This window comes from Nuphar pumila, chromosome 5, assembly GCF_984573655.1.
Source record: "Nuphar pumila chromosome 5, dmNupPumi1.hap1.1, whole genome shotgun sequence".
Taxonomy (NCBI): Eukaryota; Viridiplantae; Streptophyta; class Magnoliopsida; order Nymphaeales; family Nymphaeaceae; genus Nuphar; species Nuphar pumila.
Genome location: NC_143253.1, coordinates 56067266 through 56139354, shown reverse-complemented (window position 1 = coordinate 56139354; position 72089 = coordinate 56067266).

The window sequence follows — 72089 nt, the reverse complement described above, 5'->3', positions numbered from 1 at the left end:
CTATTCCCGCCATATTCTTAGAACCATCGAAACATAAATTCCAGACTGGAAATTGCTGGATATTGCAAATTTGCTTATCAGGGAAGTCATCTTCGGCTTTCACTTCTTCGACCAGAGGAAAATCCGCCAATTGATCTGCAATTGCTTGGCCTTTGATTGATTGCTGCGAGACATATTCTAAGTCATACTGCATCAGTAAGACTTGTCATTTTGCGACTCGTCCGCTGAGGAAAGGCTGCTCTAAGATGTATTTGAGGGGATTGAGTTTAAACAGGATTTTGACCTCTGATGCCAACAGGTAGTGTCTTAGCTTCTGACACATCCATACCAGAGCTAGGCAGGTCTTCTCTATTTGAGAGTATCTCTTTTCATAATCTATGAAAGTCTTACTCACATAATAGATGGCATGCTCTATCAGGCTGCCTTCTTTGTATTGCGCCAAGAATCCACCGCATGCGACTTGATTAACTGAGATGTATAATAAAAGAGGTTTTCTCAATTCTGGCGGCTTCAGGATGGGAGGATTAAGAAGATACTTCTTGATTTGATCGAACGATTGCTGGCATTCTGGTCCCCATTCGAACTTCACTCCTTTTCTAAGTAAGTGGTTGAAGGGCTCACATCTCATCGCCAAATTGGAAATGAATCGCCGGATTGACTGCATACATCCTTGAAGGCTACATAGTTCTTTGAGATTCTTCGGGGGAGGCATATCAATGATAGTCTTTGCTTTGGCTGGGTCAACTTCAATTCCCTTTTTGCTGACCAGAAAACCCAACAGTTTGCCTGATTCGACTCCAAAGACACACTTTTGCGGGTTAAGCCTTAACTTGTAAAGAATGAGTCTCTTAAAGACTTGATCAAGCGCTTCGAGGTGATCTTCTCCCTCCTTAGATTTCACGAGGATATCATCAACATATGCATCCATGATTTTGCGCATCTGATCGTGAAAGATAACGGCCATTGCCCGTTGATATGTTGCTCCAGCATTCTTGAGCCTAAAAGGCATAACTGTATAGCAAAAAGTGCCCCAAGGCGTAGTGAAGGAAGTTTTGGATTGGTCGCGGGCGGCCAACTTAATCTGATTGTAGCCGGAATATCCATCCATGAAAGAGAACATAGCATGTCCTGTCGTGCTATCGACTAGAAGGTTGATGCTTGGAAGTGGATAGTCATCCTTCGGAGTTGCCTTATTGAGGTCTCTGAAGTCTATGCAGATCCTCACTTTGCCACTTTTCTTTGGGACAACGACGATATTGGCTAACCAATCCGGGTAGTCAATAGCTCGGATAAATCCTGCTTTGAGCAAATCTTCGAGTCCTTCCTTGACCTGCTGTTCTATTCTGGGATCCATTTTTCTCAGCTTCTGCTTAACTGGTTTAGCATCCGGTTTCAAGACGAGTCGGTGCTCGACCAATTTGGGGTCTAAGCCCGGCATATCTTCATATGTCCATGCGAACACTTCTTCATGCCGTTTGAGAAAATCTGTAAGCCTTTTCTTTTATTCCGGACTCAGGCTGGTTCCGATCTGGAGAATTTTGGGATCTTCCTTTGAACCGATATTGACACCTTCAGTTGGATCTTGTACTAGAGGAGATGGTTCATCTTGCTTCTGAACAGCGGTGAACTCTGGTAATTCCTGAAGAGACTGATCGTATTCTGCACAATCATCTGACTGCTTTGCAATCTTATCATTTCCGATGCTTGCTTTGATTTTGTGAATTGCTGTCGATTTCTGAAAAGCCTTGGGATTGAGAACGAGCTTCTTGATTGTCCGAGAAGTCATTCTGAAATTTTGGAGAAAAAATCTGGTTCAGATAAATCGACCTATAGTAAGACAAGCAATCATTTGAAGAGAACCATGCATAAAATGGCATTGAATTATAAAATGAAGAGATAGACAGAAAGGGAGTAGATGGCATCCGGATAGACAAAGAAACTTGGAATTTTATTGATTGAATTGATCAATGACATTGGTAAAATGAGACATTTATTTGGAAAAGAATAGAAAGACAATAACAAATGGTCTTCATTGTGCCCCTTTGACAAAAACAGTCTTCTTTAACGAGCTTCCTCCGGAGAACCCCAGTCCTGCTCTGTGGGGACGATGTTTCTGGATCACTGGCTCGATGCGGCCATCTTCGTTCTTGCCGAGTCCCTTGAAGGGTTGATAGCCATGCTTCAGGAGTAACTCAAATCCCTTTCTTGACTTCATGAATTGAGGAAACAAGGGATGATCCTTAATGGTGTTGTAGTCGATTCGACCTCCAACCTTGAAGAACTGAGGACCTTTCCATCGGGTCGTGGCTACTGTGTACAGAGATGGCTCTGATGGTGCCTGGAGTATTTCTCAATTTTCTCCGTGACTGATCTCTTCACTTTCCCTGATGCTGGGAATATCTGCATTGAATGATGGTCGGGGAATCATGGGCTGCGGTAGCCTTTCTTCCGGGTCTTCTCCCAGTATTGTGGTAATCATTCCACCTTTTGACCACTTCACACATTGATGTAGGGTGGAAGGCACTGCATTTGCATTGTGAATCCACGTCCTTCCGAGCAGCAAGTTGTAGGTGGGTGGTACGTTAACCACATGGAAAAGGACGAAATGCACCGAATAGTTGATGAACACCTCCAGGAATATCTTCCCTCTTGCCGTTTGACCATGGTTGTCAAATCCATAGATAGTGATGGGATCTGGAATATATTCTTCATCTTTGATCCCTAACGCTTTTGCGGTCATCTCAGGGCAAATATTGAGGCTACTGCCTCCATCGACCAGTACATGCGGTACTGTCATTCCTCTGACCTGAACGACAATGTACAAGGCATTATTATGAAAGGAATGAGGCTTTGGAAGGTCCTCATCCGAAAAAGTGATTGGTGCATTGGTCATGGCGGAGTTCATAATCTGTGCCATGTCTTCAAGAGTGGTACTGGGTTTAACCTTGATTTTCCTGAGTAAATCATTCAGTACTTGCTGGTGCTTGCTAGAACTCTTGGCCAAGTCAAGGATGGAGACATTGGATAGAGCGGTCAGAGGCTTCTGACTTGAATTCTCTAGCCTAGGTCTAACGATTTGCTTGAAGAAGTCAGGAGTTCCTTTTGATTTGGGAACTGACTTCACAGGTGCTTCCGCAACTTTCATTTTATCGAATGCTGAAATTAAGTCCATCCTCTTAGAATCTGGAGCTGCTTGTCGTAGCACCGTCACCTGATGTTGAACTTGTAGATCTTGTGCAGAACATGGCTTGATGTGCTCATGCGGCAGAAATGGTTGTGCCGATACTACAGCTGTGGTGTGCGAAGGGAAGGGGTGGTTGAGAATGTCCATCTTCTCTTCTTCTTCTCCTTCCACTAAAAGATTTTTTTCAATGAGGTCTTGTATGATGTTTTTGAGAACAAAGCAGTTCTCGGTGTTGTGTCCCACTGTTTTGTGGAATTTGCAGAACTGATCTTTCCATTTCCCCATGGGTACAGGGGGATCAGCCAATCTAGGCAACTTAACCATTTCTTTTGATAGCATATACTCGAGCACATCCTTGAGTGATTGGTCAAGAGGAGTAAACTTTCTGTCGTAGCTCCATCCTTCATGTTTGGTCTTCTCACGCAGTTTTGGCCCTTGATCCTGCTGAGGAGGTTTGGTGTACTGAGGAGCAGGCTTTGCTTTCTGGTCCTTGTTGTTTGAACTGCTGGTGCTATAGCAGTAATCTTTCTTCTGCCCTTTGTATCGATTTTGGCCTTTGTTGTTGTTGCTGGCAGAATAAGTAAAGTGAGCTTTCTTCTTCTGCTCACCATGGGAGTTGTTCTTGGAAAAGGTGAAGCCTTCATAGACTCCATTTTCCACACTCAATTCGAGCCATTCGGCTCGCTCAGTCAGCTCAATGAAGGTCCTGGATGGCGCTGTGGAGATCAATCCTCTTAACGGCTGCGAAAAATTGTTGAGGATCAGGGACAATGCATGCCTTTCCGAGATAGGATCTCTCATCTTATTACAGGCTGATCTCCATCTGTGAATGAAGTCCCGTGCTTTTTCATTCTCATTCCGCCTTAAATTGCAGAGATGACTTAACGTAGGTAGCGCTTCTGTGTTGAACAAGAAGCGTTCAATAAAGAGATTCACAACTTTGTTGAACTCTTTGAGCTCGATGGGGTTGATATGCTCAGCATACCACTTGGCTGCAACTCCTTCCAAGCTGCGGGGGAAGCATAGAAACAATGCTCCGTTATCCCTTTTGAACCGAGAGCATTCAGCAAAGAAAGTGGCGAGATGCGCTTTTGGATCGCCAGAACCATCGAACTTGATGAATTTACGGGGGAGATTCTCCAGATCATCATCCCCTTCTAAGCCGTCATAGAAGTCTTCACTGGTGAAGACTTTCTTGCCCTTGTCGCGGGCTTGCAGATCCTTGACAACTCAGGCCATTTCTTTAAACTGCGCTTGCAAAGGCTCTTCTTTATCTCTGCTTTTTGATATGCGGCTTTTACTTTGGCCACGCTTCTGAAATGCCGGAGGCACCTCATATTCTTCATCTGTATTTTCAGTGGAATCTGATTCATCTGAAATCTCTTCTGGCTGGATCTGCTTCTTGGGAGCCTTCTTACTCTTGCGACCATGGAACCTTTCTCTGAATGGGTTCCTTTCTGAGCTGGTCCCGGGCTGCTCATTCATCATCTTATTCATCATTTTTCTGAACATGGCATACATTTGAGGGTCTATGCCGTCATCTTCTTGCTGCTGCTCTTGACTCTTCTCGGATCGAGGGGAACCCATTTCTTCTTTCGAGGCTGACGAGTACTGGGATGCTGTGGTTTTTTTGCCTGATCTTGTCTCAACCATCAAATGATATGGATGCTCTCTGCAGAGCAAAGACCTGATTAGATTATGAAGTTATTAGCTTTTGGAAGAAATATTTGCTGAAAATATGGTAGACAATTTGGAAAAGATGTCCCATTACTAGGGACTGAGTCGTCGTGGGAATCACGACAATTGTGTTGTCATTCCTTCTGCAAAAGAAATAAACAACGAAAATATGCCTTGTCACCTAGGCGAGGTCGTCAAACCATAATAGAAAGAGAGAATTTTATTAAAATGAGAAGAATAAGATTTTATTGATCTTGACAAAGAGGTGGAGGACAGACGATTTGCCACCATTCACGATAGTCGGCAGACACTCTAGAACCAGGAAAGATTTTAAGAGAAACAAAAGAATCCCAGCTATAACGGGCAGAATGATATGCCCCGGACCATTGTGCGGAAGTGAGATCAAACTCTGCCATAACTCCTGATAACAGTCGGGCTTCGACGTACTGCTGCCTCTGGGAGAACTGTCGAACACATCTCTCTGGTTGGTAGTAAGTGCAGAAGAATGGTCCCAGCAACTTGAACCGCTTGCCATAAGCGTAGGTATATCTGGGAGGAGACAACTGCCGATCAAAATAGTCCCAGACTACGTCATCCTCTTGAATGTTGTTGATCATAGACCGGTACTGCGCCACTGGAAGGAGTTCTTGACCATTGTATCTGAAAGAGCTTGCTCGGGCTGGAACGTGTTGGAAAAACCAGGACTGAAGTGCGTAGACGCATCCTTCAACTAAAATGGATTCTCCAAGTGAGAATCGGGTCAGACCTCGATAGAGGAAGGCGAGCGCTGCCATGGCTATAGAGAGGCGATTGGTTTGCCGACTTCCCCATCTTCTCATAAGCTGGATTATTCTGATGTCCATGTAGTTTTGTCCATCTGGGAAGAGGGATAATCCTACAGTGCATAGAACCATTGCATTTTGAATCCTTTCTTTGGCTGTTCTTGATAGCGAGCTGACTTCGACGAAGGTCCCGTACTGGCGGTACAACTCAAGTAGGTCAACATATTCATTTCCTTCCGACTGGATCTGAGGCCAAGATCGGCGGCCTGTCATACGAGCTAAGGAGTCTCGGGGGTCCAAACCCACATTGATAAGGAATTGATGCTCTAATGGGTCTCCTGGTTGACCGGCTGGTTCTGGTAACCCCATGATTTTTGAAAATTCATCCATTAAGACGGTCATTTCTCCCCATGGGAACCAGAAGGTACACGTCCGAGGATTCCATCGCTCCGCCATTGCATGGATTAGGTTGCCATTGATGGTCTGCTTTCCGACTGCTGATGCCGGCTCTAACCCGCACTCGCTCAAATGGTCCGGAAACATTCGGGAAAAGCTCTTTAGCCAGGAATAATACCACCGGGGAATGAAAGTTTCGGTGCTGAGGGCTCGATGTTCAGGACGACCTTGTCGCACCTCGAAGAAGATGTGACCTTCAGGAAAGATAGGATCGACTTGACTGGATACCATCGAACTGAAAACAGAGAAAGACTCAGAATGAGACTTAGGAAAATGTGAGAAATTTTGAAAAATTTTGCAGGCAGGATAAAAATGCAGCTAGAAATTCGAGATCCAGTAGAAGGGTAGAATGTAAAATCGCCTGGAGTTTTGGAAGAAATGGGATATTTGAAAAAAACCATCCAGGGTTTGAGAAAAAAGGATCTTGTGGAAAATAAGGATATTTTGAAAAAGACCTAATGAGTAAAAAAAAAAACATTGGGAAATATAAAGAATTGAGAAAATCATACATACAATCACATCCTGCACAAACACTTATGCACATTCAGCACTCCCTAAAAGCTGACTCTAGGTGCATCATTTTGAAAACAGCTGTAGGACCTTAACCCTAAGTCTAAGTTCAGATCATCTTTGTTCAATCCAGTTATGCCGATATACCCGAATCGGAATCCGAGGTACGTGGCATATAGTTTCAACTCCGGTTCTAAGGTAAGGTTTTCCAACATCCTTGAGCGCCTACCGATATACTTCGGACTGTGGCCCGCGGTACGTGGTAGGGGGGTGTTAACCCAAATAATTGGCCCAGTTGTGAGGCTCTGTCCCGAACTATGGTTCTGGAAGAGAGCCCAGCAACGTGAAGACCGGGTAATGATAGGTAATGGAGTTTTTGAAAAATGATCACATGCAAGAAATAGAGGGCTCTAAATCCTAGAGAGATAGATTTTTGAAAATCTTTGAAGAAGCATACATTGTTTGCATTCAGATCCTAAATTGAGGAGAGTTGTATTTAGACCTAAGTCTATGTGAGCATGAAAATTTCTCCTCAATATGGTCCTACCAAACCATGCCTAAGCTATATGCAATCAATGTCAGCTAGGTCAGAATCTAGGCTCCTAGGTTCGCATGATAGCAAAAGTAAAGAGCTGACATTTTGTGAACATAATTTTGATAATTAAACTAAGTCAAGCATAATTTAGGTCAGACAAGGACAGGTCCCATCACGGTCGCCAAACCTGTTATCGTTGCGAAATTTTTCCCCCGTCTTCCCTTCGTTGCGGAAGAGAAAGGAAAGAGGAAACGCTTTCGTGCTTCAAACTTGACCGGATTTTGGAAATTGTTTTGAAATACTCACCTCCGTTTTGAAAATTGCGGGAAAATCCATGGGATGGGGCTCGACCTGTCGGTACGAGGTTCGACCGTTCCTGCCGCCTTTAACAGGGGTAATCGAACCAAGGACCAAAATTGTGCTTGACTTAATTAAATCATCGAAATTATGTTCTATCCTATATGCACAGATAATTCAGGCATGTACTATGAGATTTGAAAGATGTAAGTTGGAAACATGATGTATGCTTGGGAAAACTTTGGAGTTGAAAACATTTCTTAGGAAAAAGGTGGAAATTGACTTCTCAGAAACTCTGATGAAAAGACTTGAAATCTCGAGAAAGTTTATAAAGGGAAAATCATGAATGATTGGAAGTCCTGAGAATCTTAACCTTGAAATACTTGGAAATCGATTTTGACTTTGAGAAAGATTGGAAAATTCTTTTGAAGCTCTTAAGAAAATCACATTTTCCAGGGAAAACTGTGGAAAAACTTGACTTTGGAAAATCGATTTTGGAAAATTCTCAGAGTTTCTTGAGAAATCGATTTCTTGAGAATGAAGTTTTCTTAAGAAAATCGTGGGAAAACTAATGATTTCATGATGCAAATGATATGAATGAAATGAATGCACTTTGAAAAGATTTTCTGAGGAATTGGTTGGAAAATATGCATTAAGTCCAAATAAATCCTTTACATATCCTGACTGTGGCCATGAATATGTTCAGAACTTAATTGATTTAATGCACATGATTTTGAAAACTTTGGAAATATGATGTGCATTTTAAGATAGCCTAAGAGTGTAGGCTCAATGTGACTAATAGAAAGATGATGGATCTGGGTCTCGTCCATATTCCGACTAGGGCCGTAAATATGGATCCCACCGAGTCCATCAACTCCCTAAGAGTTGGTGCACGTGCCATTCGTGTACATCCATAGTGCTTTTGAAATAAAATGCATGAATCATATAAGCAAGGTATTGCATAATTCAAACTATATGATATGCATCCTAGTCTAAGCATAAATTAACTCTCTTATTCCAAAATTTACATTGTTACATCATTAAATAAAGGAAATAAAAGAAATTTGCAGATTTCAGCTCCTTCTTTTGATTGTTCCTGCCAAACTTGAAATAGGGTTAGCTCAAATATGTGGGTTTTTCCAAGATTTTCCAATAATATTATGAAATTATTGGATTTAATTGGATCTAAACCCTATTCTCATGCTTCCTTGATATTTGAAATGATGAAAATGCAAGAAATTCAGTGGAAAACAGTCTGAAATTCGGAATTGGGGTCAAAATGACCAAAATACCCCTAAAATTAAAGTTACACCTTTAAAATCAGGGTTTTTTGAAGGAAAACTTGGTAAAAATGAGATTTCGAAATTCAAATTGAATCCAATGATGATGAAATGCAGTAAGAGACATGATGACATGCTGATAAACACATTAGGACTGTAAAATCAGAATTAAACCTTTTGCAATTTATCCAAAATAACGAATTTCGCTTGTTTTTCATTTGGATCTGGGTCCTACGGGACCCTGTTTTGATATTATGGCTAAACCGAACCTCAGATGGATTCCAAATTGTACCAAATTCGGTATGAAGCATCTACTTACTCTGATAAACAGTCTAGAATGCTAAAAATCACGAAATGATATGATTTAAATGCTAAACTTTAAAGAAAGTCCTAAAATGGTGGATTTTGCCTATGGATCCGAACCAAATGCAATGCTTAATATGATAATGCAAGATTTACACCATGAAAAATTCTGATATTTCTAATAATTATAACTATTTCTGCCTAAATCAACAAAACAGACAAATGAAGCAAAATAGGGGACTGACAAAAAAAATCCAAAGCAGGTATCAACACTGTTCTAAAAATCGCAGGCTTTCAAATGCAAACAGAGGACACCTCGGACATGACTTTCACTTTTTACAGTTCTGGATTTGGAGCAACCCACAAAGAGAAACCATAGCCCTAAGTCGATCCAAGATCTCAGAGGCCCAAATTAGGCTCTGACACGTGTCCCGAACTCTCAGATTTTTGTCAGACACTAAAAAAAATCAGAAAAATCTTCACAAATCATATTAAAAACTAGACATTCTCCTGAGTTCAGAACAGCTTTCGGATCGAAAATCGGATCTCCCATGAGGGATATCTCGATTTTACAAGTCGGAAAATGATTTTCAAAACGCATCCCAGGTAACAAAACCCGACTTGCCATTTTGAATATTTACCGCAGTAAACAAATTCAAATGCCTCCGAATTTTTGGCACAATTTTAGGAACACCTAAGGGCGCATTCCGTGATTTTTTTGGGATTGTTAATAAAAAATAAATGCATGAAATGACGTGTGGACCGACTGACAAAAATAGAGACCTACTGAAAATAAGCAGAATTGAAATGGGGGCTAAATTAATCCTAATTAATTCATGAAATGTGCTAAATGAATGAAATAAAATGCAAATTAAATCTAGCTAACTACATGCATGTTAAAATCATCAAGGAAGCATAATTAAACATTTTTATATATGTCGTTTTATGAGAATAGCTCAATCTATCTCTCGGATGAGCTTTTTCTTCAAATGACTCCCGAATCGAATTATGGCATCAAATCAAGGAGAAAAGAAGTGCACCTTGCTTCGTCACGCAGCGTAGAAGTTCTTGAAATGGGCGGCTATCACGAGCTTCCTTCGTCCTTCGCTCCGGGCTTCGGGTGGTTCACCAAAATCGACCTATGCTTCAATCGAATTGGCCACTGCACGAACTTTACTCCACCTTCTCCAATGAGCCAAAGGGGGCACGATTTCCAAAGTTCAAAATCAGATTTTAGGAAGGCTAGGTCGGATTTTCAAGTTCACAAAAAAATGGTTCCCAAAGATGGTCCCCTCCCCCTGGGCGTGGAGCCTTGTTTCTGAGCCCTCCATGTGGCGCCATCTCAGGGGTGCTTTTTTGATTTTTTGAGATAATAAAAAAATAAGATTTTTGTGGGTGAGACACCTCAGCAGAATTTGAAAATTTTCAAAGCTTGATTTTCTCTGCAGGAAGCTCCCAGATGGCGCCACCTCAGAGGGTGCTCTCTTGGAATTTGAAATTCAAACTCACCTTTTGTAGGGAGTCCTCAGGTGGTGCCACCTCATGGTGGGCTACTTTTATTAAAAATAAAATAAAAAATGAAAATGAAGCCAAGTGGAGTTCTGGAATGGCGCCACCTCAAAAGGAGTTCTGAGGTGTAAAGTTGGAACAGTAGGGGCATGCCATGTGGCGCCACCTCTGGGGAGTTCAAATGTTTGAAATTTTGCTTTTTCTGCAGGAAAGGAGAGGCTGACATGTGGCATTTTCTCAGAGTGGCTCCTACGATGCCATGTGGCAGGAGAACATGAAGGCAGGAAGCAAAATGCGCCACCTCATGGGGGGGGTTCTACTTTTTCTGGTGCAGGGAGGTCTGGACATGTGGCAGACAAGTGTCAGTTGTCTGGAGAGGCCTTCTCAAATGGCGTCACCTCAGGGGGAAGTTTGAAATTCAAATGGAGGTTGGCCCTGGAGGAATGGAGGGTGGACATGTGGCGCCACCTCAGGGTGGCTCCTACAATGCCATGTGGCAAGAGGGAGGAAAAGGAGGGAAAGGACATGTGGCGCCACCTCAGGCCATCTGGAAAAATCAGAGCTCAGAATTTGCGCCACCTAGGCCCTGTTTGAATTTTTGAATGGTTTGCTTTTTCTGAAGAAAGCCAGGAGTGACATGTGTCTCCTACTTTTCTGAAAAAAGTAGGGAGAAGACATGTGTCCTCTACTTTTTCTGAAGGAGTGAGAAGGAGACATGTGTCACCTGCTTTTTCTGAAAGAAGCAGAAGATAATATTCAATAAATGAAGTATACGCCATAAAAGAGACAAATTTTGAAGAAACTCGTCACAAGGTTTAGTCAAAGCTCGTAAAAGCAAATTGCGATAGGACAAATCTTTTTCGCTTTATGTTTGTGGCTATACATGTCATGATCAGACACTTCGTCTATGAAAAACAATTCTCGATCTGTTATAGAAAAAATTATATAATCATAAAATGTTATGCTACATAATGAATTATAATTGGTTGCAAGCCAATCAGTATCAAGTAAATTGCGATAGCACGTAGCCTTCATACGTATAAATCGTTTCAACCTTTTATCAATCATTGTGTAAATCGCGATAGCAAAACAATAAAAGCAAATTATGATTTCCACTATACACATCACTTTTACATTTTTTATTTATGAAGGCCAAACATTACAATGATTTGTCCAGTTGCACTAGTGTTTTACGCTTGTTAAAAGAAGAATACATTGTCTAGGAGGGCCAAGCCATGTGGCGCCATCTCAGACAACATGGAAAAGGGTAGAAGTTCAGGATTTGCGCCACCTATAAGGAGATTTGAATATTTGAATTCTAGCTTTTCTGAAGATAGCAGGAAATGACACATGGCAGTTGCTTTTTCTGAGGAAATGAGAGCTTGCCACGTGTCCTCTGCAGGAGACACACTCCAGATGGCGCCACCTCAGAGGAGACAAGCCTACCTTTTCTGTAGGAATTTAGGAGTGACACATGTCTCCTACTTTTCTGAGAAAAGTAGGGAGAGACATGTGTCAGGCTACTTTTCTAGAAGGAGGGAGAGGTTGACACGTGTCTTCTGCAGGAGACACACTTCAAGTGGCGCCACCTCAGAGGAGACAAGCTCCACTTTTTCTAGACAGGACAACCTATGACACTTGGCATCTTCTGGTAGTCTTGGAATGACACATGGCGCAGGATGGATAGAGTGACACATGGCAGATAAAATGGGATGACATGTGGCGGCTTCTTAAGGTAGCCCCACACTGACACTTGGCATGGAAATGGGAGGAGAGAGAAAAGACAAGTGGCGCCAATCCAGGGGACAAGGCTCCTATATTTTTGGGTTTTTCAAAATTCAAATTTTCAAAAGGAAAGCTTGTGTGACACCACCTCAGTGTGGGTCCCACATTGCTTCTTTATTGAAATAAGGATAAAACAACAAAACCTCTTTTGGGAATTTTTATAAAATCTGGACTAATTGGTAAAACAGGAAATTTTGGAAAGAGTTGGCCCCTGTAGGGCGATTTTGTAAAAGAAAGATATTTGAAATTTGTCAAAAAAGGGCAAAATCTGAGGTGAAGTGACTGAAATCCATATTAAAAACTATCCAGATCGTTTTCGTGAGAAAATATTTTGAAATTCAGAGCCCTGGGGGTAAAATGAGAAGAATTGATAATTTTGAAGACCGAGGGTTTTGAAGTCAATTTTGAAAAGAGTTGAAATTTTAATCTGGATTGAAAATTTTGAAATCAAGAGTTCTGGACCTCGAAATGACATGTTGTTCAGTGCAGTGATTTGAAATGCTCATGCAATGATATGCAATGTCATGTCTTATGCAATATAATTTTGAACCAAGACTTGGAGATTCCTGTCTTCTGTCAGGAACAAAATTTTGAACATCTGAGCTGAAAATAGAGGAATTTTGAGAGTTTGAGATGAAATTTGGACTTTTGCAATGTTCGGGTTCAGAAAATGACCATTTTGCCCTCCAGCGATTTCAGAGGCTGGATGATGATGTTTGGTGAAAATGTCGGGGAGGTGAGTGAAAATTTGGGGTGTTTACACTTTGCTACTGCAATTTCCACTTGTACAACATCTACTGTAATTTTCTGCAAGCATGCAACAATACTTAGGCACTGCTGTGTTTTTCCTAGTGGCATTAGCAGAGGCACTAACCACTGTATCATGTATACAGCACCCCTGCGCATTTCCACCATCTTTTGCCTTCACTACCATCAACACACACCCTCTTGCTGAGTGCCTCTATTAGCACTTCATCTGCATTTTATGCAACAGCGCCCAGCCCTGTTGGGGCTGTTCTTTCAGGGTATCTGCAGCAATACTGTTGTGATTTTCATGTATCCATAGCCATGCCAACACTCATGTGGCTCCCATTTTCGCGCCTTTAGCAGTGTTCAAACTTGTTGTGATCCTCCTGTCACCTACACTTGTCAACCAACTAGCAACTTCCATGTAACATTACAGCACCATGGTGCAAAACCCCCAACTAGTTCACTGCTGTCATGGGGATCTTGTAACATATTACCCACTGTCATATATCACAGCTCCTTATATCTTTAGCACACTCCATCTATGTCACCCATTCTCAACACCCCATGTATGCTCACAACAGTGATAAACACTGTTGTGATTCCCTGTACACCACCAATGCCCAGCACCCTACTACAATACTATTTGCAGCAACATCACCGTGATTACAACAGTAGGTATAAGGTCATCCTCGCTCCCATCTCAAACACAGCCACTACTCATTGCTTTGCAAAGTGATAGACAGTCCATCTTTCATTGAAAATCGTTTTATATGAAGATTACGTTTAGGCAATACGTGGATAATCCTTTATTAAACATGTACATATGTTTAGGTAGATATCCATGAATTTCTATTTTGTGAATATGTTTTCCTATATAGGGATTTTTTCACTAGCATAATGTATATTCATATCTTCCTACGTATATACACTTCATCATTGACATAAGTACAAATCTTATAGCATTTGCCTTATAGATTCAAGATTATAAACCTCTTTGTTATATGCATCCTTTACTCTGTGTTAACTTGCATTTTGCAGAAATTAGGCTATTTTCCTTCTTAGATTAAGAATCTGAATCTCAATTTCATTCTGGTAAACAGCTAGATATTAATACAAACCTTACATTTCCAGCACTAGATAGAATAAATAAGCATAGTCAATGTCATGAATGACTTGTTTTCATGCTTTTTGCTTTTTCTCAAAATCCCACAAATGGCAACACGAATGGCACATGCACCATTTCGTAAGAGGTAAATTAATCCTAAGTTGATGATTTACATCAATAGCCATAGTCGGGATGTAAACAAGACTTAGTATTTTTATCTTTTATAAAATAACACTAGATCCCCAGTGGATTCTTTCGAAAAATCATCATATTTTCAAATATTTCTTTCTTTTATTAGAGTTTAACTTAAAATTGGCTCAAAATATATACCAATGGCCATAGTCAGGGTATATTGAGAGTTAATTTTATTTTAAATTCTATAAAAGCACCAAAAATGTATTTTATTCTTCACTTGAATTTAAATGTGGTTATTATATAATATATTCAATGACCATAGTCAGGGATATATTATATCTTCAACTTCATTCTTAATTCATTTAAAGAATGAAATAGCTTTTCAAAATCCAAATTCAAATTATTCAAATTCATTCATCATTTAGGATAGAATTGCATCATATTTTCAAAATTCTTTTTTTCAAAAACCCAAGTGATTTTGAATATCTCTTCTTCAAATTCCTATTTCAATTTATCAATTCTATCTCATTTCTTAGATCCAAAACTTTGAAATCAAATTCAAAGTTTAAATCCAACTTGATTCATTTTCTAAATTTCAAATTCAAGTTTTAAATTCAAAGTCCAATTTGATTTTGAAATTCATTCTCAAATCAATTTTGAAAATCCAAAAGTCCAAAGCTAGATCCTAATCTCAACCTGGATTCGGATTTTCCACTTATAAATCTCTACTTTTTGGATCTCAGACTTCAGATCCAAATCCATTTTAGGATCCAGAACCAATTTCTACCTTGGATCTCGAATTTCAGATCCAAAAACCATTTTAAGATCCAGAATCCAACTTCACTTTGGATCTCAGACTTAAGATCCAATTCTATTTTAGGATCTAGAATCCAACTTCACTTCGGATCTCAGACTTCAAGATCCAATTCTATTTTAGGATCCAGAACCCAATCCTACTTTGGATCTCAGACTTCAGATCCAAATCCATTCTAGGATCCAGAACCCAATCCTACTTCGGATCTCAGACTTCAGATCCAAATCTATTCTAGGATCCAGAATCCAATTCCACTTTGGATCTCAAATCTTAGATCAAATTCCATTTAAAATTCATAATCCAATTTCATCTTAGATCCCAGAGTTCAGATCCGATTCCCACTTCGGATTCTAAATCCAGAATTTGATTTTAAATCTCAACTCTATTTAGAAACTAGACTTTGGATTTAAAATTCCATCTTGAATTCAAACTTTCAAATCAATTCTATTTTTCAATTCTATTTAGATTTCCCACGTTTATTCTGATTTCAAACTTCAAAAGTTAGAATTCAATTTTATCTCATCTCTATTCTGATTCAAAGTCCATTTATGACTTTGAATTTTTTCTTTCTTCTCCTTTTATCTCAATTTCAAGATCCTTCTTTTCAAAAATCTAGATTATTTTCCCAAACTTTGATTATTCCAACAACTTAGAACTTTAAATCTAGGTTCTGAGTTAAAAACCATTTCTTTACTCTATTTTTATCAGAAACACTTGGAGATTTCCAAAATCAATTTTTCAAAAGAGAGCATACATCTTTGCATTGCACAAGCATGATTCTTTGTGCATTTAGACTTAGAATAAATTCCTAGATAATTTCTTAGCAAAGCAAAAGGCATAAAATTCGACCCTTGGTTCGATTACCCCCGGTAAAGTCGCCAGGAATGGTCGAACCTCGTACCAACAAGCGGATCCCGTCTCCCAGTTTTCCCGCAAATATTTCAAAAACGAAGCGAGTCATTTTCTCAAATATTTTTAAAATTAAGGTCAAGTGAGACCCCGCAAAAGAGTTCCTCTTCTTCTTTTCTCTTCTTTTCTCTTCTCTCTTTCTTTTTCTATCTTTTATTCTTCTCCCTTCAAAAAGGAGGAAAATAAGAGGTTAGAAAAGGAAAAGAGAAGGAAGAGAGAGAAACCACAAGAGAGGAAAAATTTTGTGATGATCACAGTCTTCTTCTGTGATCTTTTTCTAGAGAAGACCAATCCTGCTCTGCGATGATGATGTTCTGGGATCACGGGTTTAACTCGACCATCTTCATTTTTGCCCAAGCCTTTAAAAGGTTGGTATCCATGTTTCAGTAGCAGATCAAATCCTTTCTTAGCTTTCATAAACTAGGGCAAGAACGGATGATCTCTGAAAGTACTATAATTGAGTCGACCTCCGATCTTGAAAAATTGAGGACCCCTCTATCGGGTCAAGGCTACCATGTGCAGTGATGGTGCTGATGCTTGAAGTATCTTTGGACTCTTTCTGAGACTAATTTCTTCTTTCTCCCTGATGCTAGGGATATCTGTAGTAAAGCTAGGCTTGGGGATCATAGGTTGTGGAAGCCTTTCTTCTGGATCTTCTCCCATTACAATTATAATCATTCCTTCTTTCAACCACTTGATGCATTGGTGTAGAGTAGAAAGTACTGCATTTGCATTGTGGATCCAGGTCTTTCCGAGTAGCAGATTGTAGGTAGTGGTACATTAACCACATGGAAGAGGACTGAATGTACTGAGTAATTGATGAAGATCTCCAAGAAGATCTTTCCTTTGGACGTTTGGCCGTGGTTGTCAAATCCATATATAGTGATAGGATCCGGAATGTACTCCTCTTCCTTAATGCCAAGTGCCTTGGCGGTCATCTCAGAACATATGTTGAGGCTACTTTCTCCATCGACTAGTACATGAAGTACAATCATCCCCCTTGTTCGGATGATGATGTAAAATGTGTTATTGTGGAATGTGTGAGGCTTTGGGAGATTCTCATCTGAAAATGTAATTGGCGCGTTAGTCATGGCCTGATTGACAATTTGAGCCATGTCTTTTGGAGTTGTACTGGGCTTTACTTTGATTTTTCTCTGCAGGTTGTCCAGTACTTGTTGGTGCTTGGTGGAAGCTTGAGCTAAGTCTAGAATTGAGACACTGGATAAAGCGGTTAGTGGCTTTTGGGTCGACGTCTCTCCTTTCTCTGGCATGGACTTGATGAAATATTTAGGGAATCTGGGAATCCCTCTTGCTACCTCAGGTGATGCCTTTACGGGCTCTGCGAATACCTTTAGCTTACCAAAGGCTGAAATGAGGTCCATTTTCTTGTTGCTGGGTGGTGCTTGCCGTAACACTAAAATTTGATGTTGGGCTCAAAGCTCTTGACTGGAACATGGCTTAATGTGTTCTTGTTGCTGAAAAGGTTGTTCTGTAATCATCATTGTAGCATGTTGCGGAAAGGGCTGATTCAGTATGTCTATTTTTTCTTCTCCATCTCCTTCCACTAGGAGATTCTTGTCAATGCCGTCTTGGATGATGTTCTTAAGTACAAAAGAATTTTCAATATTGTGTCTCACCGTTCGAAGGAACTTGCAAAATTAGTTCGTCAGTCTTCCCATGGGCACAAGGGAATAAACCAACCTAGGCAACTTGATCATTCATTTTGACAACATATACTCGAGCATGTCCTTGAGTGATTGATCAAGGGGAGTAAACTTTTTGTCATAACTCCACCCTTCATGCTTGGTCTTCTCACGCAGTTTTGGTCCTTGGTCCTGCTGAGGAGGCTTGTTGTATTGGAGAGCAGGATTTTCTTTCTGATCGCCCTTGGTATTCGCATTGCCGGCGCCATAGCAGTAGTCTTTCTTTTGCCCCTTGTGATGATTACGCTTGTTATTACTGTTGGCAGAATAAGTGAAATGAGCCTTCTTTTTCTGCTCACTCTGGGGGTTGTTCTTGGTGAATGTGAAGTCATCATAGACTCCATTCTCTACACTTAGTTCGAGTCATTCAGCTCATTTTGTCAACTCGATGAAGGTTTCGGATGGTGCAGTGGAGATTAAACCTCTTAGAGGTTGTGAGAAATTGTTGAGGATCTGTGACAAAGCATGTCTCTCTGATATTGGATCCTTCATTTTGTTGCAAGCTGACCTCCATCGATGAATAAAATCCCTTGTTTTCTCATTTTCTCTCTGTCTGAGGTTGCAGAGATGATTCAATGTTGAGAGTGTTTCTGTATTGAATAGAAATCGCTCAATGAACAAATTCACCACCTTGTCAAATTCCTTTAACTTGATGGGGTTTATGTATTCCACATACCATTTTGCAGCGGTTCCTTCTAGGATGCGGGGGAAGCAAAGGAATAGAGCTCTATTGTCTCTCTTGAACCTGGAGCATTCGGCGAAAAACATGGCGAGATGTGCTTTGGGGTCACCCGAACCATTGAACTTAATGAATTTTCTCGAAAGGTTTTCGAGATTATCGCCCCCTTCTAAGCCATCGTAGAAGTCTTCGCTAGTGAAAACTTTCTTGCCCTTTTCATGGGCTTGTAGATCCTTGACTACTCTAGTCATCTCCTTTAATTGCGCTTGCAGTGGGTCTCCTACTGCTTGACCCTTTGATTTGCGAGTTGCTTCCTGAATAATCTTGCATTCTTCATCGGTATCCTCCGCTGATTCCTCTTCATCTGAAGTGTCCTCTGGTTGAACATGTTTCCTAGAAATTCTTACTGATTTTTTGGCTTTCCGATCTTTGACTCTCTGGTTGAATGAATTCTTCTCTGAGTTGGTGTTGGCCTGCTCACTCATCATCTTTTTTATCATTTTCTGGAACATGGCATACATTTGGGGATCTATGTCATCATCCTCTTGTTGGCCTTGATCCTGATGGATCTGGGTGAGTTCATTTCTCTTTCTGAGGTTGACGAGTAGATAATGCGCTGAGATGACGTTGTCTTTCTTCCTGACCTTGTCTGAACCATCAAATGCGGGGAACGCTCTCTGCAAGGCAAAGATTTGGTTAGACTCTGAGGAAAAATTTGTATTTTGAAAGAAAGTATTTGTTGGAAATGTGGTAGACAATTGGAAGAGTATCCCATTGAGTTGTCGTGAGAGTCACGACAATTATGCTGTCATTCTTCGCGAGAACGAACAATTGAAAGACACGCGAGGTCATCAAACCATAGTAGAAAGACAAAGAATTTATTGAAGAAGGATATTATTTCATTGATGATGAATTTAACAAAGAGGAGGCAGACATACAATTTGCCACCATTCATAATAGTCGGCAGACACTTTAGGGCCGAGGAAGAGAGTAAGAGTAACAAAAGAGTCCCAGCCATAGCGGGCAGAATGATATGCTTCAGACCATTGTGCGGATGTGAGGTCGAATTCTGGCATAACCTCTGATAGTAGCTGACCTTCTATATATTGTTGTCTCTGCGAAAACTGACGAACACATCACTCTAGCTGATAGTAAGTCCAAAAGAAAGGTCCTAGTAGCTTGAATCGCTTGTCATAAGCATACATGTAGCTGGGAGGAGATAATTCCCTATCTAAGTAGTCCCACACGACTTCCTCTTCTTGAATGTTGTCGATCATGGATCGATACTGCGCTACAGGAAGGAGCTCTTAGCCATTGTATCTAAAATAACTTGCTCGGGCTGGAATATGTTGGAAAAAACATGATTGAAGCGCATAAGTGCACTCTTCGACTAAAATGGATTCTCCGAGTATGAAATGAGTCAATCCTCGGTATAGGAAAGCAAGTGCTGCCATGGCTATGGAGAGACGGCTGCTGGTCTGTCGACTTTTCCATCTTCGCAAGAGTTGGACTATCCTGATATCTATATAGTTCTGCCCATCTAGTAAGAAGGTCAGTCCTACGGTGCATAGAACCATCACGTTATGAATTCTCTCTCGAGCTGTTCTTGATAGTAAGCTGACTTCGACGAATGTCCCATATTGTCGGTATAACTCAAGTAGATCGACATATTCATTTCCATCCATTTGCATCAAAGACCAAGATTGGCGGCCTATCAGGCGAGCTAAGGCATCTCGGGGGTCCAAACCCTTGACATTAATCAGAAATTGTTGCTCTAATGGATCTTCTGGTTGACCAGCCAGTTCTGGTAATCCCATGATCTCTGAAAATTCATCCATCAACAGGGTCATCTCCCCCCATGGGAACCAAAAGGTACAGGTACAAGGGTTCCATTGCTTCGCCATTGCATGGACTAGATTACCATTAACTGTCAGCTTTCCCATTGCAGATGCCAATTCCAACCTGCATAAATGATCCGGGAACATACAAGAAAAGCTTTTGAGCCACAAATAGTACTGTCGGGGAATGAAAGATCTAGTGATGAGTGCTCGATGTTCAGGATGACTTTGTTGCACCTCGTAGGAGATGTGACCTTCGAGAAAAATAGGATCAAGCTGACTGGATGCCATCAGACTGGAAAGTGGAAGAAAACTCAGAATTAAACTTAGAAAAAAATATAAAAGTTTTGAAAGCTTGCAAGCAAGCTAGAAAAAATAGAAAAGCTTTTGAGCCACAAATAGTACTGTCGGGGAAGGAAAGATCTAGTGATGAGTGCTCGATGTTCAGGATGACCTTGTTGCACCTCGTAGGAGATGTGACCTTCAAGAAAAATAGGATCAAGCTGACTGGATGCCATCAGACTGGAAAGTGGAAGAAAACTCAGAATTAAACTTAGAAAAAAATATAAAAGTTTTGAAAGCTTGCAAGCAAGATAGAAATGAGATGAAAATTCGAGATCTAGAGGAAATGTAGGAAAAGAAAGTCACCTGGAATTTTTGAGGAAAGAAAGGGATTTTAAGAAAATCGTCCAGGGTTTTGAGGAAATAAGAGAAATATTTTAAAAAATGAGGGTATTTGGAAAAATCATCTAACATTTTGAGGAAAATTAAATATAAGAAGGATAAAGAGAATGCAAATAAAATACAAACAATCACATTCTGCACAACCATTTATGCACACACAACACTCTTTAAGAGGCTGACTCTAAATGCATCATTTTGAAAACAGTTGTAGAATCCTAATCCTAACTCTAGGTTCAGATCATCTTTGTTCAATCCAGTTATGTCGATATACTCGAGTCGAGACCCGAAGCACGTGGCATAGAATTTTCATCTCCAGTTCTAAGGTATGGTTTTCCAACATCCTTGAGCGCCTACCGATATACTTTGGACTATGGCCCTTAGTACGTGGCAAGGGGGCGTCAACCCAAATAAGTGGCCCAGTTGTGAGGCTTTGTCTCGAACTATGGTTATGGAAGAAAGCTCAGCAACGTGAAGACCGGGTAATGATAGGTAAGGTGGTTTGAAAAAATGATCACATATAAGAAATAGAAGGCTCTAAAACCTAGAGAGATAGAATTTTGAAAATCTTTGAAGGAGCATACATCGTTTGCATTCAGATCCTAAATTGAGGAGGGTTGTATGAGACTTAAGTCTAAGTGAGCATGAAAATATCCCCTCAATATGGTCCTACCAAACCATGCCTAGGCTATATGCAGTTTATGTCAGCTGGGTCAGAATCTAGGCTCCTAGGTTCGCATGATAAAGACTGACATTTTGGAACACAATCTTGATAATTGAACTAAGCTAAGCACATAATTGATCAGACGAGGACATATCCCATCTCGGTCATCAAACCTATTATCATCGTAAAAATTTTCCCTTCCCTGCAGAAGAGAGGGAAAACATTCTGCGAGTCAAACTCGACCAAAGTTTGAAAATTGTTTTGAAAATACTCGCCTCTGTTTTGAAAATAACAGGAAAATCCGTAGGATGGGGCTCGCCTGTCGGTACGAGGTTCGATCGTACCTGCCACCTTTAACAGGGGTAGTCGAACCAAGGATCAAAGAGTGCTTAGCTTAGCTTAATTATCAAAATTGATGTTTTATCCTAAATGCACAGAGAATTCAGGCATGTGTATGAGACTTTATAGAATGCATGTTGGAAAATATGATGTATGCTTCTGAAAGTATTTGGGAAAATGATGGAAAATATTTATGAGTGAAGAAGAAGAAATCGATTTTCGAGAGAAACCCTGATGAAAGGATTTTGATTGAAAATGATCTTGAGAAATTCTGAGGATTTAAGGAAAATCAACTTCTTTGTCTTGGGGAAATGTCATTTGGAAAGTCAGGAATTGGATTTGAAAAATGAGTGAAGAATCCTTGGAAAATGAGTTCTTGGGAAATTCTAATCATGGGAAAACAAACTACTCTTAGGAAAAGCACCTTTTGAGAACCCCCCTTTTTGAAAATCATTTTTTTTTAGCTTAGAAAATTGCTGGAAATTCATGGGAAATCCCTTTAAGAAGGAAAATCTAACCTTTGGGAAAATTGAAATTCTGAGGATATTAGCTTGGAGGATTTGAAAATTGATTTTGGATTTTGGAGAATTATTGAAAATTCTTGGAAAAACCTCTTTTTGAGAATGAAGAATTTAAATTCCAGGGAAGTTTTGAAGGAAGGGTATCCTTGAGAAATCAATTTTCTTTGAGAAAGATTTTATTGAGAAAACCAGAATGCACATAATTTTTTAATGTGAGCTAACTTAAATGGATGAATGCACTTTTATGAAGATATTCATGAAAATTTTGAGGGATTCACTGAAAAATGTGCATTTTGGAGTTAAGTCAAGGTAAATCCTTCACATATTCTGACTATGGCCGTAAATATGTTTAGAATTTAACTTAATTAAATCAAAAACATTTTATAAAATGTGAAGTACGCTATGACTTCTGAAAGTAGCCCAATAGTGTAGGCTAATAAGAAAATGTTGTGATCTTAGATTTTTTATAGGCAGAGTCTCAGGAGCTCATATCAGGTTCTGACGTGTCCTGTGGTCTCAGATTTTTGACGGGCAGTAAAATATTTTATAAAATCTGATAAAATCAGATTAAATACTAGATTCAATCTCGAGCCCAGGGCAATTTTTGGATCAGGAATCAGACCTTTCACGAGGGAGATCTCGATTATACAAACTGGGATCCAATACCCTTAACGTTTTTTGGGTCTTAAAATCCAGTTCAGTATTTCAGACATTTTGCAAAACAAATAATTCCAAATGTATCCAAATTTTTTACAGAGTATCAGGGACATCTATACACGCAATATATGATTTTTTTGAGATTTTTGGAATAAGATATGAACATAAAATGATTAATGGACTAGGCGCTTAACTCAGAGCATTACAGATACTAACAGAGATATTAAAGAAGTCACAAAACGTGGGTAACAACATAAAATAAATTACAGAAAGGATTCTAAATGATGTATGTAATATGAAAACTACATGATAATGATGGCATGATGCAGATTAATCAAGGAAGTCGATCACATTTGATATTCACCATTGAAACAGGGGGGTTTTGATCCATTAAGTGGATGAATCACCCTCTTACACGGTCCTTTAGGTGCAAAAACTCACAATGTGATTTTTACATCATTGTGAAACCAGTATTAAAAGGAATCTCACATTGCATTTCATGAAGACTTGCTATAAGACTAAGATGGTGTGATACGAGAATAGATAGAGATCTTACCTTGATGTTCCTCTACGCCAGTTGAGAGTGGTAGCAACAATGGAAGTTGGCTCCTTAAGTACTTTGATGTTCCCGGGTTGTTTGGCTGAAGGAAGAAGGATGGGGGAAGGCTTCTACATGTGATGGAGGATGGCAAGTGGAAGGAAATGAGGAGCTAGGGGAAATCGTGTAATAGGAGAGAAAAAAAAAAGAGAATGAAAGACCTAAAACTAAAGGGGTGTGGGATGAGAGAGAAGGAGAAGGAAAATGCTAGCTCAATATGCTGGATGGATCCCCTTCTTAAGGGGTCAGCTAGCAGGTTTAAGAAGGGCTTAGGAAAAGCAAAAAAAATGGATTTGCTTTTTCCTAACTTTTAGGAAGAGCAAAGAGACAATTTTGGCTCTTTTTCAATTTTTTTTGAAATCTTGTTTTGCTTTTTCTAAATGGGGTCTCCATGTAGCACCACCTCAGGGTGGGGGCCCACTTTGTTTTGAAATCAAGTAGCAAGACTCTAGAGAGGCGCCACCTCCAGAGGGTGGATTTGCCCTTTTGAAAATCTTTGTTTTGCTTTTCCTAAAATCAAGCCACAGGGCTACTTTTAAGGACCTTCCAGAGTGGCGCCACCTCACGGTGGGACGCCCCTCCTTCTTCCTAGGTGATTTGAAATTCAAATGCATTTGCTTTTTCTGCAGGGAGGCATATATGGTGCCACCTCAAGGTGGACCCACTTTGCCATGTGGCTATGAATGAGAGAAAGCACCAGATGGCTCCACCTCAGGGGCAAGGCTCCTCACAGAATTCATTTTTTTTTTTTGGGGGGGGGGGGGGGGGGCCTTGAGGCAGTGCCACCTGAGAGGAGGGAGATCCTACCTTTTAGGCTTTTTCAAAAGGCTTAAGCAAAAGGCTAAATTCTAAATAAGGGCTCATGTGGCGCCACCTCGGGGTGGACCCCACATTGCCTTTTTATTTAAAAACAAAGATTAAAAGGGAGAAAGTAAAGTTAAAGACCCCTTTTTATATTTTTCATAAAACTCTAGACTAACTAGCAATTATAAAACAATATTTGACCTAATTATAAAATTTTTGAAAGAAGGTGGCTCTTCAGGGCAAATTTATAAAAACGATTTTGAAATTGTTGATAAAAGGATTAAAATAAAGAGATTTCACAAAATTCAAGAATCCTTTTGCAAATCTGGAAAAAATTTTGCTTCAGAGCCTCATCCCCTTCAGGCAGAGTCGGTCAGACTAACAAGATTTTAAAAGTATTTGAAAATTATCCAGATGGTTTTTCTGAGAAAACATTTGGAAATCTGGGGTCTTGAGGGTTAAAATGAGAGAAATTGGCAATTTGAAAACCCAGGGGTTTGAAATCAAAAGAGTTTAAAATTCAAATATGGATTGAGAATTTTGAAAATCAAGAGTTCTGGACCTCGAAATGACATATTGTGCAGTGAAATGATATGAAATGCTCCATGATGCTACGCAATGACATGTCTCGGGAAATACAATTCTGAATCGGGAATTGGAGATTCTCATCTCATGTTATGAATAAGACTTTGAAAATTTGTGACTGGAAGTGAAGATTTGAACCAAAAAAGAGAAATTTTGAGAATTGTGGGTGAGATTTGGACTTTTATAGGGTCTAGGCTCAGAAATTGACCATTTTTCCCTTTGAAGATTTCAGAGGACAAGTTGTGGTGATTGTTGAAAGTATTGTGGAGGTGAGTGAAAATTTGGGGTGTTTATAGAATCACGGTTGCATTTAGCGTATGCAACAAGCTCTTTAAACCCATGGGTTATCCCAGTGGATGAGTAAGGTCTCGTGAGGGTTTGCAGTGATGCTACCTATAAACATCTTTGTCATGTATGCATAAAATAATCAACTTCAAAAATCATTAGGTAGTTAAGGAGTTTGTTTTCACAAATATTTCATGACATTGTATTATCAAAACATAATTAGAGTCTTTTATATACCACCACAGAATAAAATATTTTTTTAAACTTTTCTAAATATCCTAATCATTTACGCTTTATTCTCAGAAAATCAAATATGTGCATGTCATTATTTACTAATCTTCACTCATATGTTTTCTGCATAGGTTTTTTCAATATTTGCTTCTAAGCAGTGAACTTTTTATTTTATGTTCTTTTTCTTTTTCTTGATTTTAAATTTTTTACACTTTTTCTTTCTTTCTTTTATTAAGCACTATATCAAATTTCTAGTTTTCGTGACTCGTGTAACGAGCTTTGGGTCAATGACTCTTAGTTCAGACGACCTTAGGGCACCAGATACAGAGTATCTCTCAAACTTAATTGCTTGAGTCACTAGACCTTTCATTTTCATAGTATTACGTATAGTCTACTTCTCTATCATGTGCAATGTCAACATCTATTAGGCTTTCTATAAAGTCCATGTAATGGGCTTTCAGTTCGGTGACTCCCGAGCCAGATGACTTAAGGGCACCAGGTGTAAACACCCCTCAAACTCTACTTGCTCGAATAAAATAGGCCAGAGATATTAACTTAGACAAAGAAGTGACTTCCTTCGTTATCCTTTTCGATATGAGAATCAAATACTGAAACTTGAAGAATATGAAGAGATCAAACAACTAAACGTATGCTCTTTTTAACTTTTGAGATCTTATTTGCAATGTTGTTCATTTGCTTAGTTTTTCAAAAATAAACTTATGCATATTCATACTTATGATTCAAAATAAACTCTAACATGCATATATAATCATTTCTTTGAAATCCACATAAATAACCATGGTTTTCTAGATTAGTGTCAGAACAAATTTTTTGTGGGGCTTAAAATTTCTCTAAAAACATTAGATTTTTCAAAGCATTCATATAAGATCAAACTCATTCCTTAAAAGCTCAATTTTTATGAGTTTTCATCAATATACAAGTACAAAGACAAAAAAAATTGGGTGTGCAAACTACACCCTCCCCCATGCTTGAATGACATTGTCTTCAGTGGCACTCTCCCATGCTTGAATGACACTGTCTTTAGTGTCACTCTCCTATGCTTGGATGAAACTGAGTGAATGCATATGAGAACAAAAATAAATGGGAGAAAAGTAGTAGAAGTCTCTTAATCCATGGTGTGGAACCTTACCTGATATGGCATGTGAATGGCTCTGCATAGATTCTACATGTCTCAATGTTATGTAACTCATAAAAATATACCAAAAATGCAATGCATACACAATCTAACCTCTAAAATCATAATAAAAAGCAAACAAGTCTGAAGAAAACATTAAAATAACCAAAAAACTAATCCTAAAAAGTATAACATACAAAGATGTGTGCTGCCTCACCCATCAACGAGGTCAATGACCTCAATGTCCTGACTAACCACGACATCAGAAAGATAGGGCTTCAGCTATTGCCCATTGACCTTGAAGGTCCCATTTGTATGAGGATAAAAAATAACAACTTCTCCATGTGTAAACACCTCTCGTACTATGAACGAGCCATCCCATCTAGACTTCAGTTTCCCTGAAAAAAAATGGAGACGCAAATTATAAAGCCAGACCTTCTAACTAGGCTCGAACTGCTTTCTCAAAATATGTTGATCACAAAAATTCTTGGTTCGAGCCTTGTAGATCTTGGCACTCTCGTATTCCTTATTTTGTAACTCCTCTAGCTCACTCATCTGCAATTTGTGCTCAGCACCAGCTTGAGCCATATCAAAATTAAACTTTCTAATCACCCAAAAGGCCCTATGCTCCAACTCAACAGAGAGATGACATAGCTTCCTAAAAACCAGTCGATAAGGAGATATGTCAATCAGAGTCTTGAAAGCAGTCCTGTAAGCCCAGAGGTTATCATAAGGCGCTTGGACCAGTCCTTGTTGTTTGGCCGGGCTGTCTTCTCAAGAATTTGCTTGATCTCCCTGTTGGAGACCTCAACCTAGCCACTCGTCTGCGGATGGTAAGGTGTAGCAATCCGGTGGTGTACTAAGTACTTTTTGAGTAGAGAAGCAACATGCACATTCCAAAAGTGCTTACCGCCATCATTAATCATTGCTCTTGGGACTCTAAACCTACTAAAAATCTTGTGCTTGATGAATCGAAGCACCTCCTTATGATCATTGGTCCGGGTGGTCATGACCTTGACACACTTGGAAACATAATCTACTGCTACTAAAATATAAACAAAGTCAAACAACACCAGTAAGAGACCCATAAAATTGATGCCCCAAACATAAAAAACTCAACAACAAGAATGGGAAGAAGGGGCATCATATCATGCTTGGAAATGCTCCATGTCTGTTGATAGTGTAAGCATCTTTGACAAAAATCGTGAGTATCTCTATGAAGTGTTGGCCACCAAAATCCAGACTGGAGGACCTTTGTGGCGGTCTTTCGGCTAGAAAAGTAGCCTCTATAAGCCAAAGAATGACAGAACTCCATAATAGAATCAAACTCCTCCTCGAGGACACACCTTTGAATTACCTGATCCGAGCATAACCAAAATAACTCTAGATGCTCCTAAAAATAATGATTCACTTGCAACATGAATCGATCTCGCTCGTTCCTATTCCAATGTGCAGGGAACTCTCTGATCACCAAATAGTTTATGAAATGCACGAACCAAGGTAGACGCTTGACATAAAGCAACTGCTCATCTAGAAAGGAATCATCAATCTGTCCCTGATTTGCAAATGGATCCATAGTCAGTCTGGACAGATGATCTACTATAAGATTCTCATATCCACTCTTATCTTGAATCTCGAGATCAAATTTTTATAGCAGAAGGATCTACCGAATAAGACACAGTTTGGCATCCTTTTTACTCATAAAGTATCGCAGGACAACATGATCAGAGTAAACGATGACTTTGGAACCTAACAAATACGAACGAAACTCCTTGAGAGCAATCACTACAGCTAGTTTTTCCTTCTCAGTGGTCATGTAATTCAGCTGAGCATCGGAGAGGGTCCTGCTAGCATAGTAAATGACATGAGACTTTCATTTGACCTTCTGACCCAGAATGGCTCCAACCGCATAATCAAAAGTGTCGTACATAATCTCAAAAGGTGCAGACCAATCGGGAGATATCATAATCGAAGCAGTGGTCAGGGCCTCCTTAAGAGACAAAAATGCCTTCAAACAAGCATCATCAAAACAGAACAGTTGGTCTTTAGAGAACAAATTACATAATGGCTCAGAAATTTAACTAAAATCCTTAATGAACCATCAATAGAAACCTGCATGCCCTAAGAATGAACGAATTTGCCGTATAGAGGTAAGTGGAGATAATTTAAAAATGGTCTTCACTTTAGCCTTATCGACCTCAATCCCTTTTTCAGACATAATGTGTTTGAGCACAATCTGAAAGTGCACTAGGATCGAGGCAACGAGCACTAGAGGGGGGGTGAATAGTGCTTTTAAAACTTTCTGCAGAATATTGAAGGATTTTGCAAATCTCAAAGCAAACACACAAAGAACACAAGATTTTATCCTGGTTCGGTCAAACCCGACCTACATCCAGTCCCCAAGCAAAACCCGCTTGAGATTTTCCACTATCAACCTTGTAAACTACAAGATCACACAGGCCATAACCGGTCCCACTTTCAGTAACAATCCCACTGAAAGCAAACAACTCCTTTACACCAAGGAGTCCTTCTTTTTACACAAAAGAAATAACAACTTACAATACAACCTATGAGTCTTCCTTTTGAATGCAAATGAAATGCAATTGGCTTTTGAGGTTGTTGAAACACTCTACTCACGAATTCACTATCTCTCAAAGTGATTTGAGTGAAAAACTGAAGTAAAAAAATCACGTGAGTGAGAAAACAAATACTTTAATGGATAGGAGTGAAAAGCAAGAAGTAATACAATATAATTCTATTGAATTTTTTATATTTTTGAGTGTAGAATGCACTCATATTTATAGTTAAAAGATTCCATACGTTGAGAGTATGAAAGGGTGTCAAAACTGTCCATTTTGAACGATCAAAACGTTTGAAAAATAAAAAGACACGCCTTTTTGAAGTTTCAGGAAAACGGCAAAATTAGTCGACTGAAACATCAGTTAGTCGACTAATAGTTAGTTATTAGTAGACTGACAGTTATCGTCGGTCGACTGATCTGTTAATCGAGCCGTTTGAAAATCTGAACTTTTGAAACTTAGTCGACTTGAGAAAAGTTAGTCGACTGATAATATCATTAGTAGACTGAAAAACCTTTTAGTCGACTGCTGCTAAAAACTTCTGAAAAACAAACATTCTGTTCGGTCAACTGATAAAAAGCATTAGTCGACTGCTGCTAAATTTTTTCAGAAAACACATGTTCTGTTCAGTTGACTGAAAAACCATTAGTCGACTGCTGCTAATTTTCCAGAAAACAGACATTCTATCCAGTCGACTGATAAAACCTTTGGTCGACTAATTTGACACGAATGACTTTTTAGAAAATATGGCGCGAAAGGATTAGTCGACTGATAAGTCTATTGGTCGACTAATAAACATGAAAATTTAAGAAAAGAGTTTTCTAAAAAGATTTTCAAAAGAGTTTCTTTTAGAAAAGTTTTTCTAAAGACTTTTAAGGTGAAATGCAACCTAAATATGCACTCTAAGTAAGGCTCTTACAAGAATCTAAGACTTTTAATGAATTAAACATTTGCACACTAGTCTTCAAGGATTCTTCACTGAATTCTTCAATTTCTTCATAGCCTTAGCTGAAATACAGTTGATTCCACTTGCTCATCATCAAAACCTTGTACTTGAAGTACCATGTATGGCTTCATTGTCGTAACAATCTCCCCCTTTTTTATGATGACAAACTTAATCAAAGATGAAGCATTTAGATGCATAGATGGAGATTTTACTCCCCCTATCAATATGCTGCAAAACATTAAAAGTTAGCACATTTAAAGCACATATATCACATATTGATTGGTTTGCATTTCCATTCATTTTTTCTTCATGTATTTAGAAATACATTCATTCAAAGCTTTCTTTTTCTCTTAATTTTGCATTTCTCATGCAAGATCTCCTGTAATGTAATTGCTATCATCTTTTTCTCAAGATCTCCTGCAATTTCAATGTAATGCTATCTTTATCTTTTACTCCCCCTTTGTCAGAATCAAAAAAGAGTAAGGGCAAAAATAGCATAAGCATAAATAGACTTTTAACTCGTATCTCTATTTTAAAACACGGCAAGAGAGTTCCGGCGTGTTTTGAAGATGCGCCAGTCACTGCAAGAGGATTCCGGCGTTTCAAGATCACGGCCAGAAGATTCCGGCGTCTCCCTGTTACGGTAAGAAAATCCCGGCGATGATGGAGTCGAACGGCACTCCGAGGGTTTTTCGGAAGAGAGAGAGAGGCAAAAGAGAAAGAGGGGTTTTTGGTTTAAGGGTTTCGTTTTTAAACGAAAAGGTACGAAGTGAAACGATGCCTCCTTAAAAACGGGTTTTAAAAAACAAATCCAAGGGGTGTCGGGTCCCTTCACTTAAAATTTTTTTAAAAAAAAATTAGTCGACTAAAACTTTATCGGTCGACTAAAAAAGTGCGACTTATTCTAAAAATATCATCAGTCGACTAGAACTATATCGGTCGACTAATATGATGCGATACATTCCAAAATATAAAAACACCAGTCGACTAGAATTTTATCGGTCGACTAAAATAGTGCAATTTTGAGATTTTGTTCAAAAATCAGCATTTTTTATAAATCCAAAAATGAGCAAATACCTAGTTCTCTCCTAATTCTCATAAAATCTTCATTTTTAAGAGGTTTAGTGAAGATATCGGCATGTTGTTCTTTAGTGGAAATAAAATTTAACGAAATATCTCCTTTTAACACATGATCTCTTAAAAAATGATGTCTAACTTCAATATGCTTAGTTCTTGAGTGCTGAATAGGATTTTTCGAAAGATTTATAGCACTAGTGTTATCACAATAAATAGTTGTTGTGGAGTAATTCAAACCAAAATCTTTTAAGGTCTGTTTCATCCAAAGTACTTGTGAACATGCTAAACTAACCGCTATATATTCAGCTTCAGTTGTTGAAAGTGATACTGAGTTTTGCTTTTTACTAAACCAAGAGACTAAGGAATTTCCCAAGAAATGACAAGTTCCACTAGTACTCTTGCGATCAGATTTACTTCCTGCAAATTCTGCATCACTATATGAAACTAAATCAAAGGAAGATGATTTTGGGTAAAACAAACTGAAATCTGAAGTATCTTTCAAATAACGAAGAATTTGTTTTACTGCAGTTAAATGAGATTCCTTTGGATTAGCTTGAAATCTTGCACACATACAAACACTAAACATAATATCAGGTCGACTAGCAGTTAAGTATAATAGAGATCCGATCATACCTCTGTAGAGCTTAGTATCTACACTTTTACCATTTTCATCTTTATCAAGAGAAGTAGTTGTACTCATAGGATTCCTTCTTGATTTCGATGAGTCCATCCCAAATCTCTTGAGAAGTTCTTTTGTATACTTAGCCTGATTGATGAAGATTCCTTCTTCAGTTTGCTTTATTTGAAGTCCAAGGAAGTAGTTTAATTCGCCCATCAAGCTCATTTCAAACTCTTCCTGCATAGCCTTAGCAAATTCTTTACAAAGAGAATCATTAGTAGAACCAAATATTATGTCATCAACATAAATTTACACAATAAGAATATCTGAATTAAAATGTTTAATAAATAAAGTGGAGTCTACCCGACCAATGGAAAAACCAGATTGTTCTAGAAAATTTCGTAGTCTTTCATACCACGCTCTTGGTGCTTGTTTGAGTCCATACAAAGCTCTTTTCAATTTGTAGACCTTTTCTGGATATTTCTCATTTTCAAAGCCTGGGGGTTGCTCTACATAAACTTCTTCATTGATGTGTCCATTTAAAAATGCACTCTTAACATCAATTTGATATAACTTGAAGTTCATGTAACTAGCAAAAGCAAGCATCATACGAATTGACTCTAATCGAGCCACTGGTGCATAGGTTTCATCAAAATCTATACCTTCTTCTTGATTATAGCCTTGTGCCACTAGCCTTGCTTTGTTACGAATGACTTCACCATTTTCATCCAGCTTATTTCGGAAGACCCATCTTGTTCCAATTACTGGATGATCCTTTGGTCTATCAACTAGATCCCAAACATCATTCCTAGTAAATTGGTTAAGTTCTTCAGACATGGCCAAAAGCCAAAATTCATCATCACATGCCTCATTGATATTCTTTGGTTCTAATTTAGATATGAAAGCAACATTTGCAATATATTTTTCTAACTGCCTTCTAGTTTGAACACCACTCTTTATTTCACCAATAACTTGTTCATGTGGATGATTAGGAACTTCTTTCCAAACCGATTGAAGAGGAATATTTTCTTAAGAAGTACTCTCTATCAAGGGTTCTTCTTAAAGTATTGCTTCTTCTTCTTCGCTTAGAGGAATAACCTGCTCACAATTCTCATCAAATGCAACATGTAAAGATTCTTCAATACAAGATGTTCTTTTATTGAAAATACGATATGCTTTACTTCTAGAAGAATATCCAAGAAATATTGATTCATCTGATTTTGAATCAAACTTATCAAGATTATCTTTGGTATTTAACAAGAAACATTTACTACCAAAAATTTTGAAATATGAGATCTTTGGTATACGATCATAATACAATTCAAAACATGTTTTATGTAAAATTGGTCGAATAAGAACACGATTTAAGACATAACATACTGTATTAATTGCTTCAGCCCAAAAATATTTTGGTAAATTTTTATCTTGAAGCATGGTTCTAGCACATTCTTGCAAAGTTTTATTCTTTCTTTCAACAACTCCATTTTGTGGAGCCGCTCTAGGAAAAGCAAAGTTGTGAGATACACCATGTAAATCACAAAACTTTAGAAAAGATTCATTTTCAAATTTACCACCATGATCACTACAAATTTTAATAATAGATGTAGATTTTTCATTTGTAATTCTTCTACAAAGTTTAGAAAATTCTGAAAAAGCATCATTTTTGCTTTTTAGAAAAATCACCCATGTAAACCGAGAATAATCATCTACTATAACAAAAGCATACTTGCTACCATTCAAACTTTGAATTCTAGATGGTCCAAATAGATCTAAATGTAAAAGTTCAAGAGGACGTTTTGTTGAAACTATATCTTTTGCTTTAAAAGAACTCTTGATTTGTTTACCCCTTTGACAAGCATCACATAAGTGATCCTTTTTATATGGTATTCTAGGTAGGCCTCTTACAAGATCATTCTTGGATAATTTTGAAATAATTTTAAAGTTAACATGTCCAAGTCTCTTATGCCATAACCATTGAATTTCATTTGAAACAATAAGACATTTTTCATTAAAAGAGGGTAATTCATCTAGATATAGTTCATACACATTGTTTCTTCTTTTACCTTTAAAAAATGATCTTTTTAGATTGGAAATCAGAAATTAAGCATAAATCATTTTCAAAAGAAACATGAAAACCTTTATCACATAATTGACTAATAGATATTAAATTATGCATTAAACCATCCACTAAAAGAACATTTTCTATCAAGGGAAATTTTGGATTACCAATATTACCAATACCTATCACTTTTCCCTTGTTATTGTCACCAAAGGTGACGGTTTCTCCATCCTTATTTTGGAGGGTGGAAAATAACTCCGGCCTTTCAGTCATATGTTTGGAACAGCCGCTGTCCAATATCCATTTGCTCCTTATGTTGTGTACCTACAACAAAATCAGACAACAGAGCATTTGACCCCTTTCTATTTTCGGGTCCATGAGAGTTAGTCTTAAGAACCCATATCCATTTGGATTTTGGTTTCCTTTGATAATAAGTATTCTTTCTATAAAAGGATTTAGGATAAACATTTCTAGAATAATCATTTCTAGATGCATTTCTATTAGAACTAGAAAATTTAGTTTTATGAACAAAAGGTTGAGGATAATGTCTTTGATTTTTCACCACATAGTTTGGTCTATTTTGAGTATCAAAGAAGCTATATCCCAATCCGGTTTTATTAACCGAGCATCTTTGAGAACCAAGAAGTTTTTCTAGATTCTCTTGACCATTTGTGAATTTGGTCACTATAGAAAGAAGATCATTTGACTTTTCTTTAAGACTAGATATTTCTTTTTGTAAGAGATTGGTTCTAACTCCAATTTCTTTTATCTCAAGTGCTTGGCAAGAATTTTCCTTCTTGAGATCTTCTATTTCTTGAAGTAACACTTTATTTTGAGAGTCAAGAGTTAAATTTTCAGTTTTTAACTCTTTATTTTTAGAACTAAGACTCTTAAATTTAGCATATAAATCATTAAATGCTTCAAATAACTCATCATAGTCAAATTGACTTACCGAATCTTCTTGTGCTACAAAACACATGTTGGCGACTTCTTCATTTGATTCTTCATCGGAAGAGGAGTCACTATCATCCCAACAGGCTTGAAATGCCTTTTTCTTCTTGAATTGGTCCTCGGGCCTGAATTTGAGAAGAGGACAATCTTTCTTGATATGTCCTGCCTTTTTGCAGTTAAAGCACTTTACTTCATTGGGAATGGAAGAATCTGCTTTTTTTGCCTTTCTTTGAAATCTTTCCTTTTTGATGAATCTTCTGAATTGCCTTGTGATGAGGGCAATATCTTCATCTTCATCTTCTTCAGAATCTTCTGAGTCAGAAGTAGCCTTAAAAGCAAGAGACTTCTTTTTAGGCTCTTCTTCTTGTCTGTCTTGAAGTTGGACCTCATATGCCATTAGGTTACCAACTAAGTCTTCAAGAGTGAGAGTATTGAGATCATTTGCTTCTTCAATAGCAGTGGTTTTTCTCTCCCATTCAGGAGTTAAACACCTTAGAATCTTTCTGACTAAATCCACTTGTGAATATTCTTTTCCAAGGGATTTCAAAGTGTTAGTTATATCGGTCATTCTAGTTACCATGTCCGATATAGATTCATTTTGCTTCATTTTGAACAATTCAAATTTATGAACTAAAGAAGCAATTTTAGATTCCTTTACCTTTGACGTACCTTCGTGAGTTACGAGAAGAGTATGCCAGATTTCATTAGCTGTAGAGCATTGAGAGATGCGATTGAACTCTACCTTGTCAACGCCACAATATAAGGCATTCATTGCCTTGACATTAAGTGAAGCAGTCTTCTTTTCATCATCGGTCCATCGGCTGAAATCAGTTGATGGAGTTTGGTACTTTTCTGAAACAACTCTCCAGATATCGAGATCCATGGATTGCAGGAATATTGCCATTCTTACTTTCCAGTATCCATAGTTTGTTCCGTCGAAGAGAGGAGGACGAACAGAGGAGCTTCCTTCTTTGTGCTGAGATGTTGTAGTTGTCATGCTAGATGATGGTCAAATCAAAGTAATAGCAAACCTGTGCTCTGATACCAAATGAAAGTGCACTAGGATCGAGGCAACGAGCACTAGAGGGGGGGTGAATAGTGCTTTTAAAACTTTCTGCGAAATATTGAAGGATTTTGCAAATCTCAAAGCAAACACACAAAGAACACAAGATTTTATCCTGGTTCGGTCAAACCCGACCTACATCCAGTCCCCAAGCAAAACCCGCTTGAGATTTTCCACTATCAACCTTGTAAACTACAAGATCACACATATCATAACCGGTCCCACTTTCAGTAACAATCCCACTGAAAGCAAACAACTCCTTTACACCAAGGAGTCCTTTTTACACAAAAGAAATAACAACTTACAATACAACCTATGAGCCTTCCTTTTGAATGCAAATGAAATGCAATTGGCTTTTGAGGTTGTTGAAACACTCTACTCACGAATTCACTATCTCTCAAAGTGATTTGAGTAAAAAACTGAAGTGAAAATATCACGTGAGTGAGAAAACAAATACTTGAATGGATAGGAGTGAAAAGCAAGAAGTAATTCAATATAATTCTATTGAATTTTTTATATTTTTGAGTGTAGAATGCACTCATATTTATAGTTAAAAGATTCCATGCGTTGAGAGTGTGAAAGGGTGTCAAAACTGTCCATTTGAACGATCAAAACGTTTGAAAATGAAAAGACACGCCTTTTTGAAGTTTCAGGAAAACGGCAAAATTAGTCGACTGAAACATCAGTTAGTCGACTAATAGTTAGTTATTAGTAGACTGACAGTTATCGTCGGTCGACTGATCTGTTAATCGAGCCATTTGAAAATCTGAACTTTTGAAACTTAGTCGACTTGAGAAAAGTTAGTCGACTGATAATATCATTAGTAGACTGAAAAACCTTTTAGTCGACTGCTGCTAAAAACTTCTGAAAAACAAACATTCTGTTCGGTCGACTGATAAAAAGCATTAGTCGACTGCTGCTAAATTTTTTCAGGAAACACATGTTCTGTTCAGTCAACTGAAAAACCATTAGTCGACTGCTGCTAATTTTCCAGAAAACAGACATTCTGTTCAGTCGACTGATAAAACCTTCGGTCGACTAATTTGACACGAATGACTTTTTAGAAAATATGGCGCGAAAGGATTAGTCGACTGATAAGTCTATTGGTCGACTAATAAACATGAAAATTTAAGAAAAGAGTTTTCTAAAAAGATTTTCAAAAGAGTTTCTTTTAGAAAAGTTTTTCTAAAGACTTTTAAGGTGAAATGCAACATAAATATGCACTCTAAGTAAGGCTCTTACAAGAATCTAAGACTTTTAATGAATTAAACATTTGCACACTAGTCTTCAAGGATTCTTCACAGAATTCTTCAATTTCTTCATAGCCTTAGCTGAAATACAGTTGATTCCACTTGCTCATCATCAAAACCTTGTACTTGAAGTACCATGTATGGCTTCATTGTCGTAACACAATCCCCTATTGTACCATAAAATGGCTCCTCTCAACTAAACATGAGATTTATTTCCATACAACGTGTAAGCACTTTCGCTAGTTTTTGGAGATAATCATCAAATGAAGAGCCATAAACTGAGAAGTCGTCCATAAAAATCTCAAGGATGTCGCCAACCATATGGGAGAAGATGGTCATCATGCACCTCTGAAAAGTTGTTGGGGCATTGTAGAGCCCAAACAACATTCTCCTAAATGCGCAGGTGCTATAGGGATAGGTGAAGGTAGTCTTCTTTTGGTCCTCGGGGTGGACAACTACCTAATTATAACCTAAATAACCATCTAGGAAACAGAAATAATGTTGGCCTACGAGTCGCTCTAAAATTTGGTCGATGAACGACAATGGAAAATGATCTTTCCGCATTGCATTGTTCAACTTCCGGTAGTCAATACATACTCGCCACTCTGTGGTGGTCCTCATGGGGACACTCTCTTCTGTCTTGTTCAGCGTAATGGTGAGCTCCGTCTTCTTGAGGACAACCTGTGTAGGGATCACCCATGGACTATCAGAGATGGGATAGATAATCCCTACGTCCAACTATTTAACCACCTCCATCTTCACCACTTTCTTCATGTGGGGATTTAACCTCCTTTGCATCTCCCTAGAGGGTTTAGCACCCTCTTCCATGATGATTTGAATCATGAAGAAAGAAGGATCTATCCCCTTCAGATCTGCCACCGACCAACTAATCCCCTTTTTATGTGCATGCAGGACCTAAAGAAGTTGACTCTTCTGCGAGTCAGTTAGGTCTGCAAAAATGATGTCGGGGAGCATCTGATCCTTACCTAGAAAGGCATACTTGAGCGTAGCTGGTAAAGGCTTTAGCTCACTCTCGGGCAAACTCTCAATGGAAGGTAAGGCAAGCTTCTCTACTAGATTTGAAAGTGGCTCAAAATGCCAGGTCCACTGCACTTCTTCTGTCAACTAATCAAGCAGACCATCATTATCTCCCAAGAGTGATTCATCATCCTCATCTTGAGGAGGATCACTCAACATCCATACCCACTCTGCTTCCACCAGGTCCTGAATGAAATTGACCTGGAAAGAGGCATCCGCTTCTGCAGGGCCCATCGATGTGTTGAAGATGTTCAGCCTCATTTTCCTATTGCCGAACGACACGTCCATTGTTCCAGTGTGGCAATTGATGCATACGTTAGCAGTGGCCATGAAGGTGCGACCAAGGATAATGGGCATATGCCTAACATTATCATCTCCCTCTATATCAAGAATGATAAAGTCAACAGGGAAGTAGAAGTCTTCCAACTTGAATAACACGTCTTTAAGAATCCCTCACAAGACCTTGACAAAATGATCTGCCAGCTACAAGGTCATGGGTGTCGGCTTCATCTCCTTAAGTTTAACTGCATCATAAAAGAAACCTGACAAGATGTTCACACTTGCTCTAAGGTCGAGCAGGGCACGCTCGACATTAATGTCTCCAATAACGCAGAAAATGATAGGAACCCCTGGGTCCTTGAGCTTCGGTAAAGTTTGGTGCTGAAGCACTGTACTCACCTGCTCAGTCAAATATATCTTCTTTGGAACATTGGACCTCAACTTTTGTTTCTTTGTATAAAGCTCCTTGAGGAACTTTGCATATGAAGAGACCTCCTAAATGGAATTAAGCAAGAGGAGGTTAATCTGTACGTGCTTAAAAATCTCAAGCATCTCTTGCATCTTCACTTCCTACTTTCCAAATGACTTTGACTTCTCTAACGCCTCAGGAAAGGGGTTTTTAGGTATATATGATTTAGAAGGCTTAGATGAGGGAGCCTTCCCATTGTCCTAAGGTGGATCAATAGGGATCAACTGCTCAACTGGTCTCTCACTTTCTTTTGCATCTTCCCTCAATTGGTATTGCTTCCCACTCCTAAGGGTGACAACCACTTGAGCATGCTTTTGATAACCATCTGTTCTATGTAAGGCATGTATTAGCTGCTTACCTCTAGGATTCACCACCAACTAACTGAGCAGTGTCCTCTCGCTTTGCTTGCTAAGCACTTCGACGATTTGTCCCATCTATGTCTCTAACTTGGAAATCGAATAAGTGTCGGAACTCAGGTTCACCTTAATGTCTAAGAAGATCTGTAACATCTTGTTCTCAAAGGACTGGCTGGATGTAGGCTCCTGTGATGGAGGCTGACTATAGGATGGCTGAAAAGAGGAAAAACTAGGTCTCTAAAAACCAGACGCATAATCACCTTGCCTAGGCGGTTATTGGGAAGGAGGTCGGTGTTGTGTATTTTCCATGAGAAATTGGGATAGTTCTGCTAACCTGGGTTATAAGTGTTAGAATATGGGTTTGGTATGGGTCTAACGAAACCTTGCACCATCTGAACTTGCTCCTGGACAAACTCAGGGTGTTGTGGCGCCACAAGGTAGTCAACAACATGGTGTGCAGGGCTAGCACACAACACACACACCTGTGGGGCTAGAGAGGGATTTGACAACAGTTGGTCCAATTTCTAGGATAGTTGGTCGACCTTGTTTTGCAACTCAAGGTGCATCCCTATGTCGAAAATGTCAGCCTTCTTCGCACCACCCTGCATAAGTGTGGTCTTCTCAGAACGTGAGGCAGAATCATGGTGCATTGAATTCTCGCTCTATGTCTCAAAAAGAGGCCATACTTCATCCTCACTCTTAAGCATGAAAGTTCCCCCACAGGCTGAATCAATCATATGATGATTTTTCTTCATCAACCCATCGTAGAAGTACTGCACCAGTTGCCAATGGGGCACTTGGTGGTGGGGACACTTTCGGAGAAGATCTTTTATCCTCTCCCACATCTCGTGAAACTGTTCTCCCTCAATCTAAGAAAAGTTGGTGATAGCCTTTCGATATTGATTGGTCTTACCAATTGAAAAATATTTCTTGAGAAACTCACGTTGTATGCATTCCCAAGTGGTAAGTTGCACAATATCTAGGGCCTTCAGCTAGTGCTTGGCTTTATCCTTGAGAGAGAACGGAAACAACATCAACCTCAATGTGTCATCCCTAAAATTATTGATCTGCACTATAGAGCAGATCTCAAAGAACTCATCGAGATGATGATATGGGTTTTCATTGCTCATGCCATAGAAAGATGGTAGCATCTGTATAATGTTGGCCTTTATCTCAAATTGGATTTCTCCTATAACGGGTCTAGCGATGCATAAGGTGAGAGTATATTCATTAAGAATAAAATACTCTCCCAAAGGATAGGTCAACTGTTGATCCTGAGCCATGGGTCTTGATCAATAGGCTCTCCTAATAAGAGACTCGGGGTCATCAACTATCTTAACAAGCTCAGAGTCAAGCTAGCATCGCCCTTGTATACACTTGAGGGTAGACCGGTGCAACAATCGTCCTAAGTAAAAGGCTTTCTACCTACCTAATGTGCAGATTGGCCAAACCACAACAAACCATAAAGCAGGTAAAGAGAAAAATAAAACTAGAAATGAGAGAATAAAAAAACACCACATACTTGCACCTAACAGATATTTTGCAAAAAGTAAGTTATGAGCACGGTATCAATCGTGCACAGTCACTCCTAGGGGAAGCCTAATAGGTGGGTCGGGCAAGAAAGGTAAGCTTGTATCTAGGGTTTGCAAACATGTGGTTCTAGATTTTAAGTACTAAAAGAAACTAGCAATCTTAAGCAAAGAACAAAAAGAAAATTAGTAACCTAAGTAAACGCGAACACATAATGGCAATAAAGTGAATACTCATATTTTAATTATCGTTTCCCGGCAACAGTGCCAAAAATTCGATACAACTTTTTCAATAGAGTTTTCTAAAAATATATTTTCAATAAAAACATTTGTGTAAACCGTGCATCAAATAATAAAAACCGGTTCACACTAGTGGTGAAGTCTGGGTCAAACTCAAGGAATGGAAAAAATACTTTGTATTCCACAAATAAGCTAAACTACTCTTTATTATCTAAAAAATAAAAATTACTTAACTAAATAAATGAGAGTGTTGCCCCAAAGTGCTTAAAAAAATAATTAAATGGCTTTATTACAGACCCAAATGAATAAATAAATGAAATCCTAATCTAAAAATAAGAGAAAAAATCTTTAATGCTTGAGCTTCTAGTCCCCCCTTGAGCTTTGGTTTTTATTAGATATGGGGTTTCTTTGAGGGACTCTTTAAGGGCCTGAAGGGACTTTTGAGGAGACCCTTTAGGGATCTCAGAGGGCTCTTTGGGGGTGTAAAGGGGCTCACTGCACATCTAAACACTTCTTTACAAAATAAAAAATACAAAATGCAGCAAAACGAAGAAAACTAATACCAAATCTAAACTTAAAAAATCAACAAAAACAAGATTTAAACTAACTAGAAACAAACTACTAAAAGACAAAATAGTGAAACTAACTAACAACCTGTTGTAACAACTTAGAAACTAAATTAAAACAATAAACACAGCCCACGAATCTAGAGTAAAAAACTATGATCTAACTATCGATAGCATAGACTCAAAGCAAATTAACTATTTCTAATATAGAGAAGAATGTGAACGACACTATAATATAAAAAATCTAATTAAGCATGGCTAAACTAAAACAAATTAATCACCCTATTTTGAATCAACTAAACTAAGCAACATGAATTAAGATGGCTGAATCACCTATGAAATAAAACTCTAAAATAAATAACGTGACATGAACTAATGAAATAAATAACTAAAACATATACCTAATGCAATGAATAACTAAAACAAACAATTACTAATGAAGTAAACCACGACTAATGAAATAAATATTGAAACAATCACGTCTAAGGAAATCAATCACGGCTAATGAATAACATCTGAAACAAGGTTACAAAAGTATTATAATAATTGAACTAATCTAAAAAAAGTGTTAACAAAACAAAACAATTAACCTTTTTGAAATAAACTAATAGACTAACCTATATGAAATCAATTAATAAACTAAACTACAACAAACATTAATTTTTAGTAGAAAGAAAAGCAACGTTAGCAACATAGATTAATTTCATGCTGGTTCTTTGACAGCATCAAACATGCAACTAGCGTGTTTGATGTTGTCTATTCAAGAAAAGCTCTTCACAATGTGAAACGCTGTGTTGGGTTCTTATAAAAAAAAAATAACTAATTGTACCTATATGCAATATGCATGCTACACATAAACTAAAGAAAATAATATCTAATGCACTATATGCTATGATGATGCTGATTTTTATGTATGCAATGAAACATAATGAACCTAAACTATGGAGATGGGGGAGAAGAAGCAAACCGTGATTTACTTTTGATGGAGGGGTTGAGAAAAAGATGGTATTTTTCTTGAGTAGCGCATGCCTCTGTCAAGTAAGGCAAGAAGAATCGAGGACAGAGAAACGTTAGAAGCAAGACGAATCCGAGAAGGAAAAAAAGAGAACGGGGGAGAACCTGTTGGGAACGAAAAGGAGGAGGAAGAGAAGAGAAGGGGGAGAAGAGGTCTGCATTTTTTTTTAAGAAGGGAAAACATAGGTTCATGCTGGAAAAAGACTATTTATAATACAAATATTAGGTTTACATGATTTCTATGGAAGTTCAGAAAATTTTTAGAAATTCCAAAACAAGTCTTCCTCAAAAATGTATTTTTCAAAAGAGCTTTTTCTTAAACTAATTAAAATTAGCTACTCTCCTAATCTAATTAAACTACAAATTAAAAATATCTAAATTAAATAAAACTCTAAAAAATGTAGGGCAAGCTTTAAAATTAGCGATGTTCTGATATTTTCTATTTCAATGTGGTTTCTCGAAACTAACAATAAAAATGGGGTTTTAATATGATTTTTCTATGGATCATGCATAAAATAAGATGAATAAAATATAAAATATATGCATGATCAAATGGGAATCAACAAATCATTTGGTACTGTTCTGGCTTCTCAATTCCATGGAACCAAGCATTGCTGAGGGGTTTTTATTCTTAAAAACATCCCAAGAATTGTGGGAAAGTATTCGGGGCATTGTAAACACCCCAAATTTTTCAAGTATGTTTTGGACACCTCCTTTTGCAGATGCCAAACCCCTTTTTTGTATTTTTGATGCAAAATTTTTGCAACGATCACAGACGTGTATGAAGAACAAAACAATCTTGATCAAATCTATCAAATTCAACAAGAAATTTTCTAATGCAATCAGCAATATAAACCGTTTCATTCTTATCTGGGGGCTCGGTTTATGGAACAAGTTGGTCCAGTATCATTCGGTTACGACAAACCCTGAAATCATTAAATGTCGCATCGAGAAAGATAAAATCTTTAAAATATTGGTAGGCCTTAGACTCGAATATGAATCCCTCAAAAGTCAGATACTTCTGTCGATAGAGTTGCCCACTTTCAATAATGTTTGTTCTATCATACAACGAGAGGAAACTAAAAGAAAAGTCATGAATCCCTCATCATAAGCAATGAAATATGTTGCCAAAAAATAGCTTTTAAAGCTGATGCCGCTCCCACCATTACTGTTGGTCCCGACCAGAGGGATGTCTCAAGAAGGCCAAAATTTAAGTGCACCTATTGTAAAAAAATGGGCCATACCAGAGATCGATGTTGGGAGTTTCACAGCAGACCATTAAAAAATAGGCCTAAAGATTCCTACTCGATGAATCTTGTCTCCATCGTTGATCTCACCAGTGTCCTGCAACAACTAAATAAAACTCATCTTGAATTTCATGAATCAGCCATCTTGCCTCAAGACGCTGCAGCAGGTAATATTTTTTGTCTTAATTCCATGCCTTTTTCAGAAAAATGGATTGTGGACACCAGAGCTTCTAATCATATGACTGCCCGAGCATCTCAACTTCATGATATTCAGTTGTCCAAGGAAAAATTGATTTGTATTGCTAATGGTAGCAGGGTTCCGGTAAAGGGAATTGGTACTACTCACTTTCTTGATAAATGCGTTAACTCAAGAGTTCTCTATATTCCTAGTTTTCCCACTAGCTTATTATATGTTAGCTGCATTACCAAAAGCCATGACTGCTTAGTTATTTTCTCAGCTGACAATGTGATTTTTCAGGATCGAAAGATTCTAAAAGTGATTGGTAGAGGACATCAGTGCAATGCCTATATTTTTTAGATAAGAATGATAAAGCTCTTTTTGCCTACAACTCCAAAGAGTTAAGCATGTTATGGCATACAAGATTAGGTCATCCCTCATAAAAATGATGTTGAGGTATGGCAGATGATAATGTAAAGAAGGTGTTGCGATATGGTGGAAATGTGCAGGAGTGCAAGTGTTGATGGTGAGGTGTTATGAGAAATAGAATATTGCAAAGTGAACACCCCAAATTTTTCAAAAAAATAAAAAATTTCCTTTTTTCCCCTAGCATTTACCTTCTGAGATATTCAAAAGGGCAATTATATCAATTTACATTCATTTCTCGAATTCACTGGTTGAAGATCCGAAATCCAATCTCATTTCCATATCTGACACAATCTCGGACCCAGATTTGATATCCAAAGTCCAATTCTGAGCTAGATCCTCCTGTTTTTGAAATCTAAAAATACAAAATCGATTTTTTTGAATATCTCAGACATTTCATCCAGATCCAATATCCATTTGTATCCACTATTCTCTTTTTCTCAATTCGAGATCCAAACTCGATATTTCCTAAAAACTCTGGATCCAGATCCGTTTCTGAAACTCATTTTTAAAATTAAATTTTATTTCAAAAACCCTTCTTTGCAAAAATCCTCAAATTTAAAAGCAGACATCTTTATAAAATCTTGTTTATCTGGATCCCATCTTTTAAAACCCTCGCGTTTTCCTTGTGTTTTAGGTTTTTCAGAAATCTTGGAAAAAGCAATCCCTAGGGTTTTGAAAAATCTTCATAACTAAGCCACCTTTTTCTGAAAAACCATGTAAAAAGAACCATCTTCTTGAAAAACTTCAAAATAAAAAGGGACAACTTTGAAAAATCCCCAACAGCCTGTTGTTATATAAACAGCCGCAGGGGGTCGATCCATTTGATCCACTCTTCACCCCATCAAGCCTTTCATGCATTCCCTTTCCTCCTCCTTTTCTTCTTCCCCTTTCTCCTTCCCCTTTTTTCTTTCTGTTTTTTCCTTTTGGTTTACTGAAGAAAACTCGATCCACTCCCAGCAAGTAGAAGAAGTACCACCTCCCTTCGATTGATTCACGATAAGAGTCATCCCCTTTCCCCTTTACATCTCTGTAAAATTTTTATTTCAAGCAGTTCTTCATTTCGATTTTTGCATAGCGTCAATTATCTGTCTCCACTTTCGATCTTTATTCATTGAGAGCATTTGCAGTGTCGGTCTACATATAGCAGCATCGACACTGCATTTCGCAACATCATCGGAATGATTATGTTCCTACATTTTTTTTTGTTATTTTGAATTAACATGTAGTTATCAATTTGAGTTTCAGTGTTACTTCTTTCATTTTTCTTTGATTTATATTTTTGCCTTCATCATCACCTCATTTTATTCATCTCTGTTTCGTTTGCATTAATTCAACATCATATATCGTGTTATTTCCACTTTGGCATCCTCACTCACAATTGTGCGTCTGCACGACTTAGCTTTCTGTATTCGGGCACTGCATTGCGGTTCTACAATCGTTCACATTTGTTGTATGTTTGCGTTTTCCCTGCATCATACCACTCATTTTGATTCAGCATCTTTCTTTTTCTTTGGTTATGTCTTTGTTTTGTACATCAGGTTTTCATCATCCATTTGTATTTGCCTTCATTCCTCTTCCAAAATCTCATCTCATGTTCTCATATACACTTGTGTTTTCAAACTCCACTTCACGTACCAGTGTGGTTCATATTTCACATTTTATAGACAGTTCGGTATAATAAACCTTATCATAGCATCATCATTGTATCTATATGCATTTCTATTTGGTTTAGTATCACTAGCACATTTGCCTTGGTTTCCATTCCTGAGTCTCATTACAGTATCATCTCTACATTTGTCATATGCATCTGCTATACTACAAATAACTATCTGGATTTACTTGTAAATAGTTAAATCAACATCTACTGTTGATTTGGAATAAATTGTTGCATATGGTTCACAGTGAAACCCTCTGGTTTCACTGAGAAATCCTTCTATGCAGTGGATCTCATCCCTTTCTTGCTTCATGGCTGATGGCTTCCAAACCCCTTGCGAGATGCCGAGGCTTAAGTTAGTTTGTGCTTGGGCTTCCCGTTGTTGTGTGCTCTTAACATTGGTTGGTCGAGATCTAGTCTTCTCTGTTGGAAATGAGAGTTACTGTTTCATTTAACTATTGTTTCTGTTAACATCCCTATTTATCAAAGGAGCATGGTTTGCCAAGGGTCACGCTCTGTTTAACTAACCTGTAGCTTCACGAGTGGATCTTTGGTAAGTCATGATTTTGGATGTTGAAATTTGAAGTTGGGATCAAAAGGGGAATACAATCATCATTGTTGGGATAATGGTCTATTTCTAACCACTTTCGGATTGACAGGCTGGGTATTCCTGCCACTTGCTGAGATTGGTGGCATAGGGGGCTGAATTATATAAATCTAGAAGTATTGTTGTGCACGTTTGGTGGGAATCATTTGCTCTCCTTGTCCATTATAATATAGCCACATCATATCCTCTATTGATGTCCCTAAATGTGCCAAATTGTTCCTCTGTTAGTGATGAAACATTAAGAGGAATTGTGCTTACATGCCCAAAATTATTATGTTCTGGGTACCTCTTATTGCTCAAATGCCTCACTGTGGGCACATTTTCACTATGCTCATCTCACTATAGGCATATTCATTAAGTAACCTATGCTCATCTCACTGGATTGAAGAGCAAAATAGGAAAACTCCTGAGCTTAAAGTTGCTTTGCAAGCACATGTGACTGACTTAGAGCTTCAGATGCTTGTAGAAAGTGGTCTGGAACACTATGATGATCTTTTCCATATGAAAGCATCAGCTGCAAAGTGTGATGTCTTTCATCTAATGTCGGGCATGTGGAGAACTACTGTTGAGTGCTTCTTTCTTTGGATTGGTGGATTTCTCCCTTTAGAATTTCTTAAGGTCTTCTGTTTTACTGCTCAAGCAAATCTTTTGATGCTTTTTGCTTGTGGTAGCATGTAATGTACTATCTTATAGCTCTAGGTTGGTTTTGTATTGGTTAGTTATTCCTTTGACAATCCCATTTGAGTTTATAGCTATGTTGCTTCTTTTAATACAACATTTTTTATGGTTTCCTTATTACTTGAAACTTGTATTACCCAATATTGATTATATTTTGGGTTTTTTACTTTATCGTATGTCATATCTTTTCCTCGGCCATATTCAATTTAGACACTAGTTAGCTAGGTAGTTCATAAGAAAGCTTGATTGAGTTGACAAAGAGCACAATGAAATATCCAATTGCTGGGCTTGTGAAAAAGTTGCCCACTGCCTTTCTACTGAAGGTGGAAAATTCAGCTTGCTTGAGCCTTGACCACCATATGATACATTATTTTCGTGAATCTTTATGTTGGTTTACTGTTTGTTGATTATGCTTCATGACCATTCCAACTTGTTTATATGATTGATTCAAGACCCTCTCCCGTGGTACTTTGCCCATGAATTGTGGGTCATTGCAGAATTGTGGGTCATTGCAGATCTTTCCAATCCATCCTTCACCTTTTTCCATCACTATCAGGTTACCTGAATCTCACACCATTGTATGCACATTCATTAATGTCCATTCCACTGTGTACATTCGCTATGCTTATCTCATTGCTTTCTACTTAGTACATATCACCTGCATGTTAGCTAGCTGCGCATAAAACCTGCTGCGTGTGTGTTATGTTGTGTTATTTTGTGGCATGCTGCCTAGTTATACTGTTGTATACTAGCACATCATCTGTATATTATCTTATTCACCATTATCATTTCCTGCGTGTCAGTATAAATATGCACATGCATATATGTATATCTTCCATTTTTGTTTATACCTATATCAATTGATTCAATCCAGGATCAGGTGTTGAGTCTTAAACTCAACATCAGATTTTTTTTCTTTTACCTGTCATAGTAGTTTCCAAACATCCCTGGCTGCATCATTTCATTCATAAAGTATAGAGCCAAAACTATTTCAAGACAAACTGAAATCTTGAATAAACACAGCAAAACTATTCAAGATCACTAACATAAGGATCTTATGTTAAAAGCATCGGCTATCATTAAGCTTCAGATGTTGAATGTCGACATTTTCACCTAGCATCCAACATCTCGCTAGTCACATATGCATAATCTGTATATCTTATATTGTATGTGCTTGTCAACCTTGCAACCAATTACAATAGTAACCGCCTTCCGAAATTGACTTGCTAATGTTAAAGATGAGTCATTGGGCTGTTGTATCTTGGTAAATTGATGTGAGAACTCGAGTGGTTGTATGAATTCAACCTACTGATGTTGATTGATTCCATAAAATCAAGCTGAGAAATCAATCTCCTGTTGTATTCCATTTTCTGTCAGTGTTCACTTGTTGTTGGGTATTTACATGAACCCATGTATATCCCACTAGTATGCTTCAAGTCCTCCCAGCCTTGCCTCTGCACCATCAGCAACACCCAGCATTTCACAACAGCACCTTGCACACCTGCAGCACCCATACATTCTGTACTTGCAGCAGCACATGTACACTTGGCACAAAACATTTGCATGCCACTTTCCTCACTTTCTGCACTAATTCACTATTGCACCTGCACAACACCATAAGATAGATTGATCATTGGCCTACACATTACATACTTAGATGCATTATATTTTTTTGCACTTCACTTTGCAATATTTTATTTCTCATAGCACCTCACCATCAGCACTTGCACTCCTGCACATTTCCACCATATCACAACACCTTCTTTACAATATCATCAGCCATACCTCCACATCATAAGCACTTCCTGCATATTGCATATTGCATATTGCTATCATTTCCTGAACATTGTACATTATCTGTATATGTACTTCATCATCTATATAAATATCTTGCATCTTTATGTGTATTCCAACAAAGGCATCATCATATGGATTTTGGTAGATGCATTCTCATATGCATTTAGGTAGATGCATTCTCGTATGCATTTAAATAAATGCATTCCCATGCATTCTTCATTTAGCATAAGCATAGCACTTAGGCATATGCATATATATTTTTCATTTAGCTTAAGCATTGCATTTTGCATATTCATTTCTTCATTAGAATAGGCATTTTCAAGTGTGTCTTTAGCTTTAATATAACATTTTCAATTATTCTCTATATTTTGCCTTTTGTTGCCTTGTGCTAACTCATTTTTGCAGAGAAAGCATAGAAGACTTAGATTTCCTTTCTAGATTAGGGATTTTGATATTTCAATTTCAATTTAAGACTGTAATAATTTGATATTAATGAGAATTTCTACTTTTCAGCTTAGAATAGAATGTATGAGCATATAGTTCTCATAATTGCTTGTGACATCTCATTTTATTTTTTGTCTTTATTTCAAAAATTCATGAACAGTGAAACACGAATGGCATGTGCACCTTTCTAATAAGAGGTAAATAATTTTAAGTAAATGATTCACATTTATGGTCATAGTCAAAATGTGAACAATACTTAGGATTTTTATCTTTTATGGAATAACATTTGATTTCCATCATATTTTTCTGAAATATTCTTTTCTTCCTTTATCAGAATTTAAGATGTGAATTAACTTAAGATATATTTGTGGCCATAGTCATGGATATATTAAAAGTTAATTTTATTTTAAATCCTATAAAGGCACCAAATTTTATTTTATTCTTTATTAGAATTTAAATAAAGATGATATTATAATATATTTGTGACCATAGTCATGAATGCATTATAATTTAATCTTATATAAATTCTACTAAAGAATGAAATTTGCTTTTAAATTCTAATCTCTAAGTTCTTTTTAAAGCATTCATTTAGGATAGAATTGCATTCTTTTTCAAATTATTTCAAGTCATTTTCAAAAATCCAGGTGATTTTGAAATAAATCTTCAAAAACATAGTTTTCATTTATAAAATTCAAAATCATTTTAAATTTCCATTTGTAAATTCAGATTTATCTTTTTATTCTCAGATCCATTCAGTTTTAAATTTTATTTCCAAATTTTATAATTTTCAATTCTCATTCCTGAATTTCACATTTTAAATTTCATTCAAATTCTTTGTTTCTATCCCAAATTTTTGAATTCTATTATAGGTTCAATTTCAAATTCTGAGTTCTAATTCAACTCTAAGTCAGAATTTTGAAATTCACTTTGAAATTCCAAAACAAATTTTGAGATTTACTTTGAATTTTTAAATCAATCTTCAGAATCAATTCAATATTTCAATTTCAAAGTCCAATTCAACTTTCAAATTTCATTCTGATTTCAAATTCTAAAGTTCGATTTCAAATCCTGATTTCAAAATCCAATTTTAAAGTCTTATTTCAAAATTCTAAATTTCCAATTTCTAAATTCATTCTTTAAATTCTTATTTCAACTTCAATTTCAAGTTCTAACTTTAATTTCAAGTTTCAATTTCAAATCCCAATGTGAATCCAATTTTCATTTCATTTTCAAATTCCAACTCATAAATTCAATTTAAAATTCCAATTTCAAAACCAGATTTCAATTAGACTTCAATTCCAAATCTCAATCTCAAAATCCATTTCCCAATTCTAATTTCAAAATTCAATCCTTCATTTTTCAATTTCATTCTTTTCCAAATTCCATTTTCGATTTCAAATCTTCCTTTTCAATTCAGGTTTCAATTTCAGAAACTCTCAAATTCAAAATTTCATTTCAACCTTTTGATTTCAGTTATAATTTTAACTTCCAAATTTCAAATTTCCTTTTCAAATCTCAAATTTATTTCATATCCAAGTCTGGATTTAAAACTTCAAATTTTCCAAATCAAGTTCAATTTTTGAACCACTTCTTTAAGGATGTTTTTAAACTTATTTCAAAGTCACTTGGAAAAATCTAAAATTTCTGAAGCATTTCTCAAAAGTATACATCTTTTCATTTTTATAAGTACAAGCATGATTCAATGTGCATTTAGAATTTCGGAATAATCACTTATACAAATTTAGGCAAAGCAAAAGGCATTGATTTGATCCTTGGCTCAATTACCCCTGGTAAAGGCGTCAGAAATTGTTAAACCTCGTACCGATAAGCGAATCTCGTTTCTCCATTTTTCCTGCAAAAATTTCAAAACGGAGGCGAGTAAATTTCAAAACATTATTTTTCAAATAAAGGTCAAGTGAGACCTTGCAAAAGAGTTTCTTTTCCTTCTTTCTTTCTCTCTCTTCTTTCTTTCTTTTTCCCCCTTCAATAAGGGAAAAAGGCTAAAAAGAAAAGAAGAAAAGGAAAAATTTTGCAACGATCACACTCGCTTTCTTAATAAATGCGTTAACTCAAGAGTTCTCTATATTCCTAGTTTTCCCACTAGCTTATTATCCGTTAACTGCATTACCAAAAGCCATGACTGCTTAGTTATTTTCTCAGCTGACAATGTGATTTTTCGGGATCGAAAGATTCTAAAAGTGATTGGTAGAGGACATCAGTGCAATGGCATATATTTTTTAGATAAGAGTGATAAAGCTCTTGTTGCCTACAACTCTAAAGAGTTAAGCATGTTATGGCATACAAGATTAGGTCATCCTTCATAAAAAAATCAAAACAAGCTATTGTCGCACTTATCATATGTTCCAAATGTGTGTGATGCTTGTGAATACCAAAGCAACACGTCTGCCTTTTTCTAATTCTCATAGTAGATCAAATGTTAGTTTTCAATTGATTCACTTTGATGTTTGGGGACCCACCCTACTAACATCTCTTTTTGGATTCAACTACTTTGTTACCTTTATTGATGAATGTTCAAGAGCGACTTGGATTTATTTTCTTAAAAATAAAGGTGAAGTTTCAAGAATTTTATCAACTTGACCTCACTCAGTTTGATAAGAAAATCAAAATTTTAAGGTCCGACAATGGGGGTGAATTTGTTAATGAGAACTTTTTGCTATCCATGGGATCTTACTTCAAAACTTATGTGTTGGGATCCCACAACAAAATGGAGTTGCTGAGAGGAAAAATCAACAATTACTTAATATTGTCAGGGCCATTATGTTTGAAAAAAATGTTCTGGCCTGAGGACATTGCAACTGCATGCTACCTTTCTAATCGACTTCCTAGTTCATCTCTTGAAGGACGCGTGCCTCTTGAAATTATATATGGCATCCCATGTCTATTTCTCACTTACATGTTTTTTGATGCAAGGTTTTTGTCTATCTTCAAGCAAAAAACATAGACAAACTAGAGCCCAGGCCAGTAAAATGTATTTTTTTGGGGTACTCTATTGCAAAAAAGGGATACTGATGTTTTAATCCTCAACTTGGTAAATTCTACATTTCAAGAGATGTATATTTTTTGAGCAAGAGTGTTTCTTTCATGAACCTGTCACCTCCTTTGATGAGGTTCATCAATAGGGAGAGATCAAGATGGGATGAAAATTGGTTCTACCTAATGTTCAAAACTCTGATGAGACCCATGTGACGTCTCATATCCCACCTCCTATCACTCAAATAGAGTCAAATCAAGATTTTGTTGATGCACAAAATCTCAATGAAGTCATTATTGCTCCTATTAGAAGATCGCCCCATATTACAAGACAACCTAAATGCTTGAATGATTTTTACACATATCTGACTTCATCCTCATCCAAGTCTTCCACTTCTCATCCTATCCAAAACTATGTCCTTTAACGGCCTCTTATCTTCCTACATTTCCTATGCTCTTAGTGTTTATTCTTACCATGAGTCCAACACCTTCCAAGAAGCCAACATTGACCCACATTTGGTTACTATGTTTTCATTGGAGGTAATTTGGTATCTTGGTGCAGTAAGAAGTAGAATGTTATTGCTCAATCAAGTGTGAAAGCTGAGTATCGCTCTATGGGCCTTAGAACTTGTGAGCTCATATGGACCAAGTCTCTCCTGTCTGATATGGGAATCAAAGTTGATGAACCCATAGAGTTGAGGTGTGATAATCAAGTCGACAACTATATTCGAGCTAATCATGTGTTTCATGAATGGACAAAACACATTGAACTTGATTGTCATTTTGTTCATGAAAATATTCACGAGTTTTAAAACTCTGCATGTCAAAAGTCAAGATCAACTTGCCGACATATTTACTAAAGCCTTGGGAAAATAAAAACATTGTGATATTTTATGTAAGTTGGGGCAGATTGATATATGCCAAACCAACTTGAGGGTGAGATGGTTGGTAGTTGAATGAGATACGAGTACTTGAATCAATGAGATCTCCTCTATCCTATCATCATCCTTATCTACCATAGTTACCTTAGGTAACTTTCCTTTTTTTGGTTGATTTGTTTCTATCTTCATTGACTGGAAAGTCTATATATTGGCCTATACTCTTAGTCGTGAGATGTAACAAATAAAAGAGAGAGCACAGAGTTTTTTCCTTCCATTGATGTAGGCAAATATGTCGAACCACGTTAACTTCAGATCTTCAATATTCTGTGTGCTTTTGCTGTCATTTGAATCGGGTATTCCTCCTCAATAGTCACTTGTTCTCTTTGGAACAAGCTTGAGAACAAATTGACTTTCTCCATTTTGATGTCCTCTTGGTTAGTAATCTTTGTGCCATCCTCTCACACCAATCTAGCAAGTTGTCGTTTTGCAATATTTTGGTTTAACTATGGAGTGGAAATATGTTATGTTTTGATCACCCTCTATAAGCCAATAGCAGAGCGCCTTTTGCCTCCGGAGAGACTTCTCTTTCATGGAGGATCTGCTTACAGATGGATTTCTTTGGTTGCATTTTCTTGTTATACATGTTCCTAAGCCTCAAGCTCCTCCATGATCACCTTTTTCCTGTCAGAATATGGTTGATCGAGCTTTTGGACCAGTTGGCAAAACCTTTTTTCACTACAATTCTAATTTAGCATAGAGGGTAAACATTGCACAACCGTGAATGGAACTATCCCAACAATTATGCATTACCAGCATCAACCAAAATAGTGATCACCTGATCTCGACTTAAGACTACTTTTACCGTGAGATCCTTCCTCTTCCAAAAACAAAGAATTCGACTATGAGTTGCCGCAACAAAATTCCCACAAATTCTATAATCTGGAAACTCCCTTTATAGCGTGGGTAGTACATCCCGTGTCACTTTTAGTTTTTAAAAAAGAAGGCAATGTCGATCTTTTTGTTTCCGCCACCACCTTTTGTGCCCACCCCCACGCCATACCCCTAGTGTTCCAACTCAGGATCCTTATTGAGGAATGATTGGCTGGATTTGTTTGACCTTAATAAGCTGATTTGGCCCTCCTCTTCAACTCGATTCATTAGTCGTGTTTTCCAGTGTAGCTGGTTCACAAGAGTCTAGATTCTATATCTTTCTTAGTTTCTCCACTTGGGTCAACTTGCTGGATGTGTTTGAGATGTCTCTGAGGGTTTGGTATTTTTTATCCCAAGCATGTGCTCCTTACGCATGCTCACCGACCTATGCCCTTTTGGAAAGGATGGTCTGGGTCTAAACTCGAGTCGAGAGAAATGGCCTTAGGTTGTCTATTTTCTGGGGGCATAATGGGGCTACACAGCACAAGCGAAAGACTTGTGATTCAACACAATATCAATTTACACCTTAGTCGACCCTGCACTAAGTGGAGTCGACCCTCAAGTCTAAACCATAATCTGAAGCACAAAGGAGTCGACACTCCCAACATAAGGGTTGACCCCCAGGCTACACAGCACAAGCTGGGAGTCGACCCTCATACACAGGTGTCCAACCCAGATCCAACAATTTTGAATTCAAAGAATACTCTAGGATAATCTCAACACTGACTTTCAAACTTGAGTCATATTCAGGAGAGTACAAATCATCTCAATCCAAGAAAAGATGATCCAACAAAGGCTCATTGGTATCTAGTGGCACAAACTAATTTCTATAAGCTCACAACTATAGCATAGCATACCTCCATATATCATATTCTTGTGATTTAGGCAACCCAAGCTAACGCTTCATCTATTATACCATCAAGGTATCAACGTCTTGGCCAAGACACAATCACCACCATGAAAAATAAGCATACAGCCAATAGAAAAATATACTCTCTAAGTATTGGCACCCTAGGCCAAAGCTCACAGTATCTCTCAGGTATGAGTCACAAGAACAACATCCACGTACTCTCAAGTATAAACAATAAAACACCACAAAGTACAATCCCTAGTACCTGGGTCTAGGTCCAGATGTGGTACACGCAACAATTTCAACTCAAGATACCCGCTCGGTACCACGAATCAACACCCAACACAGATCATATAAGCATATGGATCCACACCAGATAAATTGTAAGGCCAACAACAACTATAAAGTTACCCTATCATCAACTCTACAGGACTTCATACATTATCACATATCATTGCCTTCATCGCCTTGCAAATCATCAGAATGCCATACAACTCTAGCATGTCTTGCCATTCTTGAGAGTCAATCTCTAAAACATTTAAACTATCACATCTCTCACTTGTTTCATCACCCTAGCAATACCAACACTGAACTATTTGTGCATTATCTCATAAACTATGAATCAATCAACCATACTCATGCACTAATAGTACGCCCTCGTACCAATAGGGTCTCCTTTGAGTCAAGCACAACTCCCAATATGCCTCTTGTGCCAACTAAGTCCCTCCAGACAACTCCAACTTCAAATCCAAGCTTGTATGTATCAAGATCATTATACATATCTAGTTTTGGTTCCTCAACCAAACACTATCTCAACACCAAACCAATATGATGTACCACTATGTTTGGTCCCTCTGACTTAACTCTACTACAACATTGCAGAATCAATATGATATACCATTAAGTTTGGTCCCTTGGGCCAAACTCTACTTTGAAAGTGAAGTTCATGCATAAGAACCTCCAACCGTAGCAAGGTAGGGTCCCACAAACCCTCTTCATACCAATATTGGGCTGGATCTCAGGTTTAAAAGTCTTAACCTGAACCAAACTACCAAAAGAAATTGTCTCACAAGCACTGGAGTTTATTCAGACCATACGAGGGTCGACGCAGACACTACAGGGGTTGACCCAACACCTACAAATGTCGACACTTAGTTGCAGAAGTCAACCCTGACCTAATAGAGGTTGATTCTCCCTAATAGGAGTGGACATGTACCTTGCAGGGGCCAACCTTGCCTATGTAGGGGTCGACTCCTGAATCCCAGGGGTCAACCTTCAAGGTCAACCAAAAAAATATTTCAAGCAAACATTTGCCATTAGGTCTTTTAGACCTCACATCAAGTCAGAACAAATACAATTAAATGTTAAACCTCATGGCTACCAAATTCATTATAGACATTGTCCTCCGCTTATAATCAAACATGCATCGTATTCAAAACCTTTAAGCATGCTTCATCACGATTCTAGCATGCATATATACATTTTAGGTTAGAGACAAATACAAAGCATGCTAATAGGAAAAGTCCAACAAAACTTCATTTTCTATGATGAATCATGCTAATATCAAGTTCCAAGTTCTAAGCACATGTTACTGGGATTTCAAAAGAAATCAAAACAGATTTTCTACATAAACACATGTTGTATATATGTATAGATATATATTCAGACATCCAACTGATCCATGCTGAAATTTAAATTAACCTCCAAAACTGATTTCATGCTGGAATTTTAACTCAGATTTTTATATGCTTCAAATCAAATTATTACACATTATATGTTGTGATTCAGTCAGGTTTATTTGTGATTTAAATCAGATTTATATGCCTATATATAGCAAAAATTTAAAAAAAAAAACATGCTGGATCAATATACATCTATGTATATAACATTTCACAGGCTAGAACAACAAATTCAAGTCTTCAAAACATGAATTATACTTTAATAATCACAACAATATTATCCTAGTATGATTTTTCCTTAAAATACAAGATTCATTTGATCTAAATCATAAACATGTTCACATAAACTCAAGGCATACTAAAAATAAATTTTCAGGACTTGATAACATCCTATGCATGCTATTTCCCAAAATCAACATCTTCTCAACATGGTCCGACAAATTAAAATCCTCAAATCAAGTAGGAAATCAAAAATTACACAGCATGCTAGAATCCAAAATAGAGAAACATGAAAATTTTAATACAATATGCTATTTTCCAAAAGCAAATCCTTCTAAACATAATTCTTTAATCTTAAGGCCAATGTCTACTCACATACTCTATGCTATCAAGCAAATCATGGAGTTATGGACCATACCTTAAATTTATGCCAAAACAATAAGAATCCACAACTTTCTTAGTCCAAAATATGCCTCAAATCCATTAAAAACTTACCCTTTCCATGTTGAAAATCTCCAAACTGCCGATGAGCCCTCCTAACGGCCGAAAAATGCCTAACTACACCAAAAAGCACTAACTCACTTCCGAACTCCACTGCTCTTTTCTCAAAATTGTTTGCGAAAGAGGAAGAGAGATGAGAAGAAGAAGGTGAGGGAAGAGAAGGGGTGTGTGAGTAAGGCTGAGAGAGAGAGAAAAGAGAAAAAAAGAGAGGGAGGGTTTTTGTAATGAAGGAGAAAGTGGGGGTGAGGTGGCATGAAAAGGAAAGAGGGCTGGGGCCACATGGCAGCATAAAAAAATTGGGTCTTCAAAAAATGCTCATAAAAGCATTCTTAATACCCAACACATCCCTTTCATACCAAAAATACCCTTGGCTAGAAATTAAATGTCAAACACACCCCTATACCAAAATTATCCTCTAGATTTTTCATAAATGACAAGCATATCTTTTGCCAAAATTATCTCTATCATTTTTCCAAAAATGATGATGATGCCCCCTAAGTCATACCGGATCTGATTCAAACCCAATTTCGATCATTTTAAGATTTGATCTTAATGAGAACACAATTCATCAATATTAAATGTCAATTTCAATGCAAGGGTTCATAATTAATTGAATAATCGCATAAATAAAGAGTCCAAAAATCCAAGGTGTTACATGCTTATTTACAAGGCTTTGAGAAGGGGGGATTGAAAGGATTGATTCAAATTAGGGTTAGGGACCTCACCTGTCTTGATAATGGTGTAGGGTAATGATGGGCTGGTTAGGAGATGTGACTTGAGGGGGTCAGATGCAATAGTCTTGTCCCTATCTGAATGTCCTGAAAACATAAGAGACGGTGTAAGACCCACAAAATTTCAGTAATTTAAACAAGGATTTTTGGTTCTCAATGTGAAAGATTTTATTTCTCCTGTCTAATGGATTTGTATGTTTGATTTATGTTAAATACCAAAATTCTGAGTTTTTCTTAGATACCATTGACAAATAATGTCTAAATTGATAATTAAATTAAGAAATTAATTTAATTAGCAATTTAGAGTAATTATTAATTTGTTAAGTTAGTGGCTAATTACCCTAATAAATATTAATTAACTATCTGAGTATATTAAACTATGGTTAATGAAAAATAAATACTAAGTATTAAATAAATAAATTTAATTAAGTTTTGGGTTTGGATCAGACCCAATTGGATTTGGATTCAATTGGGGATCCAATATGAAATTGACATATATTGGAGATTTTCAACAAATTCTAAATAAAAGAATAAAGGAATTTAAAATAAAAATATAATAAATTAATACATTGGTTAGTTCTAGTTGGGAATCAACCAACTAAACCAACCAAGTGGGAGGCGATTTTCCATGTGGTTCCTCCTTGGGAACCACATGAGGGTGTGGGACCCAAGGGGCCCTCTTCCAATTAGGATCCCAAGGAAGGATCATCTCCTTCCCCAATACTTGACTTAATATGGATGCTTTGTCTTTGGGATTTTTATAAACATTCATTTTTAGTGAAACTTGTAAAAGTATATTTTTGACTTTTATAAAAAGTGGTCAACCTTGAAAAAAGTTTTGGGAGTGGAGGGCAAGACTCCATCTCAACTCTCTATCTCCCTTCATGTGTGCACCACCACACATCTCATCTTAGCTCTAAAATTCTCTATAAATACAACTCAAAAAGTAGAGAGGCTCATATCTCCTCTCCTCTTGGATTTTGAAAAAACTTTTTCTTATCTCTTTCTTCCCTCCTTCCTCCACTGATTTTTTTTTAAGGCTCTCCAACCCTTTCCACTTAAGTGTAGTGTGGGGTACCAAAGTGGGACTCCACCCTACATGATTTTGTAGTAGGGGTTTCTTGGTGTTTGTTGTGTTCTTCGTGGATTCTTCTTCAATAGTAAGTTAAATCTACATTTATAGTTTTGTCTATACTTAGATCTTTTCATCTTCCTCCATAATGGGTATGGATATACATGAGACACTCATGTACACGTAGATGCTCCCTCTAATATTTATTATTATGTCTTCCATTTTCAACTAATATTCATGGTTAAAAATGTTGTTCTTGGACTTTTAATGGTGACTTTGCATTTTTACTTAATGTTCATGGTTAAAAATGTTGTTCTTGGATTTTTAATGGAGAGTTTATATTTTTACTTCATGTTCATAGTTAAAAATATTGTTCTTGGATTTTTAATGGTGACTTTACATTTTTATTTCATGTTCATGGTTAAAAAATATTGTACTTGAATTTTTAATGGTGACTTTACATTTTTTTACTTATGCTCATGGTGAAAAGTGTTATATTTGAACTTCTAATGTTGTCTCTATTTATTAGATCATGATCTTAGGTAAACTCCTTGTAGATAGATTTTATTATGATAGTTCTTTATGATTTTTTTAAATAAAAGCTTTTATGTTTATAAAGCATAAAGCATATACTTATATGGTTTTGAATTCCCAGCATGTGGAGTTTTAAAATGCAACTATGGTTTTTTAAATCTAACCTTATTTTAAATAAATAATATAACAAAAAAAATTATGATCGTCCCTTGCTAGATTTGTTTAGACCAAGCCTAAACTAGCCTAAACCACGAGTTGGTTCAGACTGAGTCAAAACCCAAGCATGTAACAATCATAATGTGTGTACTCTTTTTGTGATATATTAAATAAAGAAGCTTTGTGCAAAAGGCCCTATCGATCACCGGTATATTGGGATGAAATTGGAGAATGTGTAATCAAGTCACCAATGGTTTTATTATACCCAATAAGAAAAGATGATTCGTGAAAGACTATGTGCAACTCAAAGCGGATAAAAGAGTTATGTAGATCAGAAACACAAGGAGCTTGCTTTTGCAGTAGGAGATAAGGTTTTCGTCAAAGTTTGTCTAATAGATTGTTTTTTGTTTCAAAAATAAAGGGAAATTCAGCCTTAGATTTATTGGACCCTTCAAGATACTGGATCAGGTGGGCAAAATAGCTTATCATATAGTGTTACCTCCTTAGTATGCACACCTAAACAACATATTTTAGTATCCATGTATAGAAAATATGTCCATGGACCGTCACATATTATCCAACATAAGGATATCAATATTTGGGAAGACCTGTTGATGGAAGAAAAACCTATAGAAATTATGGATAGAAGAGATCAGGTACTTAGAACGAAAATCATTTTGCCTGGTCAAGTGAGATGGCAACATCATGGGATTGAGAAATGTACTTGGGAACCTGAATCAAGCTTGAGAGAGAAATATCTCGAGTTATTTTTATAAGACCTAGGATCAGAATTTTGTAGACAAAATTCTTTTAAGAGGAGTAGACTGTAACAACCGCAATTTGTATACTATTTTTGTGATATATTAAATAAAAAAATATTTCTTAGTTAAAATTTTAAGAGGGGTTATGATGATTTTTCAAAAACTATGTTCAATTTTGAGAAATAAAAGAGGGTTAAGGAAAAAATCATAATTTTAAAAGCCTATTTTATAATTTTTAAATACATGGTTGCATTCGTATCAAAAAATTGAGAAAAATGACTTTTATTTCTTTAAAATTGGAGTTATAATGGATTTGGGACATACTCAATAAATTTTAGGGGTAAAATCATAATTTTGGTAAAATTTAGGGTCATAACAGTCCAATTTAGTGTTGTCGAACTTAAGGGGTATACATGTCATTACATTTGACTTGGGCATATTAGTAAACCTTTACATTAGCTAAGAAAGTAACTAAACTAAATGTAACTAGTTAAGACTTAGTTATATTATCTAGAATAGGTTCTAGTTAATGTAACCAAGTAAACTAACTAAATTTTAAAAAAATGATTTGGATCTGAACTAGGTCATATAGAACCCAATCCAGACCCAAAACCAATTTTACCTAAGCCTTATATGTATCGCCTCTTTTATCAAGTGTTGAATTCAACACTTGGTGAAAGCAAGTCACCATGTGTTGAATAAAAATCAACATATGGTGCCCCACTCCCCTACTCATCCCCTCTATAAATAGTCTTTAGCCGCCGCCCCTCTCCCCCCCCCCCTCCATTTTCTCATCAGCACATATGAGCCTTGCTACTTTCCCTCTCAAAATTCTCTCTCTCCCTCTCTAAATTCTCTATCACTCTCTTAACCCCAAATATTGAGTTACACACCCTCTTCACGGCCATCTCGCTAAGATAGTACACAACACCATTGTGATTGATATACATTCACAACATGCTCAAACTACCAATAAACGTACACACGTAAAAGGTAGATTTTTTTACCAAAGGCTTGTAATTTTACATGTTGTTTCATAAACTAGGATTAAATTCTTGTTTCTACAAATTTAGTTGGTATTGCATTGCTCAAAAATTGACTCGTACCCACAATGGGTTGATTTTTTGTTTATAGCAAGGGTCAACACCTGTAATAGAGAGTTGACCCTTATTTCTTTCCCTTTTGAAATTGCCAATGTTGACCCCTGCTTTGTAGATGTCAACCCCTACAGTTCAGGATCCCTCTGCAGTTGTAATACATTGCGAGTGTTGACCCTGCTCTACAAATGCTGACCCCTGATGTTCACACTATAGATGTTTACCCCTGCTCTGCAAATGTCGACCCCTGCAGTTCATGGATCCCTTTGCAGTTGTAATACACTATGAATGTCAGCCCTACTATACAGATATCGACCCCTATAGTTCAGAACTTCATCTTCAGTTCAAATAGATTACAGATGTCGACCCATGTAGTTTAGAACTCCCTCTACAATTCAGATACACTGCAGAAGTCAACCCCTATAGCTCAGAACTCCCTTTGTTATTCATATACATTATAGATGTCGACTTTCCAGTTCAAAACTATGTATACAACTGTAATGCACTGCAAAAGTCAACTTTTGGCCTAGATGATCACTTTATTTAGCAAATCATGACTCATCATTGGTGAGAGTTGACTCATACCCAATTGGTTCCTTAAATCATGTAATTGAAATGTTCATATAGGATGCTCTTTCTATAAATCAAGAATAAATGGCTTGTATGTCTTACTTTATACACATATGCAATAACTTCATGAAGTCCCATGTAATACTTTATGCTTGCATGCAATTATTTACAAGTTTCACATGTATCATTTCATGATTGCATAAATGATTTACATTAACCATCAAGCTAGAGTTCGTGAAACCCTAAACACTAAATGGATATGTGGATACAAAAGGCTCGAGAATTCTGATGTTAAGCTCAAGATAGAGCCAAGGTTCAAAGGAACTACAGTAACGTAAATTTATTATCATATTGTATGTGTCATGTGACATGTATTTTATTGTTCATTTGTATGCATGATATATGAGATACTTGGAATCTGCCTTCCTAGGCAAAGTGCTTATGACACCAGAGCAATTCCAAATAATGAATGAGGCTTGCATACACACACTTTAAGTGAACCACCTTCACAAAGAAAGTGCTCATAATGCTAGAAAATTTACTGAATAGGTGGGTACATAACATAAAGCATCTAGCTATCCAAAAAGGGGTACACATTCTATTAGGCCCTGGAATGTCTGAGAGGCAAATGCACTAATTAAAGAGAAAGTTATGTTACCCATTCGGCTTTGTGCTTACCTTGGAGAGGGTAAGTGGTACAACTCTGATCGACACTATTGTTAATGAAAACATGTCTCTCGAGTGGCAATAACTTGACATCCCTGGTCATTAGAGGTAGGGGATAGGATCTCTTGCAAGTATAATCCTAGGTTGGTAGTTCCATACTTCTGCAGAAGGTTAGGGTGCATCCTTACTAAAACACGCCTTGGGAAAATCTCTCTCGATCATTATACCATCCTTTATGGATTTTGTGATAGGCAAGTCATATGGGTTATTAAAATACATAGAATAATAAACTCTCATCTCGGTCTTGACTCAGAGTTGCCACTGTGAGTACCCACAGAGGGTTAAATATCAAAACAAATACTTTTCTGCTCACACTGATAATATTGTGAATACCTATTTACTGAAATGTGATTTCTGACTTGCATTATATTCATGCTTTGATTGTATTCATGCTCTACTGAACGCATGCTTTAGTTGTACTTATATTTTCCTTAAAATCATGCTTTATTTGAAATTATATGTGATTTTACCTGAAATTGGTATAATGACCTACCAAGCTTTCACTTGTTTGAGCCTTTAAAGGGAATTTTTAGGTGATTAACTCATAGACAATGGATGGTGTTATACAGGGACATCATCCTAAACCAAACTTCCAGAGGACCACGTGCCAGCTAAGGGTGTCTTTTGTTCATGTATTATTTTGACTTGTATTTTTTTGTAAAACAAACTCTGATATAAATATAACTTTTTGGACTTTTTGACTTATCTTATTTTTGTGAATGATTTTCACATGTGACCCGCTTGGAGTTTGCTTAACCTCAAGGTTAAAATAATCATTTTTTTGTTGCTTAAAGGTTAAAAAGAAAATTTTCAAATATTTTTGTAAATTTTTCGAGTTAGAAATTTTGGAGCATCATAGAGTTGGTATTTGTGATCATCACAAAAATTTTTCTCTTGTTCCTCTTTTCTTTTCTCTTCGCCTTTCTAGCCTCTATTCCCTTTTTGAAGGGGAATAAAAGACAGAAAAGAAGAGAGAATGAGAAAAAAAGAGAAGAGAGAGGAACTCTTTTGCGGGGTCTCACTTGACCTTAATTTTGAAGATATTTAAGAAAATAACTCGCCTCTGTTTTGAAATATTTGCGAGAAAATTCAGGAGACGAGATTCGCTCGTCGGTACGAGATTCGACCGTTCCTGGCGCCTTTACCAGGGGTAATCGAACCAAGGGTCAAATTTATGCCTTTTTGCTTTGCTAAAATATCATCTAAGAATTTATCCTAAATCTAAATGCACAAAGAATCATGCTTGTGCAATGCAAGGATGTATGCTCTTTTTGAAAAATGATTTGAAAATCTCCAAGTGTTTGAGATGAATTTAATAATATACTGAAGAAATGGTCTCTAACTTAGAACTTGAGATTTAAAGTTCTAAGTCTTTGAAATGATCAGAGTTTTTGGGTAGATAAATGTGGACTTTGAAAAGGATGATTTTGAAGCTGGGATAAAAAGAAAAGAAAGGAAGTTTCAAAGTCAGAAATTTGATTTTGAATCTGGATTTAAAAGAGGAAATGAATATTTGAAATGGAACTGAATTCTATATTTGAAGCTTGAAATCATAATGAGATTTGAGAAATCCAAATAGAATGGGTTTTAAGAGATCAAGATGGAATATGAGAAACAGAATTGTTTTTTTGGAATTTGGGAATCAAGACAAACTTTGGATTTTGAAATCTGGAATGGAATTTGGATATGAGATCTAAGATCCAAAGTGAAGTTGAATTCTAAGATCCTAAATGGAATTGAATCTGAAGTCTGGGATTCCAAATGGAATCTGGATCTGAAGTCTGAAATCCAGGATGAAGTTGAATCTGAGATTTGGATTTGAATTGGATCTGAAGTCTGAGATCCAAAATGAAGTTAAATTCTAGGATCCTAAATGGATTTGGATCTGAAGTCTGGGATTCAAAATGAAGGTGAATTTTAGGATTCTAAATGGAATTGGATTCGAAACGTAATATCCAAGATGAAATTGAATTTTGGATCTAGAATCCTAAATGAGAATTGGATCTGAAATCTGAGATCCATGATGAAGTTGAATTCTGGACCCTAAATGGAATTGGATCCAAGATCTGGAATCCAAGATGGAATTGGATCCAAGATCTGGAATCCAAGATGGAATTGGATTCTGGATCCTAAATGGAATTTTGGATCTGAAGTCTGAGATCCAAGATGGAGTTGGATTCTGGATCCTAAAATGGAATTGGATCCAAGATCTGGAATCCAAGATGAAGTGGGGTTCTAACTTTGGATTTAGATTTTGAAAGTTCAAATGAGACTTTTGAAGATGGGTCTGGGTTTTTAAAACCCAGAATGAATTTAAAACTTTTTAGAGGAAGAATTGAATTTTGAGATCCAGAATTAATCTCAAAGCATTTTGAAGATAAAGAATAAATTTGAAATCAGAAGATGAATCAGAAATTTCAAAGTTTAATTTGAACTTTGAAACTGATTTTGGGATATTGATTTGAGTTTGATTTTGAATCTTGAAAATGAATTTGGAATTTCAAAGTTGATTGGAACTTTGAATTTTGGAATTTTGAATACAAAATGATTTTTTGAAATTTCAAAGTCAAATTAGACTTTGAAATTGAATCTTGAAATGAGATAGAATTGAATTTGAATCTTATAAATAAGCATTAGTTTGAGAAATGAAGAAAATACTCAAAATCACTTAGAGTTTTGAAAGTTTTGAAAATATGATGCAATTTTATCCTAAATGATGAATGAATCTAAAGAATGTGAAATTGGATTTTGAAAATCTTATTTCATTCTTTAAGTGAATTAAAATAAGATTGAAAATATGATACATCCCTGACTATGGTCATTGAATGCATCATATAATAATCATATTTAAATTCAGATGAAGAATAAAACACATTTTTTGATGCTTTTATAAAGTTTAAAATGAAATTAACTCTCAATATATCCTGACTATGGCCATTGCTATATATTTTGAGCTAATTTTAAGTTAAACTCTGATAAAAGAAGAAAATATTTAAAAATGTGATGATTTTTTAAAAGGATCCAGTGTGGATCCAGTGTTATTCCATAAAAGATGAAAATCATAAGTTTTGTTTACATCCTGACTATGGCCATTGATGTAAATCATCAACTTAGGACTAATCACCTTTTATAAAATGGTGCACGTGTCATTCATGTGCCCATTTATGAATTTTTTTTGAGAAATAAAAAGAAAGATGTGAAAACAAGTAATTCCATGAAAAATACATGCTCATACATTCTATGCTAGAGCAGGAAATGTAAATGTTCTCATTAATTCCTAGCTATTACAATCTTAAACTGACATTTAAAGCAATGAAATATCTGATGTAACCCAACTTTTTAATGATTTTCCTGCAAGCCAATGAGTTAGCACAAAGCAGAATGCAAAAGAGAATACTACATCGAAAGCAGAATTGCATATGATTACACTTATTCTAAAAAAAATGCATATACAAAATATTACTCATGCTAGATGATAAAAGCATATGGCATGCTCTATTTTGACAAGAAAATTCATATATATATAGACCATACCCTACACTGATGAAAATCTATATTCGAGAGGGTATATGCGATGGATGAAAGTGAGAGCCAGGATGGTTCAAGGTGAACCATCATGAAATGTGATGAACCTCCATAGAAAGGAAGAGACACGGTGGTTCATTGTGAACCACTATGAAACATGGCAGCTTATGGTAGTTCTTTGTTGAACTACCCTAGAGGAAAAGAAGACACAGTGGTTCATTGTGAACCACTATGAAAACACAACAGTGATATATGGGGGTAAATACTGTAAACCGAGATCCAATCTCAATTTTGAGTTTGCAGCCAATCACAGTGCATCGATAGGATAAATACTAAATTGAGGATCTAAGATCTCTCTGAGAACATTACAGACCAATTTTGACAGGTCAACACATTCATTGTTGTGATCTTCAGGAAATTAGAGGAATTGGGCAATGTTGAAAGTGCATTAAAACCTTTGACAGCTAATGTCCTCCCTGAGAGAAGACTTTTAACAAACTCTTACTGTTCTATCCTAAGAAACTCTTCAGGATGTTGTTTCCACGTTGCAGGATAAGCAGCCTTCTTCGTATGTCGAAATCTGATTCAGGGACACAATTTGTACAAATCTTTATAGATACACAGGGAGTCCCACAAACTGAATTAACTAACATGAAGAAGTTTTTGATAAACTTGGGCATCGATTCAACTCGGGCACCCATAAGTTCTGAGCAAAGTATGCATCTTTAAACAACAAAAGCTATAATAAAATGAAAAGTATCAGCCAGCATCCGCATAATGAAGATATAAACAAACAATTCTAATTAATCTGTCATATAGATAATCCACTATGAATAATCACTTATTTCATTAGCTCAGACAAGGCAAAAAAAAAAGGTAAATGGTATTGTTTGCCTTGTGTTTCTTGTCCAGAAAACAGCATGTCTTTTACAATTTGATGCAGAGTTCTAAGAAAAATTGAAAACAACGCAATTCTTCAATGAATAAATTAGAACTACAAAAGGGTTTACATATCTAAAACCATGTGAGGAGAGAAAAACAATCCTCATTTAGAAACAGACCATGCAACAAGATAATGGAACAAATTTATATTTCAATGTAGTTGATATAACAGAATATGATAGGTGATTCACGAACAAGCGAGAAAAACATCAACTTGTCCATCAAATTTTATCTCTTGAATAATCAAACCAGTGCGAGTCTGAATTGTAAAGCTGCAGAGCAAGAGGAAAAAGATGTGCCATATGAAATGAATTAAGACAACACATCCCAAATGACTACTCATATAAATTTTGAACCCGTAAATCTAGTTATTCCTCACACAGTTTGCAGATCAAACCCAGTTCTCGTGTCAATATCTGCCAAAAGGGTTAGTGCATGAAAACTCAACATAACATGCAGTAGACATGATTGATTATATTTAGTTCTCAGTAAAATCAAGTATCACCAAAAGAGAAAGGAATAAGACAGCAAGGCATTCTTCAAATTGCCTAACATGGTTACATGTAGATAACTTGTCTAAAGGCATTTTATGTCATACTATCATAACTTCACAATGACAAGGTTACACAAATGCACATACACACGCACGCCTACCTGCCCACCTGGCTCCTTAGGGACGATCTTGCTTGGTCACTCGTTGGTTGGTTTGTCCCTTCCAAAACCATTTCTCTATTGTATTTTCCCACAGTTACCTCCTCGACTTTTACTTTAAATATGCCTTTAATGAGGGACAGTTGCAGTGGTATTGCTAAGAATGGAGTGTATGAACATGTTAGGCTATGACATACAGTAACTGGACAAATGAGAGTGAAGATTATGAAGTGCTTTAAGTGATGTTGTGTGCCTGCTAACCATGAAAACAAAATTTAAGTTCTGCTGCTGAGATCAACAGAATAAATAAATAAAAAATGAAATAGAAATAATGTAACTCTGTCCAGAGATAATGATCAGAGATCATTTATAAAATTTGAATTTGGGCATCGAAATGCTGAACTGAAAATCAAGAGATACATTACAAGGAAATGCTGATATATGAAACGAATTATAACTTACATCAAACACACAGAAAATGTCAGGGAAATTCATATAAAATGAGTAAAATACAACGAAATGGGAAAAAGGCCATCTGAGGCTTCTGAATGAGAAATCAAACATAAAAAAAAAGGAAAATAGGAAATTAAATGTTGGAATTAGTAGATTCCATTAATGTTGCAATTGGGTAGATCGATCCTGCATATATTACAGGTCGAGTCTACCATCTTGCATTGTAATAAAAGAAAGGAAATGAAGAGGAATGAAAATCAGAATAGGGAGATGTTGAAGACGAAGGAAAAGAAATGCGTACAGGGAAAAAAAAAAGAAGAAATAGAGGAAGGTGGTAACTTACCTGTAGAGGAGGTTCCGTGAAGGGGGATCGATGGCAACCACTTGCAGAGGATGGATCGTGAAAATGGTGGAAGGGGAATATATGATGTTGAGAATGGATGCTCGATGGAGTTTTGATCAACGATGGCTTGTGTTGTAGGTTGGATGCAGAGGGACTAATAACTTTGATCGATCGGGTGGTCCTTCTGGAGATTGAAGGTGAAAACCCCTTTGGCCGACTAGGAAGGGAGAAGCCGGCTTACTCCACTATAACTTTTGGGGATCGATCGACTCCCTTCAGTCGGTTGGGGAAGAACCAGAAAAAAAATATGAAGGAGAAGAAGAAGGTGGTGGGGTAGAAGATGGATGATTGAGAGGAGAAGGTAATGGAGGGGTGATGACGGATGATCATGGTTTCCCCCATTGTGCCCCTCTTAAAGAGGGGGAAGAGGATTCGGAAACGGATGAGGCCGTTGGGAATCAACGATGGAAGAAGAAGGAGGTCCATCGGTGGGCGATGGAGGAGAGAGAGAGAGACGTCGTCCTCCTCATCCTTCCTCTTACAAAGGTTTTCTCAAGGAGAAACCCTAAAAGCAATTTGCAATGGGGCCCTTCGTTTTTTTTTTTCAAAATTTTCAAAAGGGGCTCCTTTACAAGATTTTCTAAAAAGTGGTTTCTTCATAAAAAATGATTTTCAAGAAGGGGTTTTTAGAAAAAGGATATTTTCAAAAACCGATTTTTTTTGTTTTGTTTATATATATATATATATATATATATATATATATATATATATATCTTTGCTTTTTCCATTTTTTTTGGTATTTTTGAAATAAAACTATGAAACTAAGGAAAATAAGGTATTTTAAAAACCTTTTGTAATTTTTGAGAAATATTTAAAAAAAGAAAGGTTTTCTGAGAAATCGGGGTTATTTTGGAGAAATTTCTTCAGAAAAACAAGTTTAAATCCGGAATTTGGGGAAATATTCGATGTTTTAGACCCCGAATCGAGGAATACAGAGTTGTGGATCTAACAGGATACCAGATGGACTGTCTAAGCCTTTCAAAATTATTTTTGGTATTCTGAAATTTTTAATTTGAAAATTTGGATAACAAGGCTCAGATTTGGGTTTTTGACACTAGGTCTGGATCCGAAATCAAGTTGGATATATCAACATGGAATTTAATCTAGAAAATCTGAAGAATAACTGAGATTTGGTTTTGAAATTGCTTTGATTTTCTCAGAAGTTGGGGCCAGGGGCGAAAAAGGACATTTTTACAAAACTTTAAAAATTTTGGGGTGTTCACATTATTAGAGCATAATTCTGGAAGTTTTGGTTCAAGATTTGCCTTGCTGATATCACACTATAAGTATTTCTTTAATTAGTACTCTTTATATTAATATTATTTAAGTTAGTATAAGCTAGACATACTAAGAATTTGTGATAAATAGATGTCTTATAATGACATGATTGAGGCTATCATTACCCTAACTAAGGTTGTAGGACAGCAACGAATGGCTATAAACATGAAACTCCATGTCCAAGAATTGTTTTGAAGGGACACCAATCCCAGGTAGTTTGGTGGGTGCCACCGATGCAAAATCATGTATTCAGAGTTGATTTGTCTACTAGAGTAGTTGGACTACCAATACTGTGGAGAGGAAGGGCATATTTTATATGAGTGCCACTTCAAACAGAGGTATGAACCAAGACAACAAGCAGTTCAATCTTTGACTGACATAGAACCACATCTCAACGGTCTGAAAGAAACACCAATAGAAATATTTTCTTTAGAAGCATATGTGGGTATGACAAACCCAAGAGAACTCACCAACCTTTTGGCATCACTCGTATATACCCCAGCATCACCTCCTTACAACATCAATCCACCTATCTATGATCCATTTTTATTTGAATACCCTCCAAACACACTGATCTACATACTGATATCTTCGATTCATGATCGAGCTTCATCCTTTTACCCTCCACATCAGCTAAGGTGCATAGGAAACAAGAGAGGATATTTGAGACAATCCTCTAGGAACACTTAGGAGTTTTTGGTTTTGATACTGAAGTTTTGTACATATGTGAATTCTGTATATGTCACTTCTCTTAATATATGTTTGCTTTTCTTTATGTAATGAATTATGACATGAGTATATTTTTAATTGCAAATCTTATAACCCAAGATGTCTCACCAAACAAGAACTTCACAATAAATGGAAGGAGTACCGAGGGTTAGTTATGGAAACCCTCAACACTCTGGCAACACTTATTAGAGAACAGGTCTGAGACAGACCAGGCCTAGAAACACCTAAAAGAATTAATGGTAGCCCAGAAAGGATTATCTATAAGAAATTTCTTAAGTTAGATCCCCCAACGTTCGTCAGAAAAGCCGACACATAAATGGCAGAAAGCTGGGTCAAAGAATTTGAAAGAGCCTTTGAGGTGTTATCAATCTGAGATGAGCAGAAAACTAATTTTGTCAACAACAGATTGAAAGATAATGCTCGCAAATGGTGGGATACCACCAAGAGAGTACATTTTCCTAAGGATGCAGTGATTCCCTGGGAAGATTTATGAGAGGCCTTTCTAAAGAATTATTTTTTGCTTCATGCACATGATAAGAAAAAGGTTGAGTTTCTAGAATTAAACCAAGGAAGTCTGAGTTTGGTGGATT